This window comes from Pleurodeles waltl, chromosome 7, assembly GCF_031143425.1.
Source record: "Pleurodeles waltl isolate 20211129_DDA chromosome 7, aPleWal1.hap1.20221129, whole genome shotgun sequence".
NCBI lineage: Eukaryota > Metazoa > Chordata > Amphibia > Caudata > Salamandridae > Pleurodeles > Pleurodeles waltl.
In genome coordinates, this window is record NC_090446.1 from 351,832,479 (window position 1) to 351,904,567 (window position 72,089).

Below are 72,089 nucleotides of genomic sequence, written 5' to 3' on the forward strand. Positions count from 1 at the left end.
AAATCACCACGCAGACTATTACACTCTGCTACAGTACTCACCAAGCCTTTTTAGAAATATTTTCTGTTGTAAAACTGTTTTATTCCTCCCAGTTTTCCTTCAACAAATGTCATAAATGCTAGTGACGAGTCTGTGTATGAATTTCCAAGTGACATGGACTAATAATGTGCTTGATGTTCATAATAAATTTAACCAACCGACCTCTAGTAGTGAATGTGACTGTTTTGGTTCTGATTGATTACACTGCATTCATGGTGTCTGCTTTACCACTTTATTAGTAGTGACCGCTTTCGGCATGCTACTTCCCAAGGGGCCCCCCATGTACCAAGGGATGGTAAGCATATTGTCTTATTATGTTTTTACACAACTGGTTACTACACACTGTTGTGTCACGGGTGTCCTTCCTTATTTTTCCGTGTGTTTTGATCAAAATGATTTGTTTGTATTTTTCTAGGGCGACCATTAAAGGTTTCTGACAATTAGTGAACTTCAATGTAAGTGACTATATGATTTGTTTGACATTTTTGCAAACTTTCGGTAATATAGACAGGAGAAGTCTTATTATGTATTGGTCCTGAAGAAGCGTCATAGGATCTTGTTAGACCACTGTACGCGAAACATGTTGACCATGTCCTAGGAGCCCGACGATAATCTCCTTAAGCTCCAGCACCATGCAGAAAGTGGTTGAGCATTATTCCTCATTTTACACTTTCCTTCTGTTTTTAATCTTGGTCCCGGTCTTATTCCATTGATTAATTAAATTGACTCACTCCTATTAAGACTGGGAACCAATTTTAGCTTTCACTCTCCTGCCAGGATTAGCGCCTGACCGCAACACCAGGTCTTGTAGTGTTCGCTACCACAGCTGCTACCTAAAAGATCTCCGGCAAAGAGCCCCCTTACGGGGAGCCCGTCAGACATTGCAGCGCCGGTCTGACGAGGAGCTACCCGATGATGAAGCATGACATCCTCTCGGATGTGTGAGGGCTCTTGCTCCTGAACTTTAATGTTCCCCTAGTGATTATATTTTTCCATTTGGAACAGTGTACACCTTTTTTGTATGTTCAGTTAATTGGGAGACCGTACACTGGACCAACTAATCTCCCAGTCCCTCCCTTTGTGTATACATATATATACATTGCCTAATAAAATTTTCATTTCATCTCTCTGGAGTGACAGAGAATCGCCTTTACTCGCTAGGGGCGAAGATTTTTCAGTCCCAGAGCGTTGCGGATGTTTGTTTCTTGAAGGATTGGGGTTCACGACCCCGTCTCCGTCTGCCGCGTGGAGGCAAAGACGCTGCGACCTACATTTACTTATATATATATATATATATATATGTATAATTTCACTTCATATGACTTAAAAAAATAAATTCTCTAAAGTAACTAAACTGTGTGCCCTAATGTAACTATAACTCGCTGTAAAGAAATGGCTCCCTGTTGCAGTTACCCCCCACTTTTTGCCTGATACTGATGCTGACTTGACTGAGAAGTGTGCTGGGACCCTGCTAACCAGGCCCCAGCACCAGTGTTCTTTCACCTAAAATGTACCATTGTTTCCACAATTGGCACACCCTGGCATCCAGATAAGTCCCTTGTAACTGGTACCTCTGGTACCAAGGGCCCTGATGCCAGGGAAGGTCTCTAAGGGCTGTAGCATGTATTATGCCACCCTAGAGACCCCTCACTCAGCACAGACACACTGCTTACAAGCCTGTGTGTGCTGGGGAGAACAAAATGAGTAAGTCGACATGGCACTCCCCTCAGGGTGCCATGCCAGCCTCTCACTGCCTATGCAGTATAGGTAAGACACCCCTCTAGCAGGCCTTACAGCCCTAAGGCAGGGTGCACTATACCATAGGTGAGGGTACCAGTGCATGAGCATGGTACCCCTGCAGTGTCTAAACAAAACCTTAGACATTGTAAGTACAGGGTAGCCATAAGAGTATATGGTCTGGGAGTTTGTCAAACACAAACTTCTCAGCACAATAAATGCACACTGATGCCAGTGTACATTTTATTGTAAAATACACCACAGAGGGCACCTTAGAGGTGCCCCCTGAAACTTAACCGACTATCTGTGTAGGCTGACTAGTTTTAGCAGCCTGCCACAAACCGAGACATGTTGCTGGCCCCATGGGGAGAGTGCCTTTGTCACTCTGAGGCCAGTAACAAAGCCTGCACTGGGTGGAGATGCTAACACCTCCCCCAGGCAGGAATTGTCACACCTGGCGGTGAGCCTCAAAGGCTCACCTCCTTTGTGCCAACCCAGCAGGACACTCCAGCTAGTGGAGTTGCCCGCCCCCTCCGGCCAGGCCCCACTTTTGGCGGCAAGGCCGGAGAAGATAATGAGAAAAACAAGGAGGAGTCACTGACCAGTCAGGACAGCCCCTAAGGTGTCCTGAGCTGAAGTGACTCTAACTTTTAGAAATCCTCCATCTTGCAGATGGAGGATTCCCCCAATAGGGTTAGGATTGTGACCCCCTCCCCTTGGGAGGAGGCACAAAGAGGGTGTACCCACCCTCAGGGCTAGTAGCCATTGGCTACTAACCCCCCAGACCTAAACACGCCCTTAAATTTAGTATTTAAGGGCTACCCTGAACCCTAGAAAATTAGATTCCTGCAACTACAAGAAGAAGGACTGCCCAGCTGAAAACCCCTGCAGCGGAAGACCAGAAGACGACAACTGCCTTGGCTCCAGAAACTCACCGGCCTGTCTCCTGCCTTCCAAAGATCCTGCTCCAGCGACGCCTTCCAAAGGGACCAGCGACCTCGACATCCTCTGAGGACTGCCCCTGCTTCGAAAAGACAAGAAACTCCCGAGGACAGCGGACCTGCTCCAAGAAAAGCTGCAACTTTGTTTCCAGCAGCTTTAAAGAACCCTGCAAGCTCCCCGCAAGAAGCGTGAGACTTGCAACACTGCACCCGGCGACCCCGACTCGGCTGGTGGCGATCCAACACCTCAGGAGGGACCCCAGGACTACTCTGAGACTGTGAGTACAAAAACCTGTCCCCCCTGAGCCCCCACAGCGCCGCCTGCAGAGGGAAATCCCGAGGCTTCCCCTGACCGCGACTCTTTGAATCCTAAGTCCCGACACCTGGGAGAGACCCTGCACCCGCAGCCCCCAGGACCTGAAGGACCGGACTTTCACTGGAGGAGTGACCCCCAGGAGTCCCTCTCCCTTGACCAAGTGGAGGTTTCCCCGAGGAACCCCCCCCTTGCCTGTCTGCAGCGCTGAAGAGATCCCTAGATCTCCCATTGACTTCCATTACAAACCCGACGCTTGTTTCTACACTGCACCCGGCCGCCCCCGCGCTGCTGAGGGTGAAATTTCTGTGTGGACTTGTGTCCCCCCCGGTGCCCTACAAAACCCCTCTGGTCTGCCCTCCGAAGACGCGGGTACTTACCTGCAAGCAGACCGGAACCGGGGCACCCCCTTCTCTCCATTCTAGCCTATGTGTTTTGGGCATCACTTTGAACTCTGCACCTGACCGGCCCTGAGCTGCTGGTGTGGTGACTTTGGGGTTGCCCTGAACCCCCAACGGTGGGCTACCTTGGACCAAGAACTAAGCCCTGTAAGTGTCTTACTTACCTGGTTAACCTAACAAATACTTACCTCCCCTAGGAACTGTGAAAATTGCACTAAGTGTCCACTTTTAAAAAAGCTATTTGTGAATAACTTGAAAAGTATACATGCAATTTTGATGATTTGAAGTTCCTAAAGTACTTACCTGCAATACCTTTCGAATGAGATATTACATGTAGAATTTGAACCTGTGGTTCTTAAAATAAACTAAGAAAAGATATTTTTCTATATAAAAACCTATTGGCTGGATTTGTCTCTGAGTGTGTGTACCTCATTTATTGTCTATGTGTATGTACAACAAATGCTTAACACTACTCCTTGGATAAGCCTACTGCTCGACCACACTACCACAAAATAGAGCATTGGTATTATCTATTTTCACCACTATTTTACCTCTAAGGGGAACCCTTGGACTCTGTGCATGCTATTCCTTACTTTGAAATAGCACATACAGAGCCAGCTTCCTACATTGGTGGATCAGCGGTGGGGTACAAGACTTTGCATTTGCTGGACTACTCAGCCAATACCTGATCACACGACAAATTCCAAAATTGTCATTAGAAATTCATTTTTGCAATTTGAAAGTTTTCTAAATTCTTAAAAGTCCTGCTAGGGCCTTGTGTGTTAAGTCCCTGTTTAGCATTGTCTTTTAGAGTTTAAAAGTTTGTAAAAGTTTGAATTAGATTCTAGAACCAGTTGTAGATTCTTAAAAAGTATTCCAACTTTTAGAAGCAAAATGTCTAGCACAGATGTGACTGTGGTGGAACTCGACACCACACCTTACCTCCATCTTAAGATGAGGGAGCTAAGGTCACTCTGTAAAATAAAGAAAATAACAATGGGCCCCAAACCTACCAAAATACAGCTCCAGGAGCTTTTGGCAGAGTTTGAAAAGGCCAACCCCTCTGAGGGTGGCAACTCAGAGGAAGAGGATAGTGACTTGGAGGAAAATTCCCCCCTACCAGTCCTATCTAGGGAGGACAGGGTCCCTCAAACCCTGACTCCAAAAATAATAGTCAGAGATGCTGGTTCCCTCACAGGAGAGACCAACACCTCTGAAATCACTGAGGATAGCCCCAGTGAAGAGGACATCCAGTTAGCCAGGATGGCCAAAAGATTGGCTTTGGAAAGACAGATCCTAGCCATAGAAAGGGAAAGAAAAGAGATGGGCCTAGGTCCCATCGATGGTGGCAGCAACTTAAATAGGGTCAGAGATTCTCCTGACATCCTAAAAATCCCCAAAGGGATTGTAACAAAATATGAAGATGGTGATGACATCACCAAATGGTTCACAGCTTTTGAGAGGGCTTGTGTAACCAGAAAAGTGAACAGATCTCACTGGGGTGCCCTCCTTTGGGAAATGTTCACTGGAAAGTGTAGGGATAGACTCCTCACACTCTCTGGAAAAGATGCAGAATCTTATGACCTCATGAAGGGTACCCTGATTGAGGGCTTTGGATTCTCCACTGAGGAGTATAGAATTAGATTCAGGGGGGCTCAAAAATCCTCGAGCCAGACCTGGGTTGATTTTGTAGACTACTCAGTAAAAACACTAGATGGTTGGTTAACTGGAAATGAAGTGTGTGACTATGTTGGGCTTTATAATTTGTTTATGAAAGAACACATTTTAAGTAACTGCTTCAATGAAAAGTTGCATCAGTATCTGGTAGACCTAGGTCAAATTTCTCCCCAAGAATTGGGAAAGAAGGCAGACCACTGGGTCAAGACTAGGGTAACCAAAACTTCCACTGGGGGTGACCAAAAGAAAGGGGTTACAAAAACTCCCCAGGAGAAAGTGGGTGACACTAGAAACAAAGAAAAAGAGTCCTCTGTAGGCCCCCAAAAACCAGAACAGGTGGGTGGGCCCCAAGACACAACCCAAAACAAAGGTGGGTACCAGGGTAAGAACTGGGATGCCACTAAGGCATGGTGCCACAACTGTAAACAGTCTGGGCACCACACCAAGGACACTTCTTGTCCCAAAAACAAACCCCAGAACAAGATTCCAGGGGTAACCAGTGTAGCCATGGGAGATGACTCCTCAGATGAGGAGGTCTTCATAGCCTTCCACTGGAAAAAGGGCCCAACAGGTGAGTTGGAGATTCCAGAGGGAAGTAGACACTTCCACCACCTACTGGTGAATGGAATCCCAACCACTGCCCTGAGAGACACTTGTGCCAGTCACACTATTGTGCATGACAGGCTGGTGCTCTCAAACCAGTACATCCCAGGTGAGACTGCCAGGGTAAGAGTTAGCCTAGACAGGGTCACTAAGAGGCCTGTGGCTTTAGTACCCATAGAAGTGGGTGGCACTCTTAGCTGGAGAAGGGTAGTAGTCAGTACAGACCTCCCCCTTGATTGTCTCCTTGGAAATGACTACCCAGAGGTTAGTCAGAGCCCAAGAGAGGGACTGGTCCAGTGCCAGTCCTCTCCCAAGGATTCTGGAAGTCCTGCCTCTGCAGTAAATGCAAGTAGGCCCCAGAAGAAAAAGAAAAGGAAACAGAGTAGGACAGGTGGACAACCTTTAGCCAAGGTTCCAGCAAGCCAAGGAGATTCTGCTCCAGTAGGGGAGAACTCCAAAAATGGCTCTGATAAAGTCCAACCTGACCCACAAGAAGTCCTGGCTAGTCAGGCAACTGTTAAGCCTGAGTGGGTGGCTCCTCAGCTAACAGAAGAAAGAGTGGAAGAAGGGTGTTTACTACAAGATGTGGTGACCCCCCACTCTAATACAGCAGACAGGCACCCTGAACCCAAAGAAGCCTGTAACTTAGCCCCTTCCCTTGTAGGTGAAGAGCTAAAGGTGTGGTTCTGGGCACTGACAGCTGTCAGTGGCCTCTGCTGGGTGTTAGCCTTTATGGCTGCACTATCCTTGGCCTGGTGGTCTGACCCCATGCCAAATAACAAGTTAGGCCCCCTGACCCTGTTGGTCATGGTGGGGTTACTCCAGCTCTGGGTAACCTCTTTGGGTAAGCTAGGGGTGACCCTGGCTAAGATAAGATTAGCAGAGGTGGATACCTCTGACCTCAAAATAGAGAGAATGGGTGAAGACATAAAAAGCACAGACAAGAGGCAGTTCAGACTAGGTCCTATCACTGTGGAAGTGGGTCAGTTCCCCAGAGGGAATGACCTGAACAGGAGGATGTAAGGCAGAGTAGGCCCTGCAACAAACCAGCCATTTCCTCTACTCTTCCTCGCCTGACAGACTAGGAACACTCTTCCAGCGTTGGCTGAGTCTCCTGGCCTGTGGGCTGGGGGGGGCTTGTGTAAAGAAATGGCTCCCTGTTGCAGTTACCCCCCACTTTTTGCCTGATACTGATGCTGACTTGACTGAGAAGTGTGCTGGGACCCTGCTAACCAGGCCCCAGCACCAGTGTTCTTTCACCTAAAATGTACCATTGTTTCCACAATTGGCACCCCCTGGCATCCAGATAAGTCCCTTGTAACTGGTACCTCTGGTACCAAGGGCCCTGATGCCAGGGAAGGTCTCTAAGGGCTGTAGCATGTATTATGCCACCCTAGAGACCCCTCACTCAGCACAGACACACTGCTTACAAGCCTGTGTGTGCTGGGGAGAACAAAATGAGTAAGTCGACATGGCACTCCCCTCAGGGTGCCATGCCAGCCTCTCACTGCCTATGCAGTATAGGTAAGACACCCCTCTAGCAGGCCTTACAGCCCTAAGGCAGGGTGCACTATACCATAGGTGAGGGTACCAGTGCATGAGCATGGTACCCCTGCAGTGTCTAAACAAAACCTTAGACATTGTAAGTACAGGGTAGCCATAAGAGTATATGGTCTGGGAGTTTGTCAAACACAAACTTCTCAGCACAATAAATGCACACTGATGCCAGTGTACATTTTATTGTAAAATACACCACAGAGGGCACCTTAGAGGTGCCCCCTGAAACTTAACCGACTATCTGTGTAGGCTGACTAGTTTTAGCAGCCTGCCACAAACCGAGACATGTTGCTGGCCCCATGGGGAGAGTGCCTTTGTCACTCTGAGGCCAGTAACAAAGCCTGCACTGGGTGGAGATGCTAACACCTCCCCCAGGCAGGAATTGTCACACCTGGCGGTGAGCCTCAAAGGCTCACCTCCTTTGTGCCAACCCAGCAGGACACTCCAGCTAGTGGAGTTGCCCGCCCCCTCCGGCCAGGCCCCACTTTTGGCGGCAAGGCCGGAGAAGATAATGAGAAAAACAAGGAGGAGTCACTGACCAGTCAGGACAGCCCCTAAGGTGTCCTGAGCTGAAGTGACTCTAACTTTTAGAAATCCTCCATCTTGCAGATGGAGGATTCCCCCAATAGGGTTAGGATTGTGACCCCCTCCCCTTGGGAGGAGGCACAAAGAGGGTGTACCCACCCTCAGGGCTAGTAGCCATTGGCTACTAACCCCCCAGACCTAAACACGCCCTTAAATTTAGTATTTAAGGGCTACCCTGAACCCTAGAAAATTAGATTCCTGCAACTACAAGAAGAAGGACTGCCCAGCTGAAAACCCCTGCAGCGGAAGACCAGAAGACGACAACTGCCTTGGCTCCAGAAACTCACCGGCCTGTCTCCTGCCTTCCAAAGATCCTGCTCCAGCGACGCCTTCCAAAGGGACCAGCGACCTCGACATCCTCTGAGGACTGCCCCTGCTTCGAAAAGACAAGAAACTCCCGAGGACAGCGGACCTGCTCCAAGAAAAGCTGCAACTTTGTTTCCAGCAGCTTTAAAGAACCCTGCAAGCTCCCCGCAAGAAGCGTGAGACTTGCAACACTGCACCCGGCGACCCCGACTCGGCTGGTGGCGATCCAACACCTCAGGAGGGACCCCAGGACTACTCTGAGACTGTGAGTACAAAAACCTGTCCCCCCTGAGCCCCCACAGCGCCGCCTGCAGAGGGAAATCCCGAGGCTTCCCCTGACCGCGACTCTTTGAATCCTAAGTCCCGACACCTGGGAGAGACCCTGCACCCGCAGCCCCCAGGACCTGAAGGACCGGACTTTCACTGGAGGAGTGACCCCCAGGAGTCCCTCTCCCTTGACCAAGTGGAGGTTTCCCCGAGGAACCCCCCCCTTGCCTGCCTGCAGCGCTGAAGAGATCCCTAGATCTCCCATTGACTTCCATTACAAACCCGACGCTTGTTTCTACACTGCACCCGGCCGCCCCCGCGCTGCTGAGGGTGAAATTTCTGTGTGGACTTGTGTCCCCCCCGGTGCCCTACAAAACCCCTCTGGTCTGCCCTCCGAAGACGCGGGTACTTACCTGCAAGCAGACCGGAACCGGGGCACCCCCTTCTCTCCATTCTAGCCTATGTGTTTTGGGCATCACTTTGAACTCTGCACCTGACCGGCCCTGAGCTGCTGGTGTGGTGACTTTGGGGTTGCCCTGAACCCCCAACGGTGGGCTACCTTGGACCAAGAACTAAGCCCTGTAAGTGTCTTACTTACCTGGTTAACCTAACAAATACTTACCTCCCCTAGGAACTGTGAAAATTGCACTAAGTGTCCACTTTCAAAACAGCTATTTGTGAATAACTTGAAAAGTATACATGCAATTTTGATGATTTGAAGTTCCTAAAGTACTTACCTGCAATACCTTTCGAATGAGATATTACATGTAGAATTTGAACCTGTGGTTCTTAAAATAAACTAAGAAAAGATATTTTTCTATATAAAAACCTATTGGCTGGATTTGTCTCTGAGTGTGTGTACCTCATTTATTGTCTATGTGTATGTACAACAAATGCTTAACACTACTCCTTGGATAAGCCTACTGCTCGACCACACTACCACAAAATAGAGCATTGGTATTATCTATTTTCACCACTATTTTACCTCTAAGGGGAACCCTTGGACTCTGTGCATGCTATTCCTTACTTTGAAATAGCACATACAGAGCCAGCTTCCTACACTCGCACCCCTACCATGCATAGTTTTTTCCTCAAATGATTTACTACAAATATTATATTGATATAATCAATGATGTTATCAAAGATGTCATGAGTGCCATAATTTGTGGGTAATTAGCACTGCATGGCAAGGGTGCAAGTTATAGTTACCTTACACCATGATTTACGGTTACTTTTGATAACTCTAACTATAACAGGTGAATTTCTGTGGTTTGGTACATTTAAAATGTGAGCCTAACCGTAATGTCCCTGTAACCTTTGGTTTTTTTAAGTGAATTTCTATGTTTTTTTATTCCATTTGGTAACTATAACATCCCAGTAACCTTTGTTTTTTTCTGTGACGATGTATATATATATATAGATAAATATATATTTATTTATTTTCACTAAATGAAACTAAGGCTAAAGAAACATTATAGTGACATGAAAATCCCAGTTAAAGCATAATGCTGTAAACTAACAAACCCACTGAAATTCAATAGTTATAGATATATAAAGTAACTATAAATCGTACTCCCGCCATGCACAGTTGGCCTCAATGATGTCATTTCATATCATTAGGTATGTTATCACTGCAGTCATTGAGAATGCCATGAATAATGTAGTATCTGAGGATATAAGCAGTGCCAAGGCTTTTCGGGTGAAGGAACATCATGCAAAGGTGATTAAAAGGTCCTGCAATGCTTATTACAATGAAGACATGTTAGACGAGTTAACCCATTTTACCACTTGATCATTCATTGAAGGCCACAAGTAGTACTGTGTTAGATTCTCATATGTACCACTGATCCCTAAACGTCCCTCATGTGCTAAACTAAACAGGGAAATGCACAAATCCTGACACATTAGACAAACATTCACAATTAACAATTATTCAGAAACCTTCAAAAAAGGTTTAACTTCGGCATAGAAATTACTCTCATGAGGCACAAAGAATGTGTATCATATATGTATCACTGAAGAATGATAGATGTTGGTTTATATATGTTATGAATTTAATCCCTGCACTTCACTAATTAAATAAGTTTGGTAAGACTATATGTACAGACATATACTGAGTGATACTATTAGTGATACTAATAGCCGTGAAATGTTTGTGAGACCGCTTGCAAAGATGGCCACAGCCATCCCTCGAGTTTGTGTACCCTTATAAAGTTCAGTCCTTTTACTATAATATTCAAAAGGAATTTTGTTTCATATGCGGATTTTCCTTTTTCAGCAAGGGTCGCTGATTGCCCACAAGCGCATGCAATGTTTGTCAGCAGAGAGGCGTTAGTATTCTGCTGATGTGCCTGCCAGGACATTTACATGCACCCATCTGCTGCCGCATCTGATGGCTGCTCCGAGGTATGGCCGACATGTGTCGACTGTACAAATGAAGAACACAAGGCCCCTGCTGTGACCAGGCCCGACCTCACCACACCCCGCAACCCCGACTTCCTCAAAGCCAAGATGGGCTCATGGCTACGCTGCAAGATACCCGAGGCGGAAATGTGATAAACCCCAGCCCTATCTTCTCTTCCCACTATCACCCCTCTGTTCTCTGGATTGTATGAAGCCATTGCACTCCCTGCATGTAAGTCAAACTTGATTTTGACAGTGCTTCAAATTGAAATTCAGAGAACAAACATTTAATTCAGCAAATCACCATTTGAAACACATTCGCCTGTATGCAGGTGAGTGCGATTAATGCACCACAAAGGAGGAAATGCTTATTTCTTTATGCATGTTCTACAGTTCTATCCATTTACTATTTCCTCATGCTTTCATAAATTACGCCCCTGCTCATAGATTCCCTGAACAATCATAATTACGGCTCCCGGTTTTATAATATTTATTTGTTTAACATTTCTGTCTGTATTTATCCATATTTATTTTTTTACCATGTTATCAGTATTTACCTATATTTTTTTTGTGTTCTCTGAATAAATGAAGGTGTAAAATGGCATATTTCCACATTTGTTTATCTAATAAACGTCCGCTAATACTTTGACACCTGTTGTATTTTAGCAAATTAAGCAGTCATATTTAACATAACAATACACTCACAAGTAAATATTAGCCTTATACTACAAAAGCATGTTGACATTTGTTGCCATGTAAGGGAATCACATCTTGTTTTTAATTCTCCATGCCATCTATCTGCCCAGCGGTTGGCTTGGAACTGATGAAAACAGTATGGAAAGTCACTCAAAAGAAGACAACAGTTTCTGTATTTTTCCATTAAAAAAAAAAATACAGACAGGAAACACTTTGTTTACTGTCAGTATTTATCCGTAAAAATCAGTAAAAACGGGAAACAGAGAGCTGAAATCATAAAGCTTAAATGAGGCTACTTAGGAGGGATTTTTGCATTCATGTTTATTTGATGCATCAGGGACATCTTGTGACCAATATTTTGAACTAAATATACAGTAGAAGTTTGATAATTTCACTAGGGCAACATAATTATACATCATTATTAATATTTATAATGTATTATAAAACTTTGCCCTCTTGCAGAATTCCACAAAATTTGGCTGAGTTTTTCGGTAACTTCTCAGAATTCCGAGGATGAATCTCCGCAAGCTCCGCCCATGCCTATGTGCTATACATTTATTAAAACTACCATACGGGCAGGGGGGCTACAGCTTCCTGATTTTCAAATATATTTTGGGTTTCATATGCTGGTCGCTAGTAGTCTCCTGACTCTAGCAGAGCCGGACCTATCTGTTCTTGGTTACCACTTGGATTTAGGTTCTGAACATAGGCTTTTTCTATATAGAGTGACAGACCTCAGTTATTACAAGAGGGAAGGTTTATGTTTGTCAGGGATACTGTAACTATCGGGCGAGAAATTTGGCCCATATATTCCGTAAAGTTAATTCATGGGCAAACACCACTGTGGGATACCGCGGCATTCCCGGGAGTTTTTCATGATACTGTCTGTAAAGCTTGGGCTAGATTAGGAGCGCGGACAGTGGGACAGCTTTTTGATGTGAATGGTGCCCCTCATTTGTTGAGTTGAGTTACGAATTGCATCTAATCTCATTATAATTTCTTTAAATATCTACAGCTGAGGAATTACTTTCTCTCCGGTTGTAAGGGTTCTATTGATCTGGAAGGCTCCGATGTTATGTTAAATATTCTCAAAACTAGTCGGAAATCATTGACCAGTATGACTTATCAAGGGTTCTGCCAGCATAGGAGGGATGACTGCCAAATGGAGCAAAGAGCTTTCTTGTGAGGTGGTACTGTCGGAAATATATAGGGCTTTGGAGACAGTGGAGGGCGTTGTGCACTCTGTAACTTGGAAACTGCGGCAATTCAGGACCATATGCATGTTATATTATACACCAGAGAAATTAACGATGTGGTTTGTGAATCTTAATTCAGATAAAGCAGCTGACATCCTCCATTTGTTATATGCCCGCCCCACCTTAATGAATTTTAGGAAGGAGTGACTCAAATGATCATGCTGGTCTAGGCTATGAAATCCAGTTCACCTCTCTGGAGATAATTCTAGGATACAGAATGGAATATGACTTTGGGTTAAGACAGCTGCTGTCTATACTCATAGGGCCAGATGTATCAAAGGGTTTTTCCCATTCTGTGTCAATGGGAAAACGTGTTCGTACATATGGCTCATAGTTTCCTCCAGGCTTTGCATTGCTAGATCTTGGGTTTCAGTAGTCTCCCCACGAGCTACTGAATGGTGGGCAACTATTCGGCAAGTATATGGTTTGGAACAGGCTCTGGCTAGAGAAAGGCGAGCCCGCTCACCCAGGAGATTTGAGAAAATATGACGGGGGGGGTTAATTGGGAATTTTAGATTATTCTGCAATACCTGTGCCTTTTGTACAGACTGTATGATTCATTGATTGCCCTTTCTTTCGCTCTCTTTTTGGATTGCTCATTGAACTCTTTTGCTTTCCCTGCGTACATCCCTCCTTAAGCTAGTTTATTGCAGTTCCATCCCAGTTGGATATGTTAATTTTATTTTATTTTTTTCTTACGTTGTGTACCTTTTATTGGCTAAGGGGGCTTTTTCCCCAGTATTACCTCTTTTTCTGATGTTGTCTATCTGATCTGATTAATTCCGACCTAATACAAACAATAACACAGCATGCCACCTGTTTAGCATCCCCGTCGTTACACCTGGACAGCTTCAGAACAACGACACCAGCACATCCGTTAACACACATTTCACTACAACTACTCACGCATTCACTCGCCTACTTTCCCAGTAAGGACAACAGACAGCCTTTCACAATAAAGACAAAGTTGCACAAGACCCCAAACAAAAGACTACGCCACACACCTGGCATGGGTGTCGTATCGCAAAAGCACAACTCAAAACGCAAACCCCTGAATCCTGGACCTCGTTATCACCTTTCAATCGGCTCAGGGTTGGTCGGAGGACATCAGCCGCATACTCTGCATTAAAAAGCGCTAAGAGGCCAGGCAATTGGGGAACGTCCACTAGAATAAACTGTTGTAGTGTAGTATAACATAACATGACAGAATCCCAGATATGTCACATTATTTGCAGGTTTGCTGAAAGCGCTTTTATAAGGCTATGCACCATCCTATATCATACAATCCTTAACAAGGTTTTGTCCATTCACTTTAGTCTGGTTGACCATTTCAGCTTCGTCTTTAATTGCAGACGACCAAAACTAACACCTTTCACAAGTATTTATAAATTCATGCATTGAAAAAAGAGCGTTAAAGAACCGTTATAAGAACATTCAGAAAGGAACGATTGCACCCGATTGAAGAAGCTAGAATAATGAGGGAGTTCATGTGGTGAAGCGGCGAGGAACTACTGTGGAAGGTGAAAATACCACTTATCTTTAATTAACACCCCGTTATTTGAGAGCCCATTTAAATAGTGCATTGCAGGAAGGCCCAGTGTCACTTTCTCCTCTAAGTCCAAAGTGGCATATGTGTGTCAACACCCTCCTTGTCTTTCTTTTTGTCTCCTTGTTCCTTCTGGATCACCTTGATGCTTTTACAGCTTAACTATATCGGTGTGAGCTCCTGAGCTCTCAGTCAGTGCTATTATAAAAGCGACTCAAAGCCGCAGCTGTACTGCTAAACTACAAATGGCCACACGAGGGCGTCAGATTGCTAAAAGTGTCTCTGAAAAGGACTTGTTGTGAGGGAAAAGGAAGGGGCACGTTTATTTAAACATAGTGCAATGCAACTCTGCACCAAAGTTGCATGCATTCTGTTTTGCTATGGGGAGAAAGCCGTGCTGAGCTACAAATAGCACAATATGGTGCTGCTTCTATCTTCTACAGGACTGGGATGCCCGATACTATGCACACTTGTGTGACCGCTTTTGCACTTCAAAGGTACTCTTTCAGTGCAAGGTACTAAAGGGCATATTTACAAGCCCCTTGCACCTCCTTGCACCACATTAGCATAATTTTGTTTACTCTAATGTGGCGTTAAGGAGGCATTTTCGTTGTGTCATATTTACAATCCAATACAAGCATTGCGCCACTTTGTAACCCCCTTGCTCCACATTATGCCTGCACCAAGCATAATGTATGCAAGGGAGTGTTCCCCCGTAAGGAGGCCCAGAAAAATGGCGCAGTGAAATCTACAAGATTTTGTTGCACCATTTTTAACATCATTTTTAACGCCTGCGTTTGAGTGACTCTTCCATTATATTCAATGGTCCTCCCTTGACTTTGATGGATTAGCGCCATCATTTTTGCCACTAGTCTACCAAAGCACCACAATAGCATTGACATTTTTGACGCTATTGCCTAAAGTGTAGCATGGTACCGCTGTATCATAAATGCGGTGTACACATGGTGTTGTTGGGGGGGGTGCAAGAAAAGTGGTGCATCATCTATGATGAGCCACTTTCTTGTAAATATGCCTCTAATATTTAAAACCTTTTACACATCAAAGTGTGCTGTATGGTGGAGCACACATGATATGTTTGAGAAGTTAGGAAAAGTAAAACATTTATCCTTGTTTTGCACCTGCCACAAAGACAAGTTCCTTTTTTAGCAAAGCCCTGTTTACCAATTTTAGTAACTAGGGCCCTGCATTAGAAACCATGGGACATATTTAAGACCCCCTAGTGCCACATTATTGCTGCCATAACATCATTTATTTTTACACTAAGGCATAGCTAAACTGGCATTTTCCCTGTGCCATGATTACAAAGTGGCACAATGTATGTATTACGCCACTTTGTAAACCCTTGCGCCACATTATGCCTACGCCAGGCCTAATGTATGCAAGGGGGGTGTTCCCCGTTAGGGATGACGAAAAAATGGCAGAAGGAAATCTAAGAGATTTCCTTCTGCCATTTTTTAAAGCACTTTTAACGCCTGCTCAGAGCAGACGTTAAAATAGGGCATACCATTATTTCTAACGGACCCCTATGTACTCTGCAGGAGCAGCGCCTACATTTTGGCGCTATCCTGCAGAGTACTCAATAGCATTAAAAACAAAATGACAATATTGTTCCCTACCTTGCACAATGGTGTGCTGTATTTTAAATTCAGTGCACACATGGTGACGGTAGGGGGAGCTAAGGGGCGCAAGAAAAGTGGTGCTGCACCTTCTTAAATATGCCCCATGATTGCTGGCATTGGAATTCCCATGCACAACCCATGAGATACTCCCTTGATGCAAAGAAGTGCAAAATGCTATTTGTGTTACATTTTAGTGCAACTTTCCAGCAAAAATAAAGGTTTGCGGAAGAAAGTAAATACATTTGTCAACACTTAATGCTGCTTTGCATCACTTTGCATGACTTTGCAGCAGTGTTGATAAAGTTGCGCCAAAGTGCACTGAAGGTAAACTTAATTTTGCCAGAGGCTTCAAAAACCCTTACACTTGTGCTCATTTTAGTTATTTTTCAGGTCTTGTATATTGCGATCAAAACCCCGGGCCCAGGTTGACAAAGAATTTAAAACACAAGCATAGTACAAATGGAATAAGACAATTACGTTTCCAACAGCGTTAATAGCGTAATAATACAGGCGAGAGAGATCCATCATCCGCAGAGACATTTAACATTGCCAAGATTCAGCGATGTATGCAGTTTACACGAGGCGCCTAAGAAGATCTCTCTTGAAAATAGAGATTGGCGCGTCCTGCCTGAAACTGCAAAATCTTTCCTATCTTTGGTGCACTCCAGAGAGGGGTTAGTTCTGGCAGGTGGAGATGTAGGACAACAGAATGATATGTACCTGCTCCTGTTTTGACAAGTATGTGTGGTTTCATTTAGCTGTAACCTTGCATATTAACGAAGTATACAAGTACAAGCATGAGTCCAGTTATTTTTCGTAAAGTACAAAGCTCAATTTAGCACTGCCAAGCAAGATTAAAAGGACTTCAAGAAACTTATGCAACGCAACCAGAGGCAAGGAAGAGAAGAAATAGAGGTTGCATCCTCCATACCCCACCAGTGCCTAAAGGTCACCCAGGAGCTGATAAGAACAAGGAGCCAAGAAGGAACAGCAGTCAAGACGACTGGAGAATGCAGTCTGGGGAATAACATGATTTACCTCAACAAGTATAACAAGCATTGGCATAGACAAACGGTCTCGCCTTTACGACCTATTGGCTTGCCAATGTTTTTAGCCGAGCCCACAAAATATCCCCAATGTTGTGCAGCATTGCTAAAGAAAAAAAGCCTTAACATAGCCGCTTTTTTTAGTTACTGATCCGAGTTTGATCTGTAACTAAAAATATAAACATATGTGAAAGCATTGTTTTATTACAGACAGTGGAAGGAAGCCATACTGAAAGGCAGAGCAATGAAGAGATGGAAGCAACAAGGGTGTTGTAGGGCATGGGGGAAATGTGAAAAGAAGGGCGGAAGTAAAACGTAGGGCGTGCGTGGGGAAAGCAACATGAATGGTCGCAGACAGAAGCAGCATGGAGATCGCGATTGGGGGCAGAAGCAACACGGACAGCGTGGGGTGGGGGAAATGCAAATAGGCGAGATACAGCAATGTGAAGCTGGTGAAGAGAAGCTTACAGCAGATAGACAGAAACGTGAAGCATACAGGTAACAAAGTGGAACATGGAGCACATGAGGGGGAGAGAAATACACGAGAGAGACATCTGCAAAACACATGCATGCTAGTGGAGACCTTAAACAGCAAGAAAAAAGTAATGTTTGGAAAGCGAGCAGTGGAATGACACAAATAATGCACCCATGCTCCATGGGCGGGACAAACACAAGAAGAGAAGAAAAGCCTAAACAAGCTGATGAATAAGAAACAAATGTGAGTGACAAATAAAGCCAACCAATGGGAAGCAAAGCAGGCACTCTAAGCTCACAGTAAGCTAACAATACATACCACAACAGAGAGCGCATGCACTGTCTAGTATGCCTGTGATGTTAGACCTAAAGAGGACAAACAGTTCTGCCCTGCACAGTGCATCTTGCCTCCCATAACTTCTTTCTGGCTTCAACTGATAGCCTCTGGTTGGTGGTCCACGGAGGGACACAAAGATGGACAAGGCAACTTGATGCTGTGCCTCTACTTTATGGGACTACTGCAAGCCAGGGGAAGCCCATGTTTGATGGAGCTCCTGACACTGCACATTTTCATATTTCTTAGGTGCGCAGGACAGTATTGACTTCAGGGTTACTCTCTTTGCAGGCCCTGTGAGACAGTAAATTTTGATTTTGCATTTGGTGGGGAGTCCATTATGTGAAGGGTGTCGTGTTATGTGTATTTATAAAGTGGAAGACTTACCTGGGAGGGTATCCTGGCAATGAAGCAGGAGCTGTAGTGGCTGAGCCAGGGCTACATGAACAGTCAAGTCTTCAGTTTCTTGCGGACTTCAAGAACTGAAGGGACAGCTGTGATGTATAGGGGGAAGGTTGTTCCAGGCTTTAGGACAAAGGTAGGAAGAGGCATGACCATAGGGTCCTGTTCTCCATATTCCAGCGATGTGTACAAGTAGGAGTCTGGCTAAGAGGACATGTGTGGTATGTTTGTGCACACTTAAGCTGTAGTCAAGGTATTTGGGGCCAACATTGTTTTCTGACTTTGTATGTGTGGATGAGGTGTTTGAAAATTGCTCATTTTTGGATTGGGAGCAGGAGATGCTCTTTGAGGTGAAGGATGATGTAAGTTTAAGTTTTGAGCGTGAGCCTGGCTGCTGAATTTTGTACTGTCTGAGGTCGTCTGGTCAGTTGAGCATTGATTCAGGTATAGATTGCATTGCTGTAGTCCAGTTTGCTGGAGATGAGGGCTTTAGTGATGGTCCTGCGAGTACTGGTGGGGAGCAATTTTAAGATCTCCTTGAGGATCTTGAATGTGTGAAAGCAAGAAACAGAGATTGCGTTCACTTCGGTGGTCATGGTGAGTGGTTGCCAATTCCTAATCTGAGGGTTTCTGATTGGGTTGCTGAGAGGGGTGTGAGTCTGAGTTCAGCAGGCCCCCAAGTGGAGTCGCAGAGCGAGGTGCCTTTGCCAAAGATTACTACATCCTTCTTGTCTGTGTTGGAAAACGGCCATTACAACACGACTGTTTCCCCACTAACCTTTACCATGCATGTTTTATAACGCATGCGTAATTACCATAAACAGCCTTTACCATGCACAGCATTACAACAAATTATCTTGTACTGGTAAGCATGGTAAGGATTATGCATGGTAATGATGATAAAGGCTATCAGCGTCTTTAGAGGAAACGGAGAGATCCTTCTGTGTCTTCAGAACAAGCTGTGCCAAGCTGCAGAGGAGCTGACTCTGTCTTCATGAGTGCAGTAGGGGGGATTGGGCCTGTGGGTGGGTGGGTACTGTTTTAGGGCTTGGGCGGGGGGTACAGTTTTGTGGGGGGGCAGAGGATATGCTTTCAGGGCAGGGGCGGAGGGGTGGTTTGCAGGGTAGGGGCGGGTTTGGTGGTTGGTGCTGGGGTGTACAGTTTGAGGGAGATTTCGTGCTTGTGGTGGGAGGGTGGGGGACAATGTTAGGGCTCAGGGCAGGGTGGCAGGGACAGTTTTAGGGCTTCGAGGGGGGTTGTGGTTTTAGGGCAGGGGAACGGTTTTGGGGCGGTGGACAATTTTAGGGCTCAGGTTGGGAGACAGAGATGGTTTTAGGGCTTGGAGGGGGGAATACGGTTTTAGGGCAGGGGGACTGTTTTCGGGCTTGGGTCGAGGACAATTTTAGGGCTCAGGGTGGGGGTAGGTGGTACTGTTTTAAGGTTCAGGGGATGGGTATTTTTTAGAAGTGATGGGTTGTTGGGGGACCGCGCTGGGGTCTGGTTTTAGGGCTTAGGGCAGAGGTCAGGTAGTTTTTAGAAGCGAGGGGGCTGGGGGTCACTCTGGGGTCTAGTTTTAAGGCCTAGGGAAGGGTTTGGGTAGTTTTTAGAAGGGTGGGGGCCGGGTGGGGTCACCCTGGGGTCCAGTTTTAGGGCTTAGGGCAGGGGTTGGGTACTTTTTAGAAGGGTGGGGGCTGGGGGGTAGTCACATCAGGAACCTCGTTTAGGACTCAGGGCAGGGGTCACAGAAAAGCTTTACCACACATATGCCTTTAACATACATGCTTTTACAACGTAATTTGCTGTAAAGGCGTGTGTGGTAAAGGTTATGCGTTGTAATGGCATTCTCGTTGTAACGCACGCATGGTCACGATGTGCGTTGCAACAGAATGCATTGTTCCATCATACAACCATCTGGGTGGAGCTTGAGGCAAATGGTTTTTATCCATCTGGCGACTTTGGTCCTGCAGGTGGAAAAATGTATCCAGGTATTAGGTGTCTTGTTAGAGAGAGAGTGAATGAGCTGGATGTCGGCAGCATAGAATATAATGATGATTCTATGAATAATGCTGGTGAGGAGGGTCATGTAGGCATTGAATATGGTGGGGATGAGTGAGGATCGTTGTGGAACTCCGCTGATGAGGTTCATGGTGCCCAAGGTGAAGTGACTCAGGCTGACTGACTGGGTACAGCCTGTCTGGAAGGAGCAAATCCTTTGTCTTTGGATGCCGGCTTCATGCAGTCACTGGATATGAATGGTGTGGGAGATGGTATCAAAGGCTGGGGAAAGGTCCAGTAGGGCTGCAGTGTCACCTCTATCCATGATCTTTCAGATGTGATATTTGAAGGTGATGAGGGTGGTCTCTGTACTGTGGCTGAGTCAGAATTCGGATTGATGGGTTTCGAGGTGGTAGATATCGTTGAGGAGGATACACCTACCACCTGGTGGTTCTGCATGATTGTTCCCTCGTAAGTTGCCATTTGGTCGCCAGGGGCTTGTGGGGCAGTTCATGTTGTATTTGCATGGTATGTACCCTTAGTTATGGAAGCCAGAATACTGGTGGTACTAAATATTGAAGACAAGAAAACCAAGAGTAGCACTATATTGAGGTAAATATTATCAATAGTAAGTATAGAATGTTTAAATTGTATACAATAATATTGAAGTTTTAAGCATCTAAAACTTAAATATTGTTGTATACCAATATTGTTTATATGTTGTAATCCCCTTAATGAAGTGATCAGTGAGACAGGCATGTCATCCTGACCTCTACTACTGATTAAAGCAACTTTCCGATAAGTTCAATTCACAGAAACTAAATTCAGCACTTAATTAAATGTCCAGTTTTGTAATGCACACAGTCAGCCTTGGGAGGTTCGAATTTGTGCATGCAGCGTAAACACGGCAATATGATGAAAAGGCACCTTGGGAAGTGAGGAAATTGGGCCAGAATTTATGGGGCATTTTTATACCAAAGTGAAGCAGCGCAGCAAGTCACCTTGCTGTGCTGCGTGACAGGGAAAGCGCAAGAATGCGCTTTATTTAAAAGTATATGGTGCATTCCTGTCTTTGTCCCTGTGCTGGACCCATTTTGACTGCATAGCACTAACACAGGCACTATGGTGCAAGGGTGCCTGTGTTGTAAGGTGGTTTACAATCCCTGAGGAAGATATTCTCCTCATTATGCCTCACCTGGAAATGCGTAGCATTTTTGCGCATTTCCAGGTGTACCACTTCTGGTAAATCTGGGAATATGTCAAACACCCATGCAATAATCATGGAATGCCTCCCTGAGGCAGAGTAATGCAACGCAGCGATTTTGCTGCCTTACGTCACTCCAGATTTATAAAGCAACTCAGGGCCAGGCAAGGTGGCATTGCGTCGGTTCATAAGCCATATTTTTGGCTTACACTGCACGTGCACCACTTTGTGTTTTGCAAGAGCGAGGAAACCGAAGTTATAAATGTGCCCCCTGGCTTCCAGGCTCCACAGCCTCAACCAAACCAATGGATCTTATCCCACCCTTTTCCTTACGGTCGACCACTGAATAACAATACACCCGGTTCGCAATAGCTTCAATGTTATTGTGTACCCAAATGCCAAACACACACCATCTGAAATGTGATGTACCTTACCCAAGGGTGCACCTGCTGACACAACCTGTTTCATCAAGACAAAATTCTGGAGCAGCCTGGGAAGGCAATTATAGTGTTCAGCAGTAGGTATCTGCTTCCAGGGACTAAAACCTCTGACCACTCTCTGCTCAAATTGGAGGATTGTTAATTACCATGTAAAATTAAATCAGACTATAAATGTCTTAGAGCTCTTTTGTTTATATATCTTTCCAAAAGAAGAGCATACTAGATTATATCACATATAGCAATAAATAAATGAAAGAGAAATACACATTTACGCCCCGTGATTATAACCTATCACAAAATTAGAATATTGTTGAATGTCCATGAGAAGGTTTTGACTGCCCTTTTAGATTTGTGATCAAAGCATAGACGGGGAGCTGATAGTTTTGATGATTAAATAATAATTGTCTAGAAAATAACTATTTTTGAATATTCAATTCATAAATAAGTATTGAAAATAAAATTATATAGACAAAGACCACTATCTCATTGAGACACGAAGAAAGAGGAGATGCATCGCAGAGAAGAGTTGCATGCACTTTTGTGAACTTATTTGTTCTGATGGCTTTACCCTTAATTTAATTTATGGATTGGATTTCCCTACTAGAAACAAAAGTTATTTAAAAAATCCTTAAGACACAGTGAATGTTGCCAACATACAATAGCTGTATGGCACTGTATTGCATAGCAAAAAACGTAGCGCCTTCAAAAAGTATTGTAAACAAAATAATAACTTGCGCATGAAAGTAAGTGTATATATTAGCCAATTGTAGATGTACTGTTCTTAATTCCAGAGACCTTGAGGATATACATATAAATATATGTATACATATATATTCACTTTAAAAAAGCAAAAGTTAAAGGGAGGTTATAGTTAAGCTCACATTTTAAACGTAAGAAACCATAGAAATTCACCAGTTAGAGTTACCTCAACTAACTATAACTCATGCTATAAGGCACCCCCGCCATGCACAGTTTTTCCATCAAAAATTATATTGCATATATTACATTGATATTATCAATGATGTTATCAAGGAAATCATGAGTGCCGTAATTTGTGAGTTACTTAGAAGTGCATGGTGAAAGAGCGAGTTATAGTTTCCTTAGGGCATGAGTAAGTGTCTGAATAAGAGTACAATGTATGGTTAGACCTCCATGTGGGGACGGAGTAAAGTTCACTTTGCTTTGACAGAGTACCCATCCTCCACATTAAGAGATGTTCGCCGGCCAAGCAAACATCTCAAGTCATTGGCAGGTACCAGTGTTACGGTAGTTCCTGTCAATGTCAACAAGGAAAGTCTGCAAGGAGCACCTGGAGAAGCTGTGGGAATTCCACGTTACTGGAGTCCATCTGGCCTGATGAGAGATGGGCGGAGAAGGTACCACTGCAAAAAAAGCATGCTGAGAGAAGCTTAGCATCTCTGCCCTAGTGCAAGGGATACCCCAGAAGTGCACACTAGCGTGGGAGTGATGCAGGAGCTAACCTGAATGCAGGAGTGGATCTTCATGCCTCCATCTTCACTGTTAAATCACAACAGATGTGGTTCAAGAAAGAGAGGAAGTGGCAGAAGAACCAACTTTATTGCTGGAGTCGGTCTTCCTACTTCCTGATCACATCTTAAACCACAATTGGTTCAGTGCGCCACCCAAGGAGAAGGAGAGCAGGGATGGTGAATGTCCAAAGATTGTACCTGACGTCATGTGTTCACCCTGCAGGGGAGCCGAGAATCACCGCAGACTGACAGTTACTGCCACTAAATAGTGGTCCCATTTTTAGAGGTGGGCTTTTGCTTTGTGCCTGCTTCCTCTATGGAAACTGAAACCATGCCCGCTGATCAGTCGCTCCCTGCACAGAGCTCCTGAACATCAGAGGAAGGGTAGCCATTGCACATGCACTTTGAAGTGAAAGTGAGGACATAGCACTGTGGACTTCACTGCTGCTACACTCAGGTAACTCCTGCACCTTTGAACTTGCACTCACCATATATTGAGACTCTTTTGGCATTAGAAAAAGCTGCAGTAGGCGTTGCCAGTGGCTGGGGCACTGAAGGGTTGGCCAAGGGCCACCGACACAGAGGTCTGCTTATGCTATTCATAATGAGCCTGTACCGGTGAGATTGTTCTGGGCATGACACATCTTTGCCTGCATTACTTGTTATAGAACCACAATCCATTCAATGGTATTTTGTTCTGGTATAATAAAGTACTTTTCCTTCATAAAGAATAAGCACTGGATTGGACAATCATTATTTAGTAACTGTTGAGTTCTCAGTCTCTAACTGTCACAACCGTTTCACAAAGATCATGACTGCACTGACTAAGATAGAGCATGACACAGTGACCAAAAGACGCAATATGACTCACTGTCAAGAGAGAAAAAAGCAGAAAGTGCATATCAGATAATGGAAGAAGGGTTCTTATAGTCAGTGTGTACTGTAGAAGTAACTTGAGCAAGCTTTCTTGGTCTGAGGAAAAGTGTTACTGTAAATAGACTCCACGCAAAGCAGAACTGTAGGAGGCTGGCCTGGTTTGTAGTGAGTACCAAGGGGTACTTACACTCTGCACCAGGTCCAGTTATCCCTTATTAGTGTAGAAGAGGTGTCTAGCAGCTTAGGCTGATAGAAGAGGTAGCTTAGCAGAGCAGCTTAGGCTGAACTAGGAGACGAGTGAAGCTCCTACTATACCACTGGTGTCATATGCACAATATCATAAGAAAACACAATACACAGATATACTAAAAATAAAGGTACTTTATTTTTATGTCAATATGTCAAAGTATCTCAGTGGGTACCCTCAGTATGAGGATAGCAAATATACACAAGATATATGTACACAATACCAAAATATGCAGTAATAGCAATAGAAAACAGTGCAAGCAATGTATAGTCACAATAGAATGCAATGGGAGCACATAGGTATAGGGGCAACACAAACCATATACTCTAGAAGTGGAATGCGAACCACGAATGGACCCCAAACCTATGTGAGCTCGTAGAGGGTCGTTGGGACTGTAAGAAAACAGTGAGGGTTAGAAATATAGCCCAACCCAAGACCCTGAAAAGTGGGTGCAAAGTGCACCTAAGTTCCCCAAAGAGCACAGAAGTCGTGATAGGGGAATTCTGCCAGGAAGACAAACACCAGCAATGCAACAACAATGGATTTCCAGACGAGAGTACCTGTGGAACAAGGGGACCAAGTCCAAGAGTCACGATCAAGTCGGGAGTAGGCAGATGCCCAAGAAATGCCAGCTGTTGGTGCAAAGAAGCTGCCACCAGATGGTAGAAGCTGTGGATTCTGCAAGAACGAAGAGGGCTAGAAACTTCCCCTTTGGAGGATAGATGTCCCACGTCGTGAAGAAGCTTGCAGAGGTGTCTCCGTGCAGAAAGACTGCAAACAAGCCTTTCTAGCTTGCGGTTAGGGTTTTTGGATGCTGCTGTGGCCCAGGAGAGACCAAGATTTCGCCAATTGCTTGACGAGACAGAGGGGGTGTCCAGCAAGACAAAGAGCCCACTCAGAAGCATTTCACTGTATATATGTTGTTTTAGTTGTATGTGTCACTGGGACCCTGCCAGCCAGAGCCCCAGTGCTCATAAGTGTGCCCTGTATGTGTTACCTGTGTTATGACTAACTGTCTCACTGAGGCTCTGCTATTCAGAACCTCAGTGGTTATGCTCTCTCATTTCTTTCCAAATTGTCACTAACAGGCTAGTGACCAATTTCACCAATTTACATTGGCATACTGGAACACCCTTATAATTCCCTAGTATATGGTACTGAGGTACCCAGGGTTTTGGGGTTTCAGGAGATCCCTATGGGCTGCAGCATTTCTTATGCCACCCATAGGGAGATCTGACAATTCTTACACAGGCCTGCCAGTGCAGCCTGAGTGAAATAACGTCCACGTTATTTCACAGCCATTTACCACTGCACTTAAGTAACTTATAAGTCACCTATATGTCTAACCTTTACCTGGTAAAGGTTGGGTGCTAAGTTACTTAATGTGTGGGCACCCTGGCACTAGCCAAGGTGCTCCCACATTGTTCAGGGCAAATTCCCCGGACTTTGTGAGTGCGGGGACACCATTACACGCGTGCACTATACATATGTCACGACATATGTATAGCGTCACAATGGTAACTCCGAACATGGCCATGTAACATGTCTAAGATCATGGAATTGTCACCCCAATGCCATTCTGGCATTGGGGAGACAATTCCATGATCCCCTGAGTCTCTAGCTCAGACCCGGGTACTGCCAAACTCCCTTTCCCGGGGTTTCACTGCAGCTGCTGCCAACCCCTTAGACAGGTTTCTGCCCTCCTGGGGTCCAGCCAGGCTTGGCACAGGAAGGCAGAACAAAGGACTTCCTCAGAGAGAGGGTGTTACACCCTCTCCCTTTGGAAAAAGGTGTCAGGGCTGGGGAGGAGTAGCCTCCCCCAGCCTCTGGAAATGCTTTGATGGGCACAGATGTTGCCCATCTCTGCATAAGCCAGTCTACACCGGTTCAGGGATCCCCCAGCCCTGCTCTGGCGTGAAACTGGACAAAGGAAAGGGGAGTGACGACTCCCCTGACCTGCACCTCCCCTGGGAGGTGCCCAGAGCTCCTCCAGTGTGCTCCAGACCTCTGCCATCTTGGAAACAGAGGTGCTGCTGGCACAATGGACTGCTCTGAGTGGCCAGTGCCAGCAGGTGACGTCAGAGACTCCTTCTGATAGGCTCTTCCAGGTGTTGCTAGCCTATCCTCTCTCCTAAGTAGCCAAACCTCCTTTTCTGGTTATTTAGGGTCTCTGCTTTGGGGAATTCTTTAGATAACGAATGCAAGAGCTCATCAGAGTTCCTCTGCATCTCTCTCTTCACCTTCTGCCAAGGAATCTACCGCTGACTTCTCTGGAAGCCTGCAAAACTGCAACAAAGTAGCAAAGACGACTACTGCGACCTTGTAACGCTGATCCGGCCGCCTTCTCGACTGTTTTCCTGGTGGTGCATGCTGTGGGGGTAGTCTGCCTCCTCTCTGCACTAGAAGCTCCGAAGAAATCTCCCGTGGGTCGACGGAATCTTCCCCCTGCAACCGCAGGCACCAAAGACCTGCTACTCCGGTCTACTGGGTCTCCTCTCAGCACGACGAGCGAGGTCCCTTGAACTCAGCAACTCTGTCCAAGTGACTCCCACAGCCCAGTGACTCTTCAGTCCAAGTTTGGTGGAGGTAAGTCCTTGCCTCCCCACGCTAGACTGCATTGCTGGGAACCATGTGTTTTGCAGCTGCTCTGGCTCCTGTGCACCCTTCCAGGATTTCCTTTGTGCACATCCAAGCCTGGGTCCCCGGCACTCTAACCTGCAGTGCACGACCTCCTGAGTTGTCCTCCGGCGTCGTGGGACCCTCTTTTGTGACTTTGGGAGAGCTCCGGTTCACTCCACTTCGTAGTGCCTGTTCCGGCACTTCAGCGGGTGCTGCTTGCTTCTGAGTGGGCTCTTTGTCTTGCTGGATGCCCCCTCTGTCTCCTCACGCAATTGGCAACATTCTGGTCCCTCCTGGGCCACAGCAGCATCCAAAAACCCTAACCGCAATCCTTGCAGCTAGCAAGGCTTGTTTGCAGTCTTTCTGCACGGAAACAACTTTGCACGACTCTTCATGACGTGGGACATCCGTCTTCCAAAGGGGAAGTTTCTAGCCCTTGTCGTTCTTGCAGAATCCACAGCTTCTACCATCCGGTGGCAGCTTCTTTGCACCCACAGCTGGCATTTCCTGGGCATCTGCCCACTCCCGACTTGATCGTGACTCTTGGACTTGGTCCCCTTGTTCCACAGGTACTCTCGTCAGGAAATCCATCGTTGTTGCATTGCTGGTGTTGGTCTTCCTTGCAGAATTCCCCTATCACGACTTCTGTGCTCTCTGGGGAACTTAGGTGCACTTTGCACCCACTTTTCAGGGTCTTGGGGTGGGCTATTTTTCTAACCATCACTGTTTTCTTACAGTTCCAGCGACCCTCTACAAGGTCACATAGGTTTGGGGTCCATTCGTGGTTCGCATTCCACTTCTAGAATATATGGTTTGTGTTGCCCCTATCCCTATGTGCCCCCATTGCATTCTATTGTGACTATACATTGTTTGCACTGTTTTCTATTGCTATTACTGCATATTTTGGTATTGTGTACATATATCTTGTGTATATTTGCTATCCTCATACTGAGGGTACTCACTGAGATACTTTGGCATATTGTCATAAAAATAAAGTACCTTTATTTTGAGTATATCTGTGTATTGTGTTTTCTTATGATATTGTGCATATGACACTAGTGGTACTGTAGGAGCTTCACTCGTCTCCTAGTTCAGCCTAAGCTGCTCTGCTAAGCTACCTTTTCTATCAGCCTAAGCTGCTAGACACCCCTCTACACTAATAAGGGATACCTGGGCCTGGTGCAAGGTGTAAGTACCCCTTGGTACCCACTACAAGCCAGTCCAGCCTCCTACATTGGTTGTGCAGCGGTGGGATAAGTACTTGCAACTACTTACCACTTTGTCATATTGTACTTTTCATAAGAGAAAAATATACAAAACAAGTTCAGTGTATGTACACCTAACCAAAAAGTTTTGCTTTTCTCCTCTCACTTCTTTGCTAAGTGCTGAAAAGTACCTCTAAACTTTCAAAAAAGTTCTTTAAAAGTTTTTAAAGTTTTTTTTCTGATCTTTAAAAAAGTTCTGAAACTTTTTCTTTCTTTTTCTGTCCCTTAAACTCATGTCTATCATGTCTGGTACAGGCCAAACTCTTGATCTGGCCAGCATAGCTTATGACAACGTTAGCTGGAAAGAAGCAAGGAGTCTCTGCATAGATACAGGTTTATGGGTAGGGAAGAATCCCTCAAGACAACTGTTAGTTAATATGCTCATTGAACAAGATAAGAGCTTAGTTGGCACTTCTGGTGAGAAATTAGCTGATGGTTCCCACTCTGATTCTGGGGCACCCCCAGTGAAAGATTTGGAAGGAAACCTTCCCAACCTGCCCATTAGCAGGCCAACTAGCATTGCTGGTACTAATGTGAGTTCTCATCACAGTAGGAGTGTTACTTCTATAAGCCAGGTTGTTAGAGTGCCATCTGTTAGGGACAGGTCTCCCTCTGTTCATTCTCACCATTCTTCTGTGTCAAGGCATGCCCAACCCACCCACCCTTATGACAGAGTGTTAGAAAGGGAGCTCAATAGATTGAGAGTGGAAGAATCCAGGCTGAAGCTCAAAAAGCAACAGCTGGATTTAGATAGGCAAGCATTTGATTTAGAAAAAGAAAGACAGAGGTTGGGGTTAGGACCCCATGGTGGCAGCAGCAGTATTCCAAATAGTCATCCTGCAAAAGAGCATGATTCTAGGAATCTGCACAAGATAGTTCCCCCTTACAAGGAGGGGGAATGACATTAACAAGTGGTTTGCTGCACTTGAGAGGGCCTGTGTTGTACAGGAGGTCCCTCAAAGGCAGTGGGCTGCTATCCTATGGCTATCTTTCAGTGGAAAGGGTAGGGATAGGCTCCTTACTGTTAAGGAAAGTGATGCCAATAATTTTACAGTTCTTAAGAATGCACTCCTTGATGGTTATGGCGTAACCACTGAACAGTACAGGATCAAGTTCAGAGAAACCAAAAAGGAGTCTTCACAAGACTGGGTAGACTTTGTTGACCATTCAGTGAAGGCCTTGGAGGGGTGGTTACATGGCAGTAAAGTTTCTGACTATGAAAGCCTGTATAACTTAATCCTGAGAGAGCATATTCTTAATAATTGTTTGTCAGATTTGTTACACCAGTACCTGGTAGACTCTGATCTGACCTCTCCCCAAGAATTGGGAAAGAAGGCAGACAAATGGGTCAGAACAAGGGTGAACAGAAAAGTTCATACAGGGGGTGACAAGGATGGCAAGAAGAAGGATGGTAAGTCTTCTGACAAGGGTGGGGACAAATCTAAAAATGAGTCTTCATCAGGCCCACAAAAACACTCTGGTGGGGGTGGTGGGCCCAAATCCTCTTCAAATCAAAACAAAGAAAAGAAACCATGGTGCTATTTATGTAAAATAAAAGGCCACTGGACAACTGATCCCAGTTGCCCAAAGAAAAGCACCAAGCCTCCTACCACTACAACCCCTGCTGCTACACCTAGTGCCCCTAGTAAGAGCAGTGGTGGTGGGAGCAAACCTACTAATAGCCAATCCAAGGAAGTAGCTGGGCTCACTTTTGGTAATTTAGTTGGGGTTGGTCTTGTTAGGGAGACCACAGAGGCTGTGTTAGTCTCTGAGGGGGGCATTGATTTGGCCACCTTGGTTGCTTGTCCCCTTAATATGGATAAGTACAAGCAACTTCCCCTAATAAATGGTGTTGAGGTTCAGGCCTACAGGGACACAGGTGCCAGTGTTACCATGGTAATAGAGAAACTGGTCCACCCAGAACAACACCTACTTGGTCACCAGTACCAAGTGACAGATGCTCATAACAACACTCTTAGCCACCCCATGGCTGTTGTGAATCTCAACTGGTGGGGGGGGGGGGGGGGGGGGAGAAGGTTACTGGTCCAAAGAAAGTTGTGGTTGCCTCAGATTTACCTGTAGACTGTCTACTAGGGAACGATTTAGAGACATCAGCTTGGGCAGAAGTGGAGTTGGAGGCTGATGCAGCAATGCTGGGCATTCCAGGGCATATTTTTGCTTTAACCAGGCCTCAGGCCAAAAAGCAAAAAGGACAGGGTGACTTGGATCCTGGAAGAATTGACCAAGTGCTCCCTAAAGCTAGGGTTAGTAAAGGTAAAACACTACCTACTATCCCTCCCTCTACAGTGGATTCTACTTCTGAGGAAGAAGAATTTCCACCCTGTGCAGAACCTACACAAGAGGAGCTGAAAGCAGACACTGCTGAGCTTTTGGGTGAAGGGGGCCTGCCAAGGAGGAGCTGAGTGTGGCACAGCATACCTGTCCCACACCAGAGGGTCTAAGGCAGCAAGCTGTCAACAAGCAAATGGGGATGTCAGTGACTCTCACAGAGTTTACTGGGAGGATAACCTTTTGTATACTGAAGCAAGGGATCCAAAACTTGAAGCTGCCAGGAGATTGGTGATTCCTCAGGAATACAGAAAGTTCCTCCTAACTCTAGCCCACGACATTCTCTTAGCTGGACATTTGGGGCAAATGAAAACTTGGGACAGGCTTGTCCCCTTGTTTCATTGGCCTAGAATGTCAGAGGACACAAAGGAATATTGTAAGTCCTGTGAAACCTGTCAAGCCAGTGGCAAGACAGGTGGCACTCCAAAGGCACCCCTTATTCCACTGCCTGTGGTTGGGGTTCCCTTTGAAAGGGTAGGGGTTGACATAGTTGGCCCCCTTGACCCTCCTACTGCTTCAGACAATAGGTTTATCTTGGTGGTAGTTGACCATGCCACCAGATATCCTGAAGCAATTCCTCTAAGGACCACTACAGCTCCTGCAGTGGCAAAGGCCCTCCTGGGAATCTTTTCCAGGGTGGGCTTCCCAAAAGAGGTGGTATCAGACAGGGGAAGCAATTTCATGTCTGCTTACTTAAAGGCCATGTGGAAGGAATGTGGTGTTACATACAAGTTCACCACACCCTATCATCCCCAAACAAATTGACTGGTTGAGAGGTTTAATAAAACTCTCAAAGGAATGATAATGGGACTCCCTGAAAAACTCCGCAGGAGATGGGATGTCCTGTTACCTTGCCTCCTTTTTGCTTACAGGGAGGTACCCCAAAAAGGAGTGGGCTTCAGCCCCTTTGAACTACTATTTGGACACCCTGTAAGCGGTCCTCTAACACTTGTGAAGGAGGGTTGGGAACAATCTTTAAAAGCTCCAAAGCAAGACATAGTGGACTATGTACTTGGCCTAAGATCTAGGATGGCTGAGTACATGAAAAAGGCCAGTAAAAACCTTCAGGCCAGCCAAGAGCTCCAAAAGCAATGGCATGACCAGAAGGCTGTTTTGGTTCAGTACCAACCAGGGCAGAAAGTGTGGGTCTTGGAGCCTGTGGCCCCAAGAGCACTCCAAGACAAATGGAGTGGACCCCACATAATTGTTGAAAAAAAGGGTGAAGTCACCTACTTAGTTGATTTAGGCACTGCCAGGAGTCCCCTTAGGGTGCTCCATGTCAATCGCCTGAAACCCTACTATGACAGGGCTGATCTCACCCTGCTCATGGCAACAGATGAGGGACAGGAAGAAGAGAGTGACCCTCTCCCTGATCTCTTCTCTTCCACAGAACAAGATGCTCTAGTGGAAGGTGTAGTACTGGCAGATTGTCTTCTGCTGAGCAGAAAGACCACTGCATAAATCTCCTGGGTCAGTTTTCTGAACTCTTTTCTACTGTGCCAGGCACCACTTCTTGGTGCGAGCACACTATAGATACTGGAGACAGCTTGCCTGTCAAAAGTAAGATCTATCGGCAGCCTGACCATGTCAGAGACTGCATAAAACAAGAGGTTCAGAAAATGCTTGAATTGGGAGTGGTTGAGCACTCTGAAAGTCCATGGGCCTCTCCTGTGGTACTTGTACCAAAACCTCATTCCAAAGATGGGAAAAGGGAAATGAGATTTTGTGTTGACTACAGAGGTCTCAACCAGGTAACTAAAACTGATGCTCACCCTATACCCAGGGCAGATGAGCTAATAGATGCACTGGCATCTGCCAAGTATCTAAGCACCTTTGATTTGACTGCAGGGTATTGGCAGATCAAGTTATCAGAGGCTGCAAAAGCAAAAACTGCATTTTCAACCATTGGAGGGCACTACCAATTCACAGTAATGCCTTTTGGATTGAAAAATGCACCTGCCACTTTTCAAAGGTTGGTGAACACAGTCCTGCAAGGGCTGGAAGCTTTTAGTGCAGCATATCTAGATGATATAGCTGTCTTTAGCTCCAGCTGGGATGATCACCTGGTCCACCTATGGAAAGCTTTGGAGGCACTGCAAAAGGCAGGCCTCACTATCAAGGCTTCAAAGTGCCAGATAGGGCAGGGGAAAGTGGTTTATCTGGGACACCTGGTAGGTGGAGAACAGATTGCACCACTTCAGGGGAAAATCCAAACTATTATAGATTGGGTTCCCCCTACAACTCAGACTCAGGTGAGAGCCTTTTTAGGCCTCACTGGGTACTACAGGAGGTTCATAAAGAACTATGGCTCCATAGCAGCCCCTCTTAATGACCTCACATCTATGAAAATGCCTAAAAAGGTATTATGGACAGCAAACTGTCAGAAAGCTTTTGAGGAGCTGAAGCAGGCCATGTGCTCTGCACCTGTCCTGAAAAGCCCCTTTTACTCCAAAAAAATCATTGTCCAAACTGATGCATCTGAATTAGGGGTAACGGCAGTCTTATCACAACTTAATTCTGAGGGCCAGGATCAACCTGTTGCTTTTATCAGCAGGAGGTTGACCCCTAGAGTAAAGCGTTGGTCTGCCATAGAGAGGGAGGCCTTTGCTGTGGTCTGGGCACTGAAGAAGTTGAGGCCATACCTGTTTGGCACTCACTTCATTGTTCAGACAGACCACAAAACCCTACTTTGGCTAAAACAAATGAAAGGTGAAAATCCTAAATTGTTGAGGTGGTCCATATCCCTACAGGGAATGGACTATACAGTGGAACATAGACCTGGGAGTACCCACTCCAATGCAGATGGACTCTCCAGATATTTCCACTTAGACAATGAACACTCATCAGGTCATGGCTAGTCTTATTGTCCTTCGTTTGGGGGGGGTTGTGTAGGAAAGTACCATCTTGCCTGGCATGTTACCCCCATATTTCACTGTATATATGTTGTTTTAGTTGTATGTGTCACTGGGACCCTGCCAGCCAGGGCCCCAGTGCTCATAAGTGTGCCCTGTATGTGTTACCTGTGTTATGACTAACTGTCTCACTGAGGCTCTGCTATTCAGAACCTCAGTGGTTATGCTCTCTCATTTTTTTCCAAATTGTCACTAACAGGCTAGTGACCAATTTCACCAATTTACATTGGCATACTGGAACACCCTTATAATTCCCTAGTATATGGTACTGAGGTACCCAGGGTATTGGGGTTCCAGGAGATCTCTATGGGCTGCAGCATTTCTTATGCCACCCATAGGGAGATCTGACAATTCTTACACAGGCCTGTCAGTGCAGCCTGAGTGAAATAACGTCCACGTTATTTCACAGCCATTTACCACTGCACTTAAGTAACTTATAAGTCACATATATGTCTAATCTTTACCTGGTAAAGGTTGGGTGCTAAGTTACTTAGTGTGTGGGCACCCTGGCACTAGCCAAGGGGCTCCCACATTGTTCAGGGCAAATTCCCCGGACTTTGTGAGTGCGGGAACACCATTACACGTGTGCACTATACATATGTCACAACACATGTATAGCGTCACAATGGTAACTCCGAACATGGCCATGTAACATGTCTAAGATCATGGAATTGTCACCCCAATGCCATTCTGGCATTGGGGAGACAATTCCATGATCCCCCGAGTCTCTAGCTCAGACCCGGGTACTGCCAAACTACCTTTCCTGGGGTTTCACTGCAGCTGCTGCTGCTGCCAACCCCTCAGACAGGTTTCTGCCCTCCTGGGGTCCAGCCAGGCTTGGCCCAGGAAGGAAGAACAAAGGACTTCCTCAGAGAGAGGGTGTTACACCCTCTCCCTTTGGAAAAAGGTGTCAGGGCTGGGGAGGAGTAGCCTCCCCCAGCCTCTGGAAATGCTTTGATGGGCACAGATGGTGCCCATCTCCGCATAAGCCAGTCTACACCGGTTCAGGGATCCCCCAGCCCTGCTCTGGTGCGAAACTGGACAAAGGAAAGGGGAGTGACCACTCTCCTGACCTGCACCTCCCCTGGGAGGTGCCCAGAGCTCCTCCAGTGTGCTCCAGACCTCTGCCATCTTGGAAACAGAGGTGCTGCTGGCACACTGGACTGCTCTGAGTGGCCAGTGCCAGCATGTGACGTCAGAGACTCCTTCTGATAGGCTCCTCCAGGTGTTGCTAGCCTATCCTCTCTCCTAAGTAGCCAAACCTCCTTTTCTGGCTATTTAGGGTCTCTGCTTTGGGGAATTCTTTAGATAACGAATGCAAGAGCTCATCAGAGTTCCTCTGCATCTCTCTCTTCACCTTCTGCCAAGGAATCGACCGCTGACTGCTCTGGAAGCCTGCAAAACTGCAACAAAGTAGCAAAGATGACTACTGCGACCTTGTAACGCTGATCCGGCCGCCTTCTCGACTGTTTTCCTGGTGGTGCATGCTGTGGGGGTAGTCTGCCTCCTCTCTGCACTAGAAGCTACGAAGAAATCTCCCGTGGGTCGACGGAATCTTCCCCCTGCAACCGCAGGCACCAAAGAACTGAAACTCCGGTCCACTGGGTCTCCTCTCAGCACGACGAGCGAGGTCCCTTGAACTGAGCAACTCTGTCCAAGTGACTCCCACAGTCCAGTGACTCTTCAGTCCAAGTTTGGTGGAGGTAAGTCCTTGCCTCCCCACGCTAGACTGCATTGCTGGGAACTGCGTGTTTTGCAGCTGCTCCGGCTCCTGTGCACTCTTCCAGGATTTCCTTTGTCCACAGCCAAGCCTGGGTCCCCGGCACTCTAACCTGCAGTGCACGACCTCCTGAGTTGTCCTCCGGCGTCGTGGGACCCTCTTTTGTGACTTCGGGTGAGCTCCGGCTCACTCCACTTCATAGTGCCTGTTCTGGCACTTCTGCAGGTGCTGCTTGCTTCTGAGTGGACTCTTTGTCTTGCTGGACACCTCCTCTGTCTCCTCACGCAATTGGTGATATCCTGGTCCCTCCTGGGCCACAGCAGCATCTAAAAACCCTAACCGCGACCCTTGCAGCTAGCAAGGCTTGTTTGTGGTCTTTCTGCACGAAAACACCTCTGCACGACTCTTCACAACGTGGGACATCCATCCTCCAAAGGAGAAGTTTCTAGCCCTTGTCGTTCTTGCAGAGTCTAAAGCTTCTACCATCCGGTGGCAGCTTCTTTGCACCCACAGCTGGCATTTCCTGGGCATCTGCCCACTCCCGACTTGATCGTGACTCTTGGACTTGGTCCCCTTGTTCCACAGGTACTCTCATCAGGAAATCCATCGTTGTTGCATTGCTGGTGTTGGTCTTCCTTTCAGAATTCCCCTATCACGACTTCTGTGCTCTCTGGGGAACTTAGGTGCACTTTGCACCCACTTTTCAGGGTCTTGGGGTGGGCTATTTTTCTAACCCTCACTGTTTTCTTACAGTTCCAGCGACCCTCTACAAGGTCACATAGGTTTGGGGTCCATTCGTGGTTCGCATTCCACTTCTAGAGTATATGGTTTGTGTTGCCCCTATCCCTATGTGCCCCCTTTGCATTCTATTGTGACTATACATTGTTTGCACTGTTTTCTATTGCTATTACTGCATATTTTGGTATTGTGTACATATATCTTGTGTATATTTGCTATCCTCATACTGAGGGTACTCACTGAGATACTTTGGCATATTGTCATAAAAATAAAGTACCTTTATTTTTAGTATATCTGTGTATTGTGTTTTCTTATGATATGGTGCATATGACACTAGTGGTACTGTAGGAGCTTCACTCGTCTCCTAGTTCAGCCTAAGCTGCTCTGCTAAGCTACCTTTTCTATCAGCCTAAGCTGCTAGACACCCCTCTACACTAATAAGGGATACCTGGGCCTGGTGCAAGGTGTAAGTACCCCTTGGTACCCACTACAAGCCAGTCCAGCCTCCTACAAGAACCAAGACTGAGAGGACTAGAATGTGAGCGTAAGGATTTAGCAGTGCTGAGGGTTAATTCCCCCTGTCACTTTTTTGCTTTTCTTTATTTTAATCTGCCCATCAAACTATAAACAATGGAACAAACCTCAAACTAATCAGAGCATTAGTAAAAAGTAGAAAAACATTGTAGGTGCAATTAAAAAGGATACATAAGTCCCTTATGATGTCAGTAAGGACGAGAGAGCCTCTGGTTTCTACTCATCACGAAACACTTAGGGCCAGATGAGTAATTATTACCAATAGCGATTACCAAATTGTGATTTTTTGCAAATCACAATTAAGTAATCGCTATTGGAATCTATGAAACTCCAGGCGTTCCAGATAGCAATTCGCAAGGGCCCGCAAATGGACCTACCTCATTAATATTCATAAGGTAGGTCGCAATTTGCGACCCATTGCGAATGGCTACAATCAAAGGGAGGGTGGCCTGCTGGGCTCAACAGACCACCATGTCTTTGATTTCTTTTAAATAAGGCAATCTTTTATTATTTTTTAAAATGCAGCCCATTCTCCTTAAAGGAAAATGGAATGCATTTAAAAAAGAAAAATGAAAAGTTTTCTTTTCATTTGTTAAGTGTAGGCAGTGGTCCGTGGGACACTGCCTGCTCTTAAAAAATGTTTTTGCATGCATTCACTAAGGGAAGGGGCCCCTAGGGAGCCCCTTCTCCTTTGCGAATGGGTTACCACCTACTTTCGATGGGCGATAAAATGTGAATGTTTTGCGACCGCATTTGGGTCACAAAACATTCCTACATACTTCTACGATTTGGTATTAGGAAGGAATGCCCTTGACACGCTGTAAAGAAATGGCTCCCTGTTGCAGTTACCCCCCACTTTTTGCCTGATACTGATGCTGACTTGACTGAGAAGTGTGCTGGGACCCTGCTAACCAGGCCCCAGCACCAGTGTTCCTTCACCTAAAATGTACCATTGTATCCACAATTGGCACACCCTGGCATTCAGATAAGTCCCCTGTAACTGGTACTTCTAGTACCAAGGGCCCTGATGCCAAGGAAGGTCTCTAAGGGCTGCAGCATGTCTTATGCCACCCTAGAGACCCCTCACTCAGCACAGACACACTGCTTACAAGCCTGTGTGTGCTAGTGAGAACAAAATGAGTAAGTCGACATGGCACTCCCCTCAGGGTGCCATGCCAGCCTCTCACTGCCTATGCAGTATAGGTAAGACACCCCTCTAGCAGGCCTTACAGCCCTAAGGCAGGGTGCACTATACCATAGGTGAGGGTACCAGTGCATGAGCATGGTACCCCTACAGTGTCTAAACAAAACCTTAGACATTGTAAGTGCAGGGTAGCCATAAGAGTATATGGTCTGGGAGTCTGTCAAACACGAACTCCACAGCACCATAATGGCTACACTGAAAACTGGGAAGTTTGGTGTCAAACTTCTCAGCACAATAAATGCACACTGATGCCAGTGTACATTTTATTGTAAAATACACCACAGAGGGCACCTTAGAGGTGCCCCCTGAAACTTAACCAACTAGCTGTGTAGGCTGACTGGTTCCAGCAGCCTGCCACACTAGAGACATGTTGCTGGCCCCATGGGGAGAGTGCCTTTGTCACTCTGAGGCCAGTAACAAAGCCTGCACTGGGTGGAGATGCTAACACCTCCCCCAGGCAGGAGCTGTAACACCTGGCGGTGAGCCTCAAAGGCTCACCCCTTTGTCACAGCCCAGCAGGGCACTCCAGCTTAGTGGAGTTGCCCGCCCCCTCCGGCCACGGCCCCCACTTTTGGCGGCAAGGCTGGAGGGAACAAAGAAAGCAACAAGGAGGAGTCACTGGCCAGTCAGGACAGCCCCTAAGGTGTCCTGAGCTGAAGTGACTCTTACTTTTAGAAATCCTCCATCTTGCAGATGGAGGATTCCCCCAATAGGGTTAGGATTGTGACCCCCTCCCCTTGGGAGGAGGCACAAAAAAGGGTGTACCCACCCTCAGGGCTAGTAGCCATTGGCTACTAACCCCCCAGACCTAAACACGCCCTTAAATTTAGTATTTAAGGGCTACCCTGAACCCTAGAAAATTAGATTCCTGCAACTACAAGAAGAAGGACTGCCTAGCTGAAAACCCCTGCAGAGGAAGACCAGAAGACGACAACTGCCTTGGCTCCAGAAACTCACCGGCCTGTCTCCTGCCTTCCAAAGATCCTGCTCCAGCGACGCCTTCCAAAGGGACCAGCGACCTCGACATCCTCTGAGGACTGCCCCTGCTTCGAAAAGACAAGAAACTCCCGAGGACAGCGGACCTGCTCCAAGAAAAGCTGCAACTTTGTTTCCAGCAGCTTTAAAGAACCCTGCAAGCTCCCCGCAAGAAGCGTGAGACTTGCAACACTGCACCCGGCGACCCCGACTCGGCTGGTGGCGATCCAACACCTCAGGAGGGACCCCAGGACTACTCTGATACTGTGAGTACCAAAACCTGTCCCCCCTGAGCCCCCACAGCGCCGCCTGCAGAGGGAATCCCGAGGCTTCCCCTGACCGCGATTCTTTGAACCTAAAGTCCCGACGCCTGGGAGAGACCCTGCACCCGCAGCCCCCAGGACCTGAAGGACCGGACTTTCACTGGAGAAGTGACCCCCAGGAGTCCCTCTCCCTTGCCCAAGTGGAGGTTTCCCCGAGGAACCCCCCCCTTGCCTGCCTGCAGCGCTGAAGAGATCCCGAGATCTCTCATAGACTAACATTGCGAACCCGACGCTTGTTTCTACACTGCACCCGGCCGCCCCCGCGCCGCTGAGGGTGAAATTTCTGTGTGGGCTTGTGTCCCCCCCCGGTGCCCTACAAAACCCCCCTGGTCTGCCCTCCGAAGACGCGGGTACTTACCTGCAAGCAGACCGGAACCGGGGCACCCCCTTCTCTCCATTCTAGCCTATGTGTTTTGGGCACCACTTTGAACTCTGCACCTGACCGGCCCTGAGCTGCTGGTGTGGTGACTTTGGGGTTGCTCTGAACCCCCAACGGTGGGCTACCTTGGACCAAGAACTAAGCCCTGTAAGTGTCTTACTTACCTGGTTAACCTAACAAATACTTACCTCCCCTAGGAACTGTGAAAATTGCACTGTGTCCACTTTTAAAACAGCTATTTGTGAATAACTTGAAAAGTATACATGCAATTTTGATGATTTGAAGTTCCTAAAGTACTTCCCTGCAATACCTTTCGAATGAGATATTACATGTAGAATTTGAACCTGTGGTTCTTAAAATAAACTAAGAAAAGATATTTTTCTATATAAAAACCTATTGGCTGGATTTGTCTCTGAGTGTGTGTACCTCATTTATTGCCTATGTGTATGTACAACAAATGCTTAACACTACTCCTTGGATAAGCCTACTGCTCGACCACACTACCACAAAATAGAGCATTAGTATTATCTATTTTTACCACTATTTTACCTCTAAGGGGAACCCTTGGACTCTGTGCATGCTATTCCTTACTTTGAAATAGCACATACAGAGCCAACTTCCTACATTGGTGGATCAGCGGTGGGGTACAAGACTTTGCATTTGCTGGACTACTCAGCCAATACCTGATCACACGACAAATTCCAAAATTGTCATTAGAAATTCATTTTTGCAATTTGAAATTTTTCTAAATTCTTAAAAGTCCTGCTAGGGCCTTGTGTGTTAAGTCCCTGTTTAGCATTGTCTTTTAGAGTTTAAAAGTTTGTTAAAAGTTTGAAATTAGATTCTAGAAACAGTTTTAGATTCTTTAAAAAGTATTCCAACTCTTAGCAGAATAATGTCTGATACAGAGATGCAGGTGGTGGAACTCGACACCACACCTTACCTCCATCTTAAGATGAGGGAGCTAAGGTCTCTCTGTAATATAAAGAAAATAACCATTGGCTCCAGACCTACCAAAATTCAGCTCCAGGAGCTGTTGGCAGAGTTTGAAAAAGCCAACCCCTCTGAGGATGACTTCACAGAGGAAGAAATTAGTGACTTGGAGGGCAATTTCCCCCTTCCAGTCCTAAATAGGGAGACCAGGGCCTCTCAAGCCCTGTCTCCAAAAATGATAGTCAGAAATGTTGCTTCCCTCACAGGAGGGTCCAGCATTTCTGAAATCACTGAGGATGCTCTCAGTGAGGATGACCCCCTGTTAGCCAGGATGGTCAAAAGATTGGCTTTGGAAAAGCAGCTCCTAGCCATAGAAAGGGAAAGAAAAGAGATGGGCCTAGGTCCCATCAATGGTGGCAGCAACTTAAATAGGGTCAGAGATTCTCCTGACATCCTAAAAATCCCCAAAGGGATTGTAACAAAATATGAAGATGGTGATGACATCACCAAATGGTTCACAGCTTTTGAGAGGGCTTGTGTAACCAGAAAAGTGAACAGATCTCACTGGGGTGCTCTCCTTTGGGAAATGTTCACTGGAAAGTGTAGGGATAGACTCCTCACACTCTCTGGAAAAGATGCAGAATCTTATGACCTCATGAAGGGTACCCTGATTGAGGGCTTTGGATTCTCCACTGAGGAGTATAGAATTAGATTCAGGGGGGCTCAAAAATCCTCGAGCCAGACCTGGGTTGATTTTGTAGACTACTCAGTAAAAACACTAGATGGTTGGTTAACTGGAAATGAAGTGTGTGACTATGTTGGGCTTTATAATTTGTTTATGAAAGAACACATTTTAAGTAACTGCTTCAATGAAAAGTTGCATCAGTATCTGGTAGACCTAGGTCCAATTTCTCCCCAAGAATTGGGAAAGAAGGCAGACCACTGGGTCAAGACTAGGGTAACCAAAACTTCCACTGGGGGTGACCAAAAGAAAGGGGTTACAAAAACTCCCCAGGAGAAAGTGGGTAACACTAGAAACAAAGAAAAAGAGTCCTCTGTAGGCCCCCAAAAACCAGAACAGGTGGGTGGGCCCCAAGACACAACCCAAAACAAAGGTGGGTACCAGGGTAAGAACTGGGATGCCACTAAGGCATGGTGCCACAACTGTAAACAGTCTGGGCACCACACCAAGGACACTTCTTGTCCCAAAAACAAACCCCAGAACAAAATTCCAGGGGTAACCAGTGTAGCCATGGGAGATGACTCCTCAGATGAGGAGGTCTTCCTAGCCTTCAACTGGAAACAGGGCCCAACAGGTGAGTTGGAGATTCCAGAGGGAAGCAGACACTTCCACCACCTACTGGTGAATGGAATCCCAACCACTGCCCTGAGAGACACTTGTGCCAGTCACACTATTGTGCATGACAGGCTGGTGCTCTCAAACCAGTACATCCCAGGTGAGACTGCCAGGGTAAGAGTTAGCCTAGACAGGGTCACTAAGAGGCCTGTGGCTTTAGTGCCCATAGAAGTGGGTGGCACTCTTAGCTGGAGAAGGGTAGTAGTCAGTACAGACCTCCCCCTTGATTGTCTCCTTGGAAATGACTACCCAGAGGTTAGTCAGAGCTCAAGAGAGGAACTGGTCCAGTGCCAGTCCTCTCCCAAGGATTCTGGAAGTCCTGCCTCTACAGTAAATGCAAGCAGGCCCCAGAAGAAGAAAAGAAAACAGAGTAGGAGGGGTGGACAACCTTTAGCCAAGGTTACAGCAAGCCAAGGAGATTCTGCTCCAGTAGGGGAGAACTCCAAAAATGGCCCTGATAAAGTCCAACCTGACCCACAAGAAGTCCTGGCTAGTCAGGCAACTGTTAAACCTGAGTGGGTGGCTCCTCAGCTAACAGAAGAAAGAGTGGAAGAAGGGTGTTTACTACAAGATGTGGTAACCCCCCACTCCAATACAGCAGACAGGCAACCTGAACCCAAAGAAGCCTGTAACTTAGCCCCTTCCCTTTTAGGTGAAGAGCTAAAGGTGTGGTTCTGGGCACTGACAGCTGTCAGTGGCCTCTGCTGGGTGTTAGCCTTTATGGCTGCACTATCCTTAGCATGGTGGTCTGACCCCATGCCAAATAGCAAGTTAGGCCCCCTGACCCTATTGGTCATGGTGGGGTTACTCCAGCTCTGGGTAACCTCTCTGGGTAAGCTAGGGGTAACCCTGGCCAAGATAAGATTAGCAGAGGTGGATACCTCTAAACCCAAAATAAAAAGAATGGGTGGAGACATTGAAGAGGCAGACAAGAGGCAATTCAGACTAGGTCCTATCACTGTGGAAGTGGGTCAGTTCCCCAAAGGGAATGACCTGAACAGAAGGATGTAAGGCAGAGTAGGCCCTGCAACTAACCAGCCTATTTCTCCTACTCTTCCTCGCCTGACAGACTAGGAAGACTCTCCCAGCTTGGGCTGAGTCTCCTGGCCTGTGGGCTGGGGGGGGCTTGTGTAAAGAAATGGCTCCCTGTTGCAGTTACCCCCCACTTTTTGCCTGATACTGATGCTGACTTGACTGAGAAGTGTGCTGGGACCCTGCTAACCAGGCCCCAGCACCAGTGTTCCTTCACCTAAAATGTACCATTGTATCCACAATTGGCACACCCTGGCATTCAGATAAGTCCCCTGTAACTGGTACTTCTAGTACCAAGGGCCCTGATGCCAAGGAAGGTCTCTAAGGGCTGCAGCATGTCTTATGCCACCCTAGAGACCCCTCACTCAGCACAGACACACTGCTTACAAGCCTGTGTGTGCTAGTGAGAACAAAATGAGTAAGTCGACATGGCACTCCCCTCAGGGTGCCATGCCAGCCTCTCACTGCCTATGCAGTATAGGTAAGACACCCCTCTAGCAGGCCTTACAGCCCTAAGGCAGGGTGCACTATACCATAGGTGAGGGTACCAGTGCATGAGCATGGTACCCCTACAGTGTCTAAACAAAACCTTAGACATTGTAAGTGCAGGGTAGCCATAAGGGTATATGGTCTGGGAGTCTGTCAAACACGAACTCCACAGCACCATAATGGCTACACTGAAAACTGGGAAGTTTGGTGTCAAACTTCTCAGCACAATAAATGCACACTGATGCCAGTGTACATTTTATTGTAAAATACACCACAGAGGGCACCTTAGAGGTGCCCCCTGAAACTTAACCAACTAGCTGTGTAGGCTGACTGGTTCCAGCAGCCTGCCACACTAGAGACATGTTGCTGGCCCCATGGGGAGAGTGCCTTTGTCACTCTGAGGCCAGTAACAAAGCCTGCACTGGGTGGAGATGCTAACACCTCCCCCAGGCAGGAGCTGTAACACCTGGCGGTGAGCCTCAAAGGCTCACCCCTTTGTCACAGCCCAGCAGGGCACTCCAGCTTAGTGGAGTTGCCCGCCCCCTCCGGCCACGGCCCCCACTTTTGGCGGCAAGGCTGGAGGGAACAAAGAAAGCAACAAGGAGGAGTCACTGGCCAGTCAGGACAGCCCCTAAGGTGTCCTGAGCTGAAGTGACTCTTACTTTTAGAAATCCTCCATCTTGCAGATGGAGGATTCCCCCAATAGGGTTAGGATTGTGACCCCCTCCCCTTGGGAGGAGGCACAAAAAAGGGTGTACCCACCCTCAGGGCTAGTAGCCATTGGCTACTAACCCCCCAGACCTAAACACGCCCTTAAATTTAGTATTTAAGGGCTACCCTGAACCCTAGAAAATTAGATTCCTGCAACTACAAGAAGAAGGACTGCCTAGCTGAAAACCCCTGCAGAGGAAGACCAGAAGACGACAACTGCCTTGGCTCCAGAAACTCACCGGCCTGTCTCCTGCCTTCCAAAGATCCTGCTCCAGCGACGCCTTCCAAAGGGACCAGCGACCTCGACATCCTCTGAGGACTGCCCCTGCTTCGAAAAGACAAGAAACTCCCGAGGACAGCGGACCTGCTCCAAGAAAAGCTGCAACTTTGTTTCCAGCAGCTTTAAAGAACCCTGCAAGCTCCCCGCAAGAAGCGTGAGACTTGCAACACTGCACCCGGCGACCCCGACTCGGCTGGTGGCGATCCAACACCTCAGGAGGGACCCCAGGACTACTCTGATACTGTGAGTACCAAAACCTGTCCCCCCTGAGCCCCCACAGCGCCGCCTGCAGAGGGAATCCCGAGGCTTCCCCTGACCGCGATTCTTTGAACCTAAAGTCCCGACGCCTGGGAGAGACCCTGCACCCGCAGCCCCCAGGACCTGAAGGACCGGACTTTCACTGGAGAAGTGACCCCCAGGAGTCCCTCTCCCTTGCCCAAGTGGAGGTTTCCCCGAGGAACCCCCCCCTTGCCTGCCTGCAGCGCTGAAGAGATCCCGAGATCTCTCATAGACTAACATTGCGAACCCGACGCTTGTTTCTACACTGCACCCGGCCGCCCCCGCGCCGCTGAGGGTGAAATTTCTGTGTGGGCTTGTGTCCCCCCCCGGTGCCCTACAAAACCCCCCTGGTCTGCCCTCCGAAGACGCGGGTACTTACCTGCAAGCAGACCGGAACCGGGGCACCCCCTTCTCTCCATTCTAGCCTATGTGTTTTGGGCACCACTTTGAACTCTGCACCTGACCGGCCCTGAGCTGCTGGTGTGGTGACTTTGGGGTTGCTCTGAACCCCCAACGGTGGGCTACCTTGGACCAAGAACTAAGCCCTGTAAGTGTCTTACTTACCTGGTTAACCTAACAAATACTTACCTCCCCTAGGAACTGTGAAAATTGCACTAAGTGTCCACTTTTAAAACAGCTATTTGTGAATAACTTGAAAAGTATACATGCAATTTTGATGATTTGAAGTTCCTAAAGTACTTACCTGCAATACCTTTCGAATGAGATATTACATGTAGAATTTGAACCTGTGGTTCTTAAAATAAACTAAGAAAAGATATTTTTCTATATAAAAACCTATTGGCTGGATTTGTCTCTGAGTGTGTGTACCTCATTTATTGCCTATGTGTATGTACAACAAATGCTTAACACTACTCCTTGGATAAGCCTACTGCTCGACCACACTACCACAAAATAGAGCATTAGTATTATCTATTTTTACCACTATTTTACCTCTAAGGGGAACCCTTGGACTCTGTGCATGCTATTCCTTACTTTGAAATAGCACATACAGAGCCAACTTCCTACACACGCCCCTTCCAAATACCAAACCAGTATGTTGTTGCAAATCCAATTTGCGATTCGGTAACAAGATACATACCAAAATGCGTTTTTGCAATAGCAAAAATGTTTGATACAGCTGGCCCTTGGAGTCAATATGATTCAACTGCCTAATAAGACCTACAAAAATCAACAAAAATAGTGCATTCTGGACAGCACGTTTTCTAACATGTTCATAATGTCAGCTGTGATCCATTGCTAATGCAATCACTTCTGCAAATTGTTTGTCTACCCACATGCCTTGTTGAATTTTTAGGGTTGAGCCTGCGTCGCATGCGCATGCACATGCGTTTCACTTGCGAGACGCTTTAGTAGACAGAAAAGGGCTCGGCGCCCCGTCTGTGTCACGTCACTGTCGTTCATTGGTTCGTGGGCTTGCCTTTCAAAATCTGCTTGCTTACATTAGTGGAAGGCACGCATACGTCATGCCTTTTCCGGTGGTTAGCCCTCCTCCAGCGCATCGACCAAGTACTGAAAACATTCAAGGCTCGTTGTTTTCCGTCAGGTTTGTGTACTACTTTTAATCTTTTTTTCGCAGCGCAATCTTGCTTGGCAGAAGTTGAGAGCTTTGCATGACATCGACCCTGTTACATAGTTAGTTGCACTTTTGCCAATAGGTTTCACTACGAATGAACTATAGCAGCGCGATCGCGCTGTTTTTTTCCATTTAATGTGGCAATAAAAGTCCGGTTGGGAGATTACAACTGCTAATACCTGTAACTCGGAGAAATGCGAGACCCTATTGAATTGCAAATGCTTGTTTTTATTGGCATTTCCTTTTAACTCGCACATAACGCAGCGAGTACTAGTAGGATTGGTAGTGCTGTAGCACACTTTCTCCATACGATGGCGCTCCAGCCATATTATTCTACCGGTAAGATACTATTTTATTTCCAAAGTTAATTTTTGTTCTACGAATTTAAAAAGCTCGTTTTACCGAGTGCCTTGTTACGTACATGTATAATTGTCATGAGGTCTGCTGGGAAACTCTGATGCTTTTACGCGGCAGCTACATATAAACAACACATCTGCGAAATGCACTAAACAGGAGTGGTCTTTGAGGAGAGTAAATCAGAAATGGCTCTTGTGTCGTTTCCATTGTAAGACCGAGAAAGAAAAGAGGACTGGGCATGAAGTGGCCACCTTAACGAATCGCTGGCTATAGAAGGGCCCCACATCTGAAAATTGCGGCAATTTTGAGCTTGAAAAGACACGATCCAAAGGTGTTTTGCAAGGTATCGGAGACTGCTGGCATTCGTATTTTCTGCATGCAATGTTTATGATACTAAACAAATATCAATAGCAAAACCCTTCCCACAAGGCCACAAAATAAAATATAAACAGCCTAGAAAACGGCCCACACACTAACCTGTCAGGCTAGCCCTACTGTTATGTCCTGGGCCCTAGGCCATCATGTAGAGTAAATGACCACACAGACACGGGTGTAGATGGTACTGTGAATTGGCCTTGAGCACGTGCACTCGGGCCCTTCTATTGGCAGGGTCACCTGACCGGTGAAGCCTGTGTTGGATGGGTGTGGAGTGGGTGTTAAGGACAGCCCTCAAGGAGTTGTTGTATCTGCTGGAGGGCACATGTGTGTCCAGCAGATACAACATTAGTCCCAGATTTTATTGGAAATAAAAAGAAGTCCAACCTGTTAGAACAAAACCAAAAACACTAGATATCAGCATAGTCTCTCAGCCTCCAGAGGCAGTCCGCAAGATGGCAGAGTAGAGAGGTGCAGCTGGGTTCACCCAGGCATCTCTGCACGCATCCATGGTTTAACCAGCTACTATGGGGCATGAACACTGTGAAGATAGAGTCTGGATTCTTTGATAGTTGCTTGGTTGTCTCAATGTCCACTAATGCACAGTTGGTTAGACCTGCGTGCTCTCACAGTGATGTGGTTGGTGTCAAACGATTGCATCTTGGTGCATCAGGAGGTTTCGTAGAGTCCGCCGCAGGGGTTTCTTTGGAGGTGCCTTGGCCCCATGGATAGCAAACCTGCAGTGACTGGGACGACAATGCGATGTTTGTACATCCTCCTCTGAGGCCTCGGGCCTCCCAGTACCTTTCGGTGGAGCAGCTTCAGACTCATCTCTCATGCCACGATTCCCTCAGGCAGGAACATCCTTAAGGTCTTTTGTGCTGGGTTACCACAAGAGAGCGTGGGCTGTACAGGGCTGTACATGGCCTCTTATAGGCCATGTGAAGTGGTCGCAGTGGAACCACCAACAGGGTCACAAACAAGTCGCCCGTACAACCACAAAGGGTGAGCATCTCAGTGTCTGTGAGCTCTCGCCAGCAGGATCCAGGTACATTTGGGGTCTAACAGATGGTCTCTGGGTGGGTGGTCTCCCTTGGTACCAGGAATGCCTTGATGATCTCCTGACATTGATGTTTCTCAGGCGTAAGGCTCCACTCTGGTGGTGCGATGCTCCATAGGTGTTTCGGGTGATGCACATGGTGATGAAGACGATTTTACCATTTGACAACTTATGCTGCAGGTGGCGATGGTTTGCTTGGAGTGAGGATGATTGGAGGGACTTTGTAGCCTTGTGCGGTGCTCTTCTTCTTTTTGACATGGGCAGTTGCTAGCATGAATGCCATCAATCTCAAGCAGCCGGTGACAGGGGGCTGGATCGCACTGTGAAGCGTTGGGCAGGTATACAGTTTGTGCATGCAGGCAGCTTATGTTTGGTACTCCCAGTCACTGCACCCTGGTGGCTGGCTAGTGTAGATTGATGCACTCTCGGTGGTGGTACAAGTCCTCAATCTTGAGCACATTTCATCACTCCTCTTGCGCACCTGTGGTTGTCTGGATCTTCTGTGTGATGGGTCTGTCACACACCTTTCTCTCCTCCTCCCCTTCCCGATATGGTCTAGTGCCAAGCTCTTCTTATTTCTGACTAGGTCTCTCCTGGTGATGTGGCATCCTGTACATGTCTCTTGTTCACTGCACATGGATCTCTCCCTGGTTGCGTCCTGCTCTTAGGACAGTGTATTTTCTTCCATTGCTGATTGTCACAGGACAAGTCATTGACTTTTTCTCCTTGTGGACCTCTCGCAGGTCCTGTCCCTTCCAAAGGGATCTTCTTGGTGCTCTGCTAGCTGGATCACCTTCTTGCAGTCTTCGCTTGAAGGCGTAGTGCTTGCACCTCGAGGCTGTGCCGTCATGGTGCCTGGTCCTGCGTAAGTTTGAGAATGCTTGGCAGGGTGGGTCACTCTGTGTGACACTCTCAATGGAGGGCCAATGGTGGCCATTTGGTGCTGGGTCTGCTGGCCGACTGGTGCAGTCTCACCCTTGCAATCATACATTGTCTCTGCACTCCTTGAGCTTATGTTGGTGACCTTTCATCAGGCGGTGATGGGGCTATTAGGCAGTTTCTTTGTATGAGCCCTTAGTTGGCACCTTGCGTGCCTGCTCTTCCTGCTAGCGATGGTGGCCGTTCAGCACTAGGGGTGTGCGGCGTTGTCTGTTCCAGTGCATTGGCATCAGACAGCAGATAGGTGGTCACAGTACTCTGCTCATTTGGTCACTGACTGTCCCTGCCCAAGGGGTAGGTGCTCCCTGCACTGCAGACAGTGCGGGTAGGTGCAGTGTGGTTTCTCTCTCTCTCAGTCTCTTGATGCTGTTGCTCAGGGCGAGGTCACGGAGATGCTGTAGTCTCTTATTGGTGCCAGGTGGCAGGGTGTCTGGTACCTTGCTGGTTAACCACCCTTTCAGTAGTGGTGTTTGGCTGCTACCTGGGGGGCGCAGCACTTTTCAACTCCGGCTACTGCGCCAGTATGGATTCTTTTCTCTACTTTCTTGCTGGGGAGCACTGCCAGGGCGGTGGGGTAGTCAGGATGTACACTGTGGGTGTTCGCGCTCCTCTGGGCCTCATACCGTGTGACACCTTGATTGCAGGGGGCTCTATGAACACTGGTTCCCTCCATTGTATGGCACTAGCAGGACCCTGGTGCAGCCCCACGAGCATGAACGGGCTAGGCTGGGTCTACTACTGCACTCCTGTCAGTCCCGCTCCATGACATCTCTTCACCCCATGCTGCTCACACCTATACCGGTGAGTGGGGTTGAAGTAAACTGCTCATGATGGTGTTCTTGCTATGGCGCCGCAGGCAGACAGCCACTTCTCCTCCCCAGGCTATGGCAGAGTATCTTGTCTTCACTCCTTCATAGCGCTTTCTCCAGGGTACATTGGCAGGTGAGGTCAGAGCCCCTTGCCACCAATGTCATCATGGGCCCTAGGCTCTCATGCAGAGTAAATGACCACATGGACGCGGGTGTAGATGGTACTGTGAACTGGCCTCAAGCACCTGGACTCAGGCTTTTATTGGCAGGGTCACCTGACCGGTGGCACATCCATTGGATGGGTGTGTGGTGGGTGTTATGACCACCCCTCAAGGATTGGGTGGTGAACTAGTACATGCTGAAGGGCACATGTGTGTCCAGCAGGAATCAACACCTTCTGGCACCACTCGATTTTCCTGTAGACAGGGGGTCTTGAAACTATGCAATTATGTGTCTGCAGTGTTTTCCCCCTAATTATGGATTTCGGATTTTTTAACTAAAAAATATTTCTAGCTCAAACTGATCAAAAGTCACAAAAAAGGAACAAGTGTTGCCGTGCAGTTGAAGGCCCTTCTTCAAGGTTGACTGGTCACTTTTCTATGCTTATTGCTGTAGTTGGGTGTCAAACTGGTACTAATGAAGCAATACCTGTGCATAGGTAATGTTAACATGTGTGAAATAATAAAATAATGAGAAGAATACTATAACAAAATATGCCAAAATATGCCTAATCATTTGCTTTTTTTTGTTATATCGTTTTTTCGATTATGCCGCATAATTTGGTCCTCTCCTACTGCATAATTCCAATGACCCTGCTTATAGGCCAGTCTGACCCTAGCCATTACATCATTAAATCTATACAACAAGTAAACAAAAATAAATACATCTGTTTAGTGGTACCCAAATGCTGCAGTTTTATTTAATCACAACAAAGTAAAACTGGTACTTGATAAGGGCACATCAAATATGCATATTCTTACCTCAGTGTCCATGGATCTAGATGATATAAAAAACAAATAGCTGCAAACTGTTTAGGGAAACTTTTTCCCAAAACTGATTCGATGCATTTTTCAAAATGACAGAAATTTGCCGAGTTGTGGAATACAAACTGGTGATAGACTTCATCTAAAAAAAGTGGTGGGGTAACTTTTTTGTCTGGTTCTCAGAGGACCTTTCTGCCTTTCAGAAGAGGCCAGCCTTTTGCAGCTGTTGGTCAACAACATCCCCAGCTGGAATTGTCAGCACATTTTTTGGCTGCAGAATAGTCTGTTTTTCTGGGAATGGACAACTTGTCATTAAAAAAAAGAACAAAGCACAAGGGTCTCTATTGCCTACTGTGCCTTGTGTATGCAAAGGGTGTGCGCACCCATTTTGCACCCCTGGAGGCCGGTAGCATTACAGAAGGGGTGGGATGCTTTGCCTTTGGACTCACTGTTCCACAACACATCACCCCAGAGATGAGGGCCATTCCTGTTTTCCTTGCATCATGCATTTAGCACCATACTACCTCCTTGGAGGGCGGGACACTTAGCGAGTCTTTACCTTTGGACTCACTGTCAAACAACACTTCACCCAGGTGAAGAAAGGCCGTTCTTGTTTTCCTTACACCACGCACTTCAAGAGCCCCACTAGCACCTCCCGTGGAATAAGACATGCACGTTCCGCTCAAAGCAAAGCTTGGGTCTATGGGTGGGCCCGTGCTGTTCCAGTCATTTCTAGGAAGAGCCAGGGCAGGGCCAGCCCCCTTGGCTCCACGGCTTGGCACCCTACATCATTTGGGATAAGAGTACCTGATAACATTCAGGTATATTTTCTACTTCTGCATCTGCCTGCACCTCTTCTAGACTGCCCACTGGGAGGGAACCACTTGTTTGAACTCAGAGGAGGGACTGCTGGGTGTGTGCAGGTGTGTGTGGGGCATTTTGTCTCCCGTTGCTTGGGTGGTATCCTCCTCTTCTGCCCTCATTTTCTACAAAGCCGCTTGTTGGGGGTAGGACTTCACTCCCCAGCTTGCCTGAACTGAGAGGAGGGTTTGCAAAGTGTATTCCAGGTGCTTGGGCCTTCGCTGTTTGGATTTAATACAAGTCGACCCCTGTCCGCAAATTTTATTATGGCCACCTGACAGGGTGGACTGCCGCCACTTAGGGTGCCCAATCTGAGCCAAGGGGCCTATGTGTATTTGTGGTTTTGGTCGTGCATTGCTCCACATCTCCTTTTTGGCAGGGGTGGTACTACATCCCCCAGCTGCTGCTCCTCAGGCATTGGTCAGGACTCAGGGAGGGAGTTTTTCACAAATGCCACTACCATTACGTTTATTGTTTATGGTATTTTAAGCTGATGGCAATCCCCCATGATGACACTTGGACTCCCTGAACTTACTCTATTCCTATCATGATACCTGGGTTTTAACCCTTTAGAAAAGGAGCAGTGATAGGCCTTGTGCCGCCAGACTTGGTTTGTCACACGGAACTGCCAAGCCAAGTCCTCTTTGGACTGGAAACAAGCATCCTGGGACAGGTTTCGGGGTATCACCCCTCATCTGCCAGGCTAGCTTGAATCCAGTGGCGGAGTGAGCACGGGTCCCGCGTAGAAGCATTTAATTTATAGGCCCTGGGCACATGTAGTGCACTTTACTAGGGACTTACAAGTAAATCAAATATGCCAATTGGGTATGAACCAATGTTACCATGTTTTAGGGGGAGCACATGTGCACCTTAGCACTGGTTAGCGGTGGTAAAGTGCCCAGAGTCCTAAAGCCAACACAAATGAGGTCAGAAGAAGAGGAGGAGGAAGGCAAAAAGTTTTGGGTGACCCTTCAGAGAGGGCCATTTTCCAACAGGAGGCATTTCAATTAGTTGGATTTTAGTAACATATTTTTACTAATAGTCTGTATAATTGTTTACCTCTATGCACCTTACCGACAGAATTTGTGCCTGTTGGTTTGTTAAGCGTCAACTACCTTCTTAACATCTGACGTTAGAGGATACAGGTTTTTTTTGTCTTTGAAATGGGAAAAAGAAAAGCCACAGAAAATTCAATAGCGGCAAAAAGGCCAGGAAGCAGTGAAAGCAAGTTCTGTCAAATTGTGCCCTAGATGAAATTGATGTTCTTATAGAAGAAGTATAGGGCCTTCTGGAAACAAGCGAGAATAGTAAAAACGTCCAGGCAAGACTAGAGGTGCTGTGGAAAATATTAAGTCCTATCTGGTTAATGTGGGTGCGAGAAAGGGTGCAATTTGACAGACGTTTTAGTCCATCAAGCGAATCTTGAGGTCCTATGCAGTGAACCAGCGACATTTGTAGCCCCTGGGAGCTGCATAGAAGTGCTTGAAACTACCTCTGATCTCATATCATTTGAGTATACAAGTAGATATCAAAACATGGGAGAACTGGAGAACGATGTGATGTTTGAAGCCTCCCAGTCTACTGATCATCCCTCCGAACCCTGTTTGTGTCAACACTCACACCAGCACTTAGGGGTGAAGGTTGGGGCACAGCTCAAACAATTGAAAACAGAAATCATGGGCTAAAAACTGCTGTTACTTTACTTATGCATCTACTTACAGAGAAAATTGAGAAGTTGGGGCTGCTTTTAGAAACTTTGGTAAGAAAGGCAGAAAAGCACCCAAAGTTGCTCTGAGATCCAAGCACAAATTCTCTTCAACATGGCTTCTCAGGCTTTGCCAAGGCCCAGAGAAATCACCCCACAAAAGAAAAGAACCCTATGGAAGAGGGCACCTTCTTTGATGGGTCCAAATGTGAACCCTACCTCCTGGAGAGGAATTAGGTGAGATCACCCTGCCCAAATACTAGGAGTTTATCCCAGCAGAAATACGATGTGCTAGAAATAGTGTACCAAACTCTGCAACACAAGCAGCAAATTCTGCTCTGTCCCTGAGAACTCTGCACTACTCCATGGGCACCAGAGATAATCTGCCCGACAGGCAACTGAGGAGAGAAGTGTTTTTGAGAAATGTCCCTAAAATCTTGTCGGCTAACTCCGAAAGTGATGTCTAATTCACCAATAAAACAATTCACTGGCTTCATCATGTGCATAGCTGCAGATCTGTGATTAGAGAAGACATTGTTATTGAACAAGATATGTGAATAAGTATAGTAGAATTGACTGTATTGATGTAAGATTTGTGAGTAAAGCTACAGTTGATGGCCTGATTTGAATGGAGCTTAGATTTGCTTTGAATAGTGACTCCCCTATTCGTTTAAAACTTCACTTACCAGATACATTTCTACCCAGAAGATTGAGTTCACTAATCCAAAAAATCTACTCAGCTCCCAAGTAATCGTGTCCAAAGCCCTTGTTCACTGGGGTAATCTGATAACGATTGACTGCAGCAGGTTCAACCTCAGGGTAGGTAGGAAAAAAGTGGCTGTGGTCTCTTGGTGGCTATGACTCAACCAGACTTATTGACTGACCCTGAGGAAGGGCTGAGTGGATTAGTGAAAGTGTTGTCTTGACATTGGTTAGGCATTCAATCAAAACGCACTGATTTTGAATGGGGCAAGTTTATTGATAGTCGCCATATCATCGTACCCCAGAAAATGTGGGTGGCACGACCAGAGTTTAGGTCTGGTTATTTATAATTCCACAGAAATGCTACCTTATCCTACTCTGAGGGAGCTTCAGAGGGTCTTTTACTTTAGATAAAGTCCACGTTTATTTGCAAGATTGAAACACTTGATTTCTGGTCCCAAGCATATCCCGGGTATTAAATTGACCCTGCGGAACACCTCTAGAGTGAAGTTCATACATATTGCTGTGATTGATATTTATGTCCACTTAGTTGCTGATAGTAGTGAATCCAAAATAGTACACTCTCTCCAGATTCGTCTTGACTCAATTAAGCAAGAGTGGGCTATGATTATAGCTGGGGACATTAATACACATTTTGAACCTTTTGAGTCGTTATTGACCTTGCTATCAGCAGAAGATGAGGAGTAGGGAATCCCAGAGCTATTGGCCAACCTGGTGAAAAAATGGTCAAAGGTGGCCAACCAACGTTTCCACCTAACTCTAGAATATGGGCTAAGAGCAATCAGTGGGCATTCTAAATCTGACTATCCGGTCAAACCTACTTTCAAGAGGAGCAGATCTTCAAGTTGTACTGATTATATACTCTTGGACCTGAGATTGTGGACTTTCTTAAAAGAAGGTTATATGTTGCCTCGATAGTGACCACAATGCACTGATCCTAGATCTTCCTGTCAACATTTTTCTCGACGCTCACCCCTCCCTCTTTACCTCCCCCACCTAGGATTGTAAAATTGAGTGTTGTCCAGAGGCATTGTTATTTACTAATAATCAAAGGAATGTAAAATTGGCTGATATAACTAATAACATTTCAACATTGGGCAGAATTTATCAAGCTTTTGTTGGCTTTTTCAACTCACATGATTCAGCTGTTTTTGATTGGCGTGATTTTGTTTCATTTCATTCTGATTTTTTGCCATTTTAAGATCATTTTTTAAGATCCATACCAAACACAAGAAGACTAGCTCAAACCTTTCTTGCCCAAGGTTCACAAGGGAGCTCAAAGGGCAAAGCAGGGGCCGAGTGAGGCTGTGAGAAAAGGTGATAAATCTAGATGAATTATTGCCAGAAAGACATAGAAGGCAACTATAAGAGTCAGTAGGAGAGATTGGGAGGAGGCTCAGTGGGTTGAATGTAATGATACAGTAATGAAGGAAAGAGACCAGAGACCTCTGGAGAATAATCACATCCAACAGTGGATCAAGTGCATCCCAACCCAATTCATCTGTGCCAGCCGATCGTGGGTCACCCACTTTACTACTCTTTTGAACGAACAAGAAATACATGCGAAAACCTTTCCTGATATTTTTTAGCATGAACACGTTCCCAGGGGTCACAAATGTCTGAACGCAAGCCATGTGTGTGCACTTTCGCATTAAAAGATGTTCAGGTAGCCCTACATTGAATGAAGAATGGAACAGCACCTAGCACTGATAGTATCCCAGATGATTTGTTTCTTTCTGAGGCTGAGATTGGATACCCTATCTGAAAACCCTTACTAATGCAGTTGCAGGGGAAATATCTTCCACATTGTTGAAGAGGGGCTATTATATTTTCCCATCCACATGAAGGGAGCAAGCGATAACCCAGGAAACTACAGGCTCATTTGTCTATTAGACATTAAACAAAAAATCTTTGCCAGGCATGTTCCCTCTCGGCTCCAGACCTGGATGAAAGATTATCAGTTTCTTTTGCATTTCTAGGCAGGGTGTTGTGAGAAAATTAGTACTATGGACCAGGTGTTTCGATTCTCAGCTATTTGCTTGAAATATATTACATTAAGAAAAGACCATCTCTATGTGGCCTTCATGAATTTGATGGGCGCATTTGATTTAATGTCTAGGAAACGCCTGTGGGAAGCCCTCAGACAGTATGCTATCCACAAAGATCTGCTACTTATTTTTATTAAATTACATACTGAATCTTATGTTTACGTCAAGTGGAATAGTCACAGGGATCTTACTGATAGAAGTCCTGTAAGGAAATGCCTCCTTGGCATGGTTACCCCCTGACTTTTTGCCTTTGCTGATGCTATGTTTTGAATTGAAAGTGTGCTGAGGCCTGCTAACCAGGCCCCAGCACCAGTGTTCTTTCCCTAACCTGTACTTTTGTTTTCACAATTGGCACCCCCTGGCATCCAGGTAAGTCCCTTGTAACTGGTACCCCTGGTACCAAGGGCCCTGATGCCAGGGAAGGTCTCTAAGGGCTGCAGCATATCTTATGCCACCCTGGGGACCCCTCACTCAGCACAGACACACTGCTTGCCAGCTTGTGTGTGCTGGTGAGGACAAAACGAGTAAGTCGACATGGCACTCCCCTCAGGGTGCCATGCCAACCTCACACTGCCTATGCAGTATAGATAAGTCACCCCTCTAGCAGGCCTTACAGCCCTAAGGCAGGGTGCACTATACCATAGGTGAGGGCACCAGTGCATGAGCACTGTGCCCCTACAGTGTCTAAGCAAAACCTTAGACATTGTAAGTGCAGGGTAGCCATAAGAGTATATGGTCTGCGAGTCTGTCAAACACGGACTCCACAGCACCATAATGGCTACACTGAAAACTGGGAAGTTTGGTATCAAACTTCTCAGCACAATAAATGCACACTGATGCCAGTGTACATTTTATTGTAAAATACACCCCAGAGGGCACCTTAGAGGTGCCCCCTGAAACCTTAACCAACTACCCGTGTAGGCTGACTGGTTTTAGCAGCCTGCCACACTAGAGACATGTTGCTGGCCACATGGGGAGAGTGCCTTTGTCACTCTGTGGCTAGTAACAAAGCCTGCACTGGGTGGAGATGCTATCACCTCCCCCAGGCAGGAGCTGTAACAACTGGCGGTGAGCCTCAAAGGCTCACCCCCTTTGTTCCAGCACCACAGGGCACTCCAGCTAGTGGAGTTGCCCGCCCCCTCCGGCCACGGCCCCACTTTTGGCGGCAAGGCCGGAGGAAATAATGAGAATAACAAGGAGGAGTCACTGGCCAGTCAGGACAGCCCCTAAGGTGTCCTGAGCTGAGGTGACTCTAACTTTTAGAAATCCTCCATCTTGCAGATGGAGGATTCCCCCAATAGGGATAGGAATGTGACCCCCTCCCATTGGGAGGAGGCACAAAGAGGGTGTACCCACCCTTAGGGCTAGTAGCCATTGGCTACTAACCCCCAGACCTAAACACGCCCTTAAATTTAGTATTTAAGGGCTCCCCTGAACCTAGGAACTCAGATTCCTGCAACCTAAAGAAGAAGAGGACTGCTGAGCTGAAAACCCTGCAGAGAAGACGGAGACACCAACTGCTTTGGCCCCAGCCCTACCGGCCTGTCTCCCCCCTTCGGAAGAAAACTGCTCCAGCGACGCTTTCCCCAGGACCAGCGACCTCTGAATCCTCAGAGGACTGCCCTGCTCTAAAAGGACCAAGAAACTCCTGAGAACAGCGGCCCTGTTCAACAAAGACTGCAACTTTGTTTCCAGAGGAGCAACTTTAAAGACCCCTGCAATTCCCGCCAGAAGCGTGAGACTTGCAACACTGCACCTGGCGACCCCGACTCGACTGGTGAAGAAACAACGCTACAGGGAGGACCCCCAGGCGACTCCAAGACTGTGAGTAACCAAAGTTTTCCCCCCTGAGCCCCCACAGCGACGCCTGCAGAGGGAATCCCGAGGCTCCTCCTGACCGCGACTGCCTGACTCCCAGATCCCGACGCCTGGAAAAGACCCTGCACCCGCAGCCCCCAGGACCTGAAGGATCGGAACTCCAGTGCAGGAGTGACCCCCAGGAGGCCCTCTCCCTTACCCAGGTGGTGGCTACCCCGAGGAGCCCCCCCCCCTTGCCTGCCTGCACCGCTGAAGAGACCCCTTGGTCTCCCATTGATTCCTATTACCAATCCGACGCTTGTTTGCACACTGCACCCGGCCGCCCCCGCGCTGCTGAGGGTGTACTTTCTGTGGGGACTTGTGTCCCCCCCGGTGCCCTACAAAACCCCCCTGGTCTGCCCTCCGAAGACGCGGGTACTTACCTGCTGGCAGACTGGAACCGGGGCACCCCCTTCCCCATTGAAGCCTATGTGTTTTGGGCACCACTTTGAACTCTGCACCTGACCGGCCCTGAGCTGCTGGTGTGGTGGCTTTGGGTTTGCTCTGAACCCCCAACGGTGGGCTACCTTGGACCCCAATTTGAATCCCGTAGGTGGTTTACTTACCTGCAAGAACTAACAATAACTTACCTCCCCTAGGAACTGTGAAAATTGCACTGTGTCCACTTTTAAAATAGCTATATGTGTTTTATGTAAAAAGTATATATGCTATTGTGATTATTCAAAGCTCCTAAAGTACTTACCTGCAATACCTTTCAAATGAGATATTACATGTAGAAATTGAACCTGTGGTTCTTAAAATAAACTAAGAAAAGATATTTTTCTATACAAAAACCTATTGGCCTGGAATTGTCTCTGAATGTGTGTTCCTCATTTATTGCCTGTGTGTGTGTACAACAAATGCTTAACACTACTCCTTTGATAAGCCTACTGCTCGACCACACTACCACAAAATAGAGCATTAGTATTATCTATTTTTGCCACTATCTTACCTCTAAGGGGAACCCTTGGACTCTGTGCATACTATTCCTTACTTTGAAATAGTGCATACAGAGCCAACTTCCTACAAGTCCCATCAACTACGGGGTTAGTCAGGGGTGTGTATTAGCCACCACCTTGTTCTGGCAGTATATCAATAATCTGGTTGGTGGAGGAATTGTTGCCAACACAATGCTCCAAAATTAGCAAACGCCAACACTCCTATACTGACATTTGCTGATGACATGTTACTTATGTCACACACCCCTATGGACCTTCAATTTTTGTTGGGGGAATTGCAAACGTTTGTGAGAACAGAGGGCTTGTAGTTAATTGCAGAAAAAACAAAGTACATGGTCTTAAACTCCCATTGCTCATTCAAAAACAAAATGGAGGTTTATGGGACATTGATTGAGCAGGTCAAGAGTTTTGAATATTTAGGTGTGAGACTATCTAATGTTGTTGAGTTTTCAGGAATAAAGAAGTGGCAGAACTCTGGTAGCAGTATAGTAGTTTATAAAGAATAATACAGCCGGGAGCACAGCCCAGTTCTGTAACTGAAACCACACTCAACTCAGCTTTTACAAACAACGTTTTTTAAAGGCTTAATTTGTATATGCTTTCTTATCATATTTCTAATTAACACAGTAGCTCAATATAATGTTATCTACTTTCATTCTTGGCACAAGCAATAATTCTTAAAACCGCATCTGACTACTTGTCACTAAAAATTCAGCTGTAGCACATATAATATATGCATGCATCCTCTAACGAACACAGTTTCCTTTGATCTCACCCTTGGAATTCTATCTGTGTTTCCTCCCTACACTGTTCCCATACTCTGTAGTTTTACGGCCTATCCTCCTACCCTTTCCAGCCTTGACACTCACAAGGATCCTGTGTCTCATGATGTACCCCTCCTCCTAACACTCGTACCAGGATGTGGCTCAGGCTCTCGTGTATGCGGCATTCTAAACTATCTGTGGTATGCGAGGTCCAGCTGCAGCTTCCTTGCCCTGCACCTGGCCTGTTCCTTCGCTCTCTTTTCTGCCCCTGTATTCCCTTGTAACATGGTACCATGGTTTAGGCCTGTGTTTATCTCGTATTGTTTATGCTCTTGCACGTTTTCCTCTTAAACCAACTCTCTTGGAAGCCCCAACTTGACAAGAGTAAATTACTGCTGCAACATAGATCTGCAGCCATCTTAAAAAAGTATAGACATACTTCCAGTAGGCTGCTATCACCTGTAATTGAGATTTATAGAGCAGTAGCTCTGGGTGGATATCAGTTTGCTAATACAAACGGATTCCTCAGCTTACCAAGTAGTACCTGTATGCTAACACTGAGATGGGATCTGAACATCTAGAGGGTTGACCATATCTCCCAACTGAGGATCTTAAAGCACTGGATCAGACTACCCCTGTCCTGGTTTCATACAGAATGGCCCTGAAAGAACTGACTGCTTTTGATAACAACTGCTCCATGCCCTGGCTCAAGCCAATTAAAGAGCTCTGCCTTAGGTACCATTTACCTGATGTCTGGGAGGACCTGGAAAATGTGAGAAGAAATGTGGGCACATTGTGGGTTCCACTTATACTGGAACCATATCCTTTCAGAAATCTGGAATGAACCTTGTAGGCAGGGTTTGATTGACAAGTTTTTAGCTCATAAGTGTAGGCCAAAATACGAAACGTTATTGCATAGGATTATCCCCACACAGCTAAAATTGTGTACATCCATTTTAGGATCCGCTCCCTTCCTCTAAACATGCTGGCTGCAAAATGGAAGGGGAAAGAAGTTGATTTAGGGGCATGTCTCTTCTTCCCAGCAGTTAGGGAAACGAAGGCCCATTTTTTATTTTTTTGCCCAATGTACTCTTTTCCCTGTTGTAAGGACATGCCTCCTTGGCATGGTTGCCCCCTGACTTTTTGCCTTTGCTGATGCTATGTTTACAATTGAAAGTGTGCTGAGGCCTGCTAACCAGGCCCCAGCACCAGTGTTCTTTCCCTAACCTGTACTTTTGTATCCACAATTGGCAGACCCTGGCATCCAGATAAGTCCCTTGTAACTGGTACTTCTAGTACCAAGGGCCCTGATGCCAAGGAAGGTCTCTAAGGGCTGCAGCATGTCTTATGCCACCCTGGAGACCTCTCACTCAGCACAGACACACTGCTTGCCAGCTTGTGTGTGCTAGTGAGAACAAAACGAGTAAGTCGACATGGCACTCCCCTCAGGGTGCCATGCCAGCCTCTCACTGCCTATGCAAGTATAGGTCAGTCACCCCTCTAGCAGGCCTTACAGCCCTAAGGCAGGGTGCACTATACCATAGGTGAGGGTACCAGTGCATGAGCCTGGTACCCCTACAGTGTCTAAACAAAACCTTAGACATTGTAAGTGCAGGGTAGCCATAAGAGTATATGGTCTGGGAGTTTGTCAAACACGAACTCCACAGCACCATAATGGCTACACTGAAAACTGGGAAGTTTGGTATCAAACTTCTCAGCACAATAAATGCACACTGATGCCAGTGTACATTTTATTGTAAAATACACCACAGAGGGCACCTTAGAGGTGCCCCCTGAAACTTAACCGACTGTCTGTGTAGGCTGACTAGTTCCAGCAGCCTGCCACACTAGAGACATGTTGCTGGCCCCATGGGGAGAGTGCCTTTGTCGCTTTGAGGCCAGTAACAAAGCCTGCACTGGGTGGAGATGCTAACACCTCCCCCAGGCAGGAGCTGTAACACCTGGCGGTGAGCCTCAAAGGCTCACCCCTTTGTCACAGCCCAGCAGGGCACTCCAGCTTAGTGGAGTTGCCCGCCCCCTCCGGCCACGGCCCCCACTTTTGGCGGCAAGGCTGGAGGGAACAAAGAAAGCAACAAGGAGGAGTCACTGGCCAGTCAGGACAGCCCCTAAGGTGTCCTGAGCTGAGGTGACTCTAACTTTTAGAAATCCTCCATCTTGCAGATGGAGGATTCCTCCAATAGGGTTAGGATTGTGACCCCCTCCCCTTGGGAGGAGGCACAAAGAGGGTGTACCCACCCTCAGGGCTAGTAGCCATTGGCTACTAACCCCCCAGACCTAAACACGCCCTTAAACTTAGTATTTAAGGGCTACCCTGAACCCTAGAAAATTAGATTCCTGCAACAACAAGAAGAAGGACTGCCCAGCTGAAAACCCCTGCAGAGGAAGACCAGAAGACAACAACTGCCTTGGCTCCAGAAACTCACCGGCCTGTCTCCTGCCTTCCAAAGAACTCTGCTCCAGCGACGCCTTCCAAAGGGACCAGCGACCTCTGAATCCTCTGAGGACTGCCCTGCTTCGACGACGACAAGAAACTTCCGAGGACAGCGGACCTGCTCCAAAAAGACTGCAACTTTGTTTCCAGAAGCAGCCTTAAAGAACCCTGCAACTCCCCGCAAGAAGCGTGAGACTTGCAACACTGCACCCGGCGACCCCGACTCGGCTGGTGGAGAACCAACACCTCAGGGAGGACCCCCGGACTACTCTACGACTGTGAGTACCAAAACCTGTCCCCCCTGAGCCCCCACAGCGCCGCCTGCAGAGGGACTCCCGAGGCTTCCCCTGACCGCGACTCTCTGAAACCTAAGTCCCGACGCCTGGAAAAGACCCTGCACCCGCAGCCCCCAGGACCTGAAGGACCGGACTTTCACTGGAGAAGTGACCCCCAGGAGTCCCTCTCCCTTGCCCAAGTGGAGGTTTCCCCGAGGAAGCCCCCCCTTGCCTGCCTGCAGCGCTGAAGAGATCCCTTGATCTCTCATTGACTAACATTGCAAACCCGACGCTTGTTTCTACACTGCACCCGGCCGCCCCCGCGCTGCTGAGGGTGAAATTTCTGTGTGGGCTTGTGTCCCCCCCGGTGCCCTACAAAACCCCCCTGGTCTGCCCTCCGAAGACGCGGGTATTTACCTGCAAGCAGACCGGAACCGGGGCACCCCCTTCTCTCCATTCTAGCCTATGCGTTTTGGGCACCACTTTGAACTCTGCACCTGACCGGCCCTGAGCTGCTGGTGTGGTAACTTTGGGGTTGCTCTGAACCCCCAACGGTGGGCTACCTTGGACCAAGAACTGAACCCTGTAAGTGTCTTACTTACCTGGTAAAACTAACAAAAACTTACCTCCCCCAGGAACTGTGAAAATTGCACTGTGTCCACTTTTAAAGTAGCTATTTGTGAATAACTTGAAAAGTATACATGCAATTGAAATGATTCAAAGTTCCTAATGTACTTACCTGCAATACCTTTCAAACAAGATATTACATGTTAAATTTGAACCTGTGGTTCTTAAAATAAACTAAGAAAATATATTTTTCTATAACAAAACCTATTGGCTGGATTTGTCTCTGAGTGTGTGTACCTCATTTATTGTCTATGTGTATGTACAACAAATGCTTAACACTACTCCTTGGATAAGCCTACTGCTCGACCACACTACCACAAAATAGAGCATTAGTATTATCTCTTTTTACCACTATTTTACCTCTAAGGGGAACCCTTTGACTCTGTGCATGCTATTCCTTACTTTGAAATAGCACATACAGAGCCAACTTCCTACATTGGTGGATCAGCGGTGGGGTACAAGACTTTGCATTTGCTGGACTACTCAGCCAATACCTGATCACACGACAAATTCCAAAATTGTCATTAGAAATTGATTTTTGCAATTTGAAAAGTTTTCTAAATTCTTAAAAGACCTGCTAGGGCCTTGTGTTAGATCCTGTTTAGCATTTCTTTTAGAGTTTAAAAGTTTGTAAAAGTTTGAATTAGAACCTAGAACTAGTTGTAGATTCTTAAATAGTATTCCAACTTTTAGAAGCAAAATGTCTAGCACAGATGTGACTGTGGTGGAACTCGACACCACACCTTACCTCCATCTACAGATGAGAGAGCTAAGGTCACTCTGTAAACTAAAGAAAATAACAATGGGCCCCAAACCTACCAAAATACAGCTCCTGGAGCTTTTGGCAGAGTTTGAAAAGGCCAACCCCTCTGAGGGTGGCAACTCAGAGGATGAAGATAGTGACTTGGAGGGAAATTCCCCCCCTCCAGTCCTACTTAGGGAGAGCAGGGCTACTCAAGCCCTGACTCCACAAATAATAGTCAGAGATGCTGGTTCCCTCACAGGAGGGACCAACAACTCTGAAATCACTGAGGATAACCCCAGTGAAGAGGACATCCAGTTAGCCAGGATGGCCAAAAGATTGGCTTTGGAAAGACAGATCCTAGCCATAGAGAGGGAAAGACAAGAGATGGGCCTAGGACCCATCAATGGTGGCAGCAACATAACTAGGGTCAGAGATTCTCCTGACATGTTGAAAATCCCTAAAGGGATTGTAACTAAATATGAAGATGGTGATGACATCACCAAATGGTTCACAGCTTTTGAGAGGGCTTGTGTAACCAGAAAAGTGAACAGATCTCACTGGGGTGCTCTCCTTTGGGAAATGTTCACAGGAAAGTGTAAGGATAGACTCCTCACACTCTCTGGAAAAGATGCAGAATCTTATGACCTCATGAAGGGTACCCTGATTGAGGGCTTTGGATTCTCCACTGAGGAGTATAGGATTAGATTCAGGGGGGCTCAAAAATCCTCGAGCCAGACCTGGGTTGACTTTGTAGACTACTCAGTGAAAACACTAGATGGTTGGATTCAAGGCAGTGGTGTAAGTAATTATGATGGGCTGTACAATTTATTTGTGAAAGAACACCTGTTAAGTAATTGTTTCAATGATAAACTGCATCAGCATCTGGTAGACCTAGGACCAATTTCTCCCCAAGAATTGGGAAAGAAGGCGGACCATTGGGTCAAGACTAGGGTGTCCAAAACTTCCACAGGGGGTGACCAAAAGAAAGGGGTCACAAAACCTCCCCAGGGGAAAGGTGGTGAGACAGCCAAAACTAAAAATAGTAAAGAGTCTTCTACAGGCCCCCAAAAACCTGCACAGGAGGGTGGGCCCAGAGCCTCTTCACAAAACAATCCTGGGTACAAGGGTAAAAACTTTGATCCCAAAAAGGCCTGGTGTCGAAACTGTAGTCAGTCTGGACACCAAACTGGAGACAAGGCCTGTCCCAAGAAAAGTTCCACTCCAAACTCCAATCCAGGTAACACTGGAATGGCTAGTCTCCAAGTGGGATCAACAGTGTGCCCAGAGCAAATCAGGGTCCACACTGAAGCTACTCTAGTCTCTGAGGGTGGGGTGGATTTAGCCACACTAGCTGCCTGGCCGCCTAACATGCAAAAATACAGGCAGCAGCTCTCTATTAATGGGACAAGTGTAGAGGGCCTGAGGGATACAGGTGCCAGTGTCACCATGGTGACAGAGAAACTGGTTTCCCCTGGCCAATACCTGACTGGAAAAACTTATACAGTCACCAATGCTGACAATCAAACTAAAGCACATCCCATGGCAATGGTAACTTTAGAATGGGGAGGGGTCAATGGCCTGAAACAGGTGGTGGTCTCCTCAAACATCCCAGTAGACTGTCTGCTTGGAAATGACCTGGAGTCCTCAGCATGGGCTGAGGTAGAACTAAAAACCCATGCAGCCATGCTGGGTATCCCTGAACTGGTGTGTGTAAAAACAAGAGCACAATGCAAGGCACAGGGTGAAAAAGTAGAGCTGGAGTCTGGAAGAATGGCCCAGCCTACCAAGAGAAAAGGAAAGTCAGTTGGGAAACCAACTGCAACACAGTCAGAAAAAGAGAACCTCTCTTCTCAGGAAGAAGTTCTGCCCTCTGAGGGAACTGAGCCTTTGGAGCTTGAACCTTATCAGGTTGAGCTCTTAGGCCCAGGGGGACCCTCAAGGGAGGAGCTGTGTAAGGGACAAGAAACCTGTCCCTCTCTTGAAGGCCTTAGGCAGCAAGCTGCTGAAGAGTCCAAGGGCAAGAAAAATGGAACACATAGGGTCTATTGGGAAGATGGACTCCTGTACACTGAGGCCAGAGACCCCAAACCTGGTGCCACTAGGAGAGTGGTAGTGCCTCAGTCGTTCAGAGAGTTTATTCTGACCTTAGCCCATGATATTCCCCTTGCTGGGCATTTGGGACAAACCAAGACGTGGGAGAGGTTAGTCAACCACTTCTACTGGCCCAATATGTCCCAGAAGGTTAAGGAGTTTTGCCTCTCCTGCCCCACCTGTCAATCCAGTGGTAAGACAGGTGGGCACCCAAGGGCCCCCCTCATTCCACTTCCAGTGGTGGGGGTCCCCTTTGAAAGAGTGGGTGTGGACATAGTTGGTCCACTGGAACCTCCCACAGCCTCAGAAAATATGTACATCCTAGTAGTAGTGGATCATGCTACTAGGTATCCTGAAGCTATTCCCCTTAGGTCGACTACTGCCCCTGCAGTAGCCAAGGCCCTCATTGGTATCTTTACCAGAGTGGGTTTCCCTAAGGAGGTGGTGTCTGACAGAGGTACCAACTTCATGTCAGCATACCTAAAACACATGTGGAATGAGTGTGGAGTGACTTACAAATTCACTACACCATACCATCCACAAACTAATGGCTTAGTTGAGAGATTCAACAAGACATTAAAAGGCATGATCATGGGGCTCCCAGAAAAACTCAAAAGGAGATGGGATGTCCTCTTGCCATGTCTGCTTTTCGCTTACAGAGAGGTGCCACAGAAGGGAGTAGGATTCTCACCCTTTGAACTTCTGTTTGGTCACCCTGTAAGGGGACCACTTGCTCTTGTTAAAGAAGGCTGGGAGAGACCTCTTCATGAGCCTAAACAAGACATAGTGGACTATGTACTTGGCCTTCGCTCTAGAATGGCAGAGTACATGGAAAAGGCAACCAAAAACCTTGAGGCCAGCCAACAGCTCCAGAAGTTTTGGTATGACCAAAAGGCTGCACTGGTTGAGTTCCAACCAGGGCAGAAAGTCTGGGTTCTGGAGCCTGTGGCTCCCAGGGCACTCCAGGACAAATGGAGTGGCCCTTACCCAGTGCTAGAAAGGAAGAGTCAGGTCACCTACCTGGTGGACCTGGGCACAAGCAGGAGCCCCAAGAGGGTGATCCATGTGAACCGCCTTAAGCTCTTCCATGACAGGGCTGATGTGAATCTGTTGATGGTAACAGATGAGGATCAGGAGGCAGAGAGTGAACCTCTCCCTGATCTTCTGTCATCAGACCCAAAAGATGGCTCAGTAGATGGAGTGATCTACTCAGACACCCTCTCTGGCCAACAGCAAGCTGATTGTAGGAGAGTCCTACAACAGTTTCCTGAACTCTTCTCCCTAACCCCTGGTCAGACACACCTGTGTACCCATGATGTGGACACAGGAGACAGCATGCCTGTCAAGAACAAAATCTTTAGACAGTCTGACCATGTTAAGGAAAGCATTAAGGTGGAAGTCCACAAGATGCTGGAATTGGGAGTAATTGAGCGCTCTGACAGCCCCTGGGCTAGCCCAGTGGTCTTAGTCCCCAAACCTCACACCAAAGATGGAAAGAAAGAGATGAGGTTTTGTGTGGACTACAGAGGGCTCAATTCTGTCACCAAGACAGATGCTCATCCAATTCCTAGAGCTGATGAGCTCATAGATAAATTAGGTGCTGCCAAATTCTTAAGTACCTTTGACTTGACAGCAGGGTACTGGCAAATAAAAATGGCACCTGGAGCAAAAGAGAAAACAGCATTCTCCACACCTGATGGGCATTATCAGTTTACTGTTATGCCCTTTGGTTTAAAGAATGGCCCTGCCACCTTCCAAAGGTTGGTGAATCAAGTCCTTGCTGGCTTGGAGTCCTTTAGCACAGCTTATCTTGATGATATTGCTGTCTTTAGCTCCACCTGGCAGGATCACCTGGTCCACCTGAAGAAGGTTTTGAAGGCTCTGCAATCTGCAGGCCTCTCTATCAAGGCATCCAAATGCCAGATAGGGCAGGGAACTGTGGTTTACTTGGGCCACCTTGTAGGTGGAGGCCAAGTTCAGCCACTCCAACCCAAGATCCAGACTATTCTGGACTGGGTAGCTCCAAAAACCCAGACTCAAGTCAGGGCATTCCTTGGCTTGACTGGGTACTACAGGAGGTTTGTGAAGGGATATGGATCCATTGTGACAGCCCTCACTGAACTCACCTCCAAGAAAATGCCCAAGAAAGTGAACTGGACTGTGGAATGCCAACAGGCCTTTGACACCCTGAAACAAGCAATGTGCTCAGCACCAGTTCTAAAAGCTCCAGATTATTCTAAGCAGTTCATTGTGCAGACAGATGCCTCTGAACATGGGATAGGGGCAGTTTTGTCCCAAACAAATGATGATGGCCTTGACCAGCCTGTTGCTTTCATTAGCAGGAGGTTACTCCCCAGGGAGCAGCGTTGGAGTGCCATTGAGAGGGAGGCCTTTGCTGTGGTTTGGTCCCTGAAGAAGCTGAGACCATACCTCTTTGGGACTCACTTCCTAGTTCAAACTGACCACAGACCTCTCAAATGGCTGATGCAAATGAAAGGTGAAAATCCTAAACTGTTGAGGTGGTCCATCTCCCTACAGGGAATGGACTTTATAGTGGAACACAGACCTGGGACTGCCCATGCCAATGCAGATGGCCTTTCCAGGTTCTTCCACTTAGAAAATGAAGACTCTCTTGGGAAAGGTTAGTCTCATCCTCTTTCGTTTGGGGGGGGGTTGTGTAAGGAAATGCCTCCTTGGCATGGTTGCCCCCTGACTTTTTGCCTTTGCTGATGCTATGTTTACAATTGAAAGTGTGCTGAGGCCTGCTAACCAGGCCCCAGCACCAGTGTTCTTTCCCTAACCTGTACTTTTGTATCCACAATTGGCAGACCCTGGCATCCAGATAAGTCCCTTGTAACTGGTACTTCTAGTACCAAGGGCCCTGATGCCAAGGAAGGTCTCTAAGGGCTGCAGCATGTCTTATGCCACCCTGGAGACCTCTCACTCAGCACAGACACACTGCTTGCCAGCTTGTGTGTGCTAGTGAGAACAAAACGAGTAAGTCGACATGGCACTCCCCTCAGGGTGCCATGCCAGCCTCTCACTGCCTATGCAAGTATAGGTCAGTCACCCCTCTAGCAGGCCTTACAGCCCTAAGGCAGGGTACACTATACCATAGGTGAGGGTACCAGTGCATGAGCCTGGTACCCCTACAGTGTCTAAACAAAACCTTAGACATTGTAAGTGCAGGGTAGCCATAAGAGTATATGGTCTGGGAGTTTGTCAAACACGAACTCCACAGCACCATAATGGCTACACTGAAAACTGGGAAGTTTGGTATCAAACTTCTGAGCACAATAAATGCACACTGATGCCAGTGTACATTTTATTGTAAAATACACCACAGAGGGCACCTTAGAGGTGCCCCCTGAAACTTAACCGACTGTCTGTGTAGGCTGACTAGTTCCAGCAGCCTGCCACACTAGAGACATGTTGCTGGCCCCATGGGGAGAGTGCCTTTGTCACTCTGAGGCCAGTAACAAAGCCTGCACTGGGTGGAGATGCTAACACCTCCCCCAGGCAGGAACTGTAACACCTGGCGGTGAGCCTCAAAGGCTCACCCCTTTGTCACAGCCCAGCAGGGCACTCCAGCTTAGTGGAGTTGCCCGCCCCCTCCGGCCACGGCCCCCACTTTTGGCGGCAAGGCTGGAGGGAACAAAGAAAGCAACAAGGAGAAGTCACTGGCCAGTCAGGACAGCCCCTAAGGTGTCCTGAGCTGAGGTGACTCTAACTTTTAGAAATCCTCCATCTTGCAGATGGAGGATTCCTCCAATAGGGTTAGGATTGTGACCCCCTCCCCTTGGGAGGAGGCACAAAGAGGGTGTACCCACCCTCAGGGCTAGTAGCCATTGGCTACTAACCCCCCAGACCTAAACACGCCCTTAAACTTAGTATTTAAGGGCTACCCTGAACCCTAGAAAATTAGATTCCTGCAACAACAAGAAGAAGGACTGCCCAGCTGAAAACCCCTGCAGAGGAAGACCAGAAGACAACAACTGCCTTGGCTCCAGAAACTCACCGGCCTGTCTCCTGCCTTCCAAAGAACTCTGCTCCAGCGACGCCTTCCAAAGGGACCAGCGACCTCTGAATCCTCTGAGGACTGCCCTGCTTCAACGACGACAAGAAACTCCCGAGGACAGCGGACCTGCTCCAAAAAGACTGCAACTTTGTTTCCAGAAGCAGCCTTAAAGAACCCTGCAACTCCCCGCAAGAAGCGTGAGACTTGCAACACTGCACCCGGCGACCCCGACTCGGCTGGTGGAGAACCAACACCTCAGGGAGGACCCCCGGACTACTCTACGACTGTGAGTACCAAAACCTGTCCCCCCTGAGCCCCCACAGCGCCGCCTGCAGAGGGAATCCCGAGGCTTCCCCTGACCGCGACTCTCTGAAACCTAAGTCCCGACGCCTGGAAAAGACCCTGCACCCGCAGCCCCCAGGACCTGAAGGACTGGACTTTCACTGGAGAAGTGACCCCCAGGAGTCCCTCTCCCTTGCCCAAGTGGAGGTTTCCCCGAGGAAGCCCCCCCTTGCCTGCCTGCAGCGCTGAAGAGATCCCTTGATCTCTCATTGACTAACATTGCAAACCCGACGCTTGTTTCTACACTGCACCCGGCCGCCCCCGCGCTGCTGAGGGTGAAATTTCTGTGTGGGCTTGTGTCCCCCCCGGTGCCCTACAAAACCCCCCTGGTCTGCCCTCCGAAGACGCGGGTACTTACCTGCAAGCAGACCGGAACCGGGGCACCCCCTTCTCTCCATTCTAGCCTATGCGTTTTGGGCACCACTTTGAACTCTGCACCTGACTGGCCCTGAGCTGCTGGTGTGGTAACTTTGGGGTTGCTCTGAACCCCCAACGGTGGGCTACCTTGGACCAAGAACTGAACCCTGTAAGTGTCTTACTTACCTGGTAAAACTAACAAACACTTACCTCCCCCAGGAACTGTGAAAATTGCACTGTGTCCACTTTTAAAGTAGCTATTTGTGAATAACTTGAAAAGTATACATGCAATTGAAATGATTCAAAGTTCCTAATGTACTTACCTGCAATACCTTTCAAACAAGATATTACATGTTAAATTTGAACCTGTGGTTCTTAAAATAAACTAAGAAAAGATATTTTTCTATAACAAAACCTATTGGCTGGATTTGTCTCTGAGTGTGTGTACCTCATTTATTGTCTATGTGTATGTACAACAAATGCTTAACACTACTCCTTGGATAAGCCTACTGCTCGACCACACTACCACAAAATAGAGCATTAGTATTATCTCTTTTTACCACTATTTTACCTCTAAGGGGAACCCTTGGACTCTGTGCATGCTATTCCTTACTTTGAAATAGCACATACAGAGCCAACTTCCTACACCTGTACTAAGTGGATCATTACAATTTGTCGCCACATGGGTGGTAGCCATTGTGCTGAGGTGCTGCGTCTTCTCATATTTGACTTGTGAACTGATAGATTTTGCAAGATTCTCAACCTGGGCATGGTACGTAAGCGCCAGAAGACTCAGCTAGAGTGCTTGTTACCTGCTCAGACTCACCCCTGGGGTCTGAGGCGCTATGAATGTGACGCTCTAGAGTTTGGTGGAGCTGGCACTGTATTACCTAGATACCTGTAGGTGAGTCACTTGTCATTTTTATACTGGCATCTTATTTAAGAACATTTCTTAAATATCTTTCACTGTAGGATAACGCACGAGGCGCTTAATATTTATAACACGTATTTGTAAATATTGGATTATTGCTATCGTACTGAGTTCCTAAATGTTCATCCTTTCCACGGAAATCCTTCGATCTATTTAATTAGGCTATACTTAGTTAACTCAATGTCTATTGCAAGCTGCTTGTTTTGTATACAAATATATTGGTGCTGTAATTGTGTTGTTGTTTTACTGTGACTATGTTTCATCTGTGTTTTTAAATGCGCTTTTATGGTTACATTTATGTAACCGAAATAAAGTTACTACTTACTTACTTATTCTCAGAAGGGGTTGCTGATGCTTGTGTGGCCCTTGGTTTAAAACAGATAGTGTTGGTGCACAAAGAGCGCTGGCTGGCTGTTCCCTCGGTTGTATGGTGGCGCTGCCCGATGCTAATGAGAGAAACATTTTACGTCTGCACCGGTCATATTATGGATGCCAGTACAGTGGCAAAGAGGCCACCAGGAGGCATACTAAGTGTGGCCACAAAGAAGTGCAGCATAGTCAGAGGAACCCCCAAAGGCCCACTCTGAAAGAGGGAAATGGGTTCCATGCCACCTCCCCCCCCCCCACACACACACACCCCGAA